At 40.3% G+C, this 52,961-nt stretch overlaps 2 long non-coding RNA genes across 2 annotated transcripts; one reads left to right on the top strand and one right to left on the bottom strand.

Annotated features, from left to right (window-relative positions):
* Positions 1 to 206: 206 nt before the first annotated feature.
* On the bottom strand, positions 207 to 28,857 carry LOC110071774 (uncharacterized). The gene is made up of 3 exons (XR_002299273.3): positions 28,773 to 28,857; positions 6,068 to 6,154; positions 207 to 409 (listed from the first exon to the last, which is right to left on the bottom strand). It is a non-coding gene; the product is annotated as an uncharacterized LOC110071774 (long non-coding RNA).
* Positions 28,858 to 28,948: 91 nt separating this feature from the next.
* On the top strand, positions 28,949 to 44,240 carry LOC144588773 (uncharacterized). Its single transcript, XR_013544465.1, has 2 exons — positions 28,949 to 32,774; positions 33,006 to 44,240. It is a non-coding gene; the product is annotated as an uncharacterized LOC144588773 (long non-coding RNA).
* The last annotated feature ends 8,721 nt before the right edge of the window (positions 44,241 to 52,961 follow it).

Below are 52,961 nucleotides of genomic sequence, written 5' to 3'. Positions count from 1 at the left end.
ATCCAGTGAGAATCATTTCTAAATGGAAATGTATAGGATTAGCATTGCATTGCCAGCTGCTCATCAACTGCATGACAATCTAGTGATATGTTTGTGAATCAGATTGGGATGACCAACTAACTGCCTGAAACAGGATAACATTAAATAGAAGGTACAGTGCATTATATATTCTGGAGTTAATCAAACATGCAAGTCAAGGCTAAATATTGTAGTGGTCATATGAGGTTTTTTAATGGAGGAATTGGAACCACATTTCATAAGAACAAGAGATTTTCCAGTTAGCATGGCCTGCTGGATACTGTAGTCTTCTTAAAAAAGTAACTTTTGCAAGTTTCCCACGGGAACCAGCACAGTGCTCTCCTCCTCCTATGCTCAATCTGTCGTTCTCTCCATCTCTTTCTTGCTGTTTCTGTAGACACAGAAAGACACATTTTGCAGACAGAATCAACTATAATACAGATTTCCGCTTGTTTTAGATATTAATGCATCCGTGATAGAAAACGTATAGGGCTTAATCGGTCCCCCGTTAAAATCATTGAGGGTTTGACTCCAACTTGATCATGCCTCTATTATTTCTGTGCCATAAACTTCTCCTGTTATTGTTTAATTGCCATATATACATTACTCCTTCTTCAAATATTCTACAACGCTGTTTTTAATTTACTACTATTAAAATCCTAGACAGAGTGCCTAATTGTTAATAAAATGATAGTCCTTCTTCCAAATCAAGCTGAACAGAAAGTGTGTTATTTGTGTGATGTTTTGTGCCAAGAACTGTTTTAGATTAAAATATTTATGGCTCTTAGAAATTTGGGCTGTGTTTCTACTTTGTATCACTGCATTTGTATAAATGTGTTGAGGATACAACCCTGTTACTAATATTGGAAGGGTAAATGAAGATCTTCTTTGGAAGCAAAGCCATTCAGGATCTCATTATCTGGGTTGCAAAAAAATCTCTCTTTCGCAGCAGAACGTAGAAAAGTTACTTTTTAAAATGAAAGCTTCTAGGATTCCCCAGCCAGCATCTCCTATGCTAACCAAGGGACTCTTGAGTTGTAAAGTGCAGTCTGGTAAACTCTTACTACTCTTGTGTTCAAATGGCACATTTCAGGGTTGGGATTTCAGAAGGAAGGGTGCAATCTTGCTTTCATTCAAATGATATGGGCCAGTATTATGGTGCAATCTCAAAGGGCTCTTAAGGCAGTGACTGCCCTACATTCAACAGACCAAATAATCCAGAGTCTAAAGGTTGTCTCTGGTTTTATCTAATGATTAGCCACCTCATACACTCTAGACACTGTTATTGCCAAAATAAAGTACAGCAATAAAAATGGCATGACTTTTTTTTAACTCAATGGAGTTTGCAGAAGACTGTTTCCCATCGCCTCCTACTAAAGTGGTCACTTACGGAACACCCTAGGGAAGATAAGAAAGGGTGCTTGGCCTATATAGATTTGCATATGTTGAGCAGCTCTTAAAATGGAAGACAAGCTTCAAAAGAGGCCGGACTGTCTTGCCTAGAAGGGGATCTTGCAGCCCTCTGACGTCTTAATTTATCTTGCTTCTTCTTGTCTCATGCAGAAATAAAATTCTTGTTTGTGAAGTCAAAGAGCCTTCTTAAATAATTTGGAATGGAAGTCAAGGACTGCTAGGGGAAGGTGGGTTCCCAATTAGATATTTAGAGAATAAAGGAAGAATGAGCACAAATCAGGGCCAGCCCTCAAGATTTTGATGCCTGACACAAAGAACAAGATTGCATGCCCCGTCAACCTCAGAGGCCAACATCCACGGTGCCGGTTTTTAATATTGGTAGTGGGAGAGGACAAGACTGGATATTACAGTAGAGGGCAGCAATCTAATTTAGGGGGTGCCAGATGGATAGGAAAGACTGGAGAAAAGACTGCCAGGCCCCCTCGTGGTCATTTGGTGCTAAAGGCAGTTGCCTACCTTTATGTAATGGTAGAACTGGCCCTGACAAAGATGATAGCCTTTGCTCAAGATGCTTGGGTTACATTGAGGTTCAGCCATGTTGCTGGTTTAAGTATATCCCCATTAATTGACTCCAAAACTTCCTGTTTCTGTGGGTAATAGACATCATTCACAAAGCGTTTCTTCCTTAATGATATGCTTTTGAAATTTTTCCATTGTTCTAAACTATTTTAAATCATTCCTTTCATTGAATTTAATTATTTGAACTTATTTTTACTTTTTACATTTTATCCATCCATCCATCCATCCATCCATCCATCCATCCATCCATCCATCCATCCATCCATCCATCCATCCATCCATCCATCCATCCATCCATCCATCCATCCATCCATCCATCCATCCATCCATCCATCCATCCATCCATCCATCCATCCATCCATCCATCCGTGTGAGATGCCTTGTGCTGGGGGAGAAAAGCAGGATATATATATCCAATAAAATAACATAGTTGGGGTATAGGCTTTTAGGGCAGGAAAACTATAAACCTTATCAGATTTTCCCGATTAACACAGAGTGAAGGCTTTCACTCTCCATGCAAGCAACTGGGGGCCACCAGAATATTCTTCTGCCCTACAGTGTCTGCAAGGTTCTTAATGTAATCAAACCATCCTGAATGCATCAATTAATTGACTTTGCTAGATGGACCAATAATTTGACTAGTTGAAAGGTTGCTTCTAGTTGTGGTTATGTGCTATCAGGTTGCTCCAAAGATATGCTGACCCTGTGAATTAATGACTTCCAGAAAGTATTCTCATTTACACTCCTGCTCAGGTTTTGCAAACTCAAGGCAGTGGTTCTTTAGTTGTGTCAATTGCTCTCATGTTTGTTCTTCCTCTTTTCCTACTGCCTTCTACTTTTCTTGGCATACCCCCCCCCCCCCGAGTGTTTTATCTTCTCATAATATGTTCAAAGGTTGCTTCCTAATGGCTAACTATTACTCCAGTTCAAGAGTTTGGAAAAGTTACTTCTTGGATGCCAACTACAAGAATCCAATAGCTGGCATAGGCAAGGGATTCTGGAAAATGTAGTTGGAAAGGTAATTTCCCACACTGGTTGTAGAACCCAGCAACATTTATTTATACATTTAGCTGTATATGGTCATCACTCTGGATGATGGTAGGGCTAGCCTTGTTTTAACCACTAGGCCACACCATGGGCAGAACATACCATGTTTCCCTGAAAATAAGACAGGGTCTTATATTAATTTTTGCTCCAAAAATGCATTAGGACTTATTTTCAGGGGATGTTTTATTTTTCTCATGTACAACAATCTACATTTATTCAAATACAGTCATGCCATCTTCTTCTGGTTGGTGCACAATGGTGGAGGGTGGGGTTTCATTTTACTGGGGCTTATTTTGGGGGGCAGGAGTTATTTATTTATTTATTTATTTATTTATTTATTTATTTATATCCCGCCTATCTGGTCAGTCATGACCACTCTAGGTGGCTTATATTATGAGCATCCTGAAAAATCATGCTAGGACTCATTTTCAGGTTAGGTCTTAATTTCAGGGAAACGGTACAAATTATTAGTGGAAGTCTGATACTGTATGTGTAAAAATGTTTTAAGAACATGTGATAAAATTCTCCTTTGCTTTACATTTGAAAGAGGAAGTTGGACAAAAAATTATCTAGCAGTTTTTATATATAATATATTTAACTGCTTTTTAATATTGCACTTTATTAGCCCAAATCCTGCTCATGTAAAGTTATGCAGTGGAAGCCTTTAAAAGTAACACATTGCCACCAGCTCACTACTGCGAGTCCTGATCCCAGCGGCTGGCAGGGTTTTATTTTGTTTTAGTTTTTTATTATAGGTTTATTTTTCAATCAATTTCTTGTTAAAAATGGTTTGCATACCAGTTTATGTCTAGAATGAAATAGCAAACAGATACAAAGGAAGAGAGGAAGATTCCTGAGTGGTTTAAGATAATGCTTGGAAAAGCTTTGTTTTTGGGACTACAACTCCCAGGCAACTACTATACCTGCTAGAGGATTCTGGGAGTTGTAGTGCAAAAAAGTAATTTCTCCAAGTTCTGATTAGTAGTCAGATCCTTTTCATACTCAACCAGGAATAAACCCTACTGAACAGAACATAATACAGTACAGTATAATCAAATGTACTGAATAGAAAGTATTCCTGATAATGACACATGTAGGATTGTATCATTAGTGGAGATTTAATTTTGATTACTGGGACTGAGTCTAGCATTCTCTGCTCAGTCACACTCTTTTCCCTGCTATAGCTGGTCATTTCTACTCTGTTATCAACCTAATTGGTTTGTTTATGGGCATCTGTATGAATGCCCAAGTATATTTGTACAGTTCTACACTTCCTTCATTTGGAAAGTATTTTACTTGTAACAGATATTCTTTCTTTAACAACAATAAATTGGAGGATTTACAGACTTGCAAATTCTTCATGGCACCAGCTTTTCCCAGGCAGTGGTTTATAACAACTAGCCATAAATTCCTGAACAAGTGGACTTTGAAATGCTTTTTAACAAAATGGTGTTTCCATTGCAATCGCTTTGTCTCTGTCTTTCTTTTTTTAAATCACACAGCCCAATAAGTTGAATTCACTCTACTTTTGCTTAGGAATCAACACATATGTACAAACAAAAATTCAGGTTGAGAAATGTGCAACATATCAAATTACAAATGCTTCCACCCTGCTGGAGGTTGAGGGTGAGAAAAGAAAGAGTATGGCACATCACCACCACCATCATAATCATTCTGCCATGGAGAAAACATGAAATTAAATGATTTTTTTAAAGGAAGAAAACAGAGGCTGAAACCATGTTCATTTTTGGCATGCACGTTAACAGGTTTTTATATACAGTACATAGCTTTTTTTTCGTGCTATTTGCACAAAGGGGTATCCACTAAAGGTGTGCAGATCTGCATTTCTGGATGACAGCTCCCCAAATTCCACAGGCAATTGTTGTCCAAAAGTACAAATCTGCATAGCTTTAGATTCACAATATCCTTGTACACACAGAGACTCTATGTGCATCCACCAGCTGATCTCCAGCTTGCACAACTACAAGGTGGAGTTCATGTCGGGAGCATTACTTCTGCAGATATTCTGCTCTATGTTTCCCAAACAAGATACCGGCCCAAATGGTGTTTACTCTTGTCTCTGTCTCCCTGTCTAAGACATATGTTGCAGCTATAGGGCAGTTTGCAAACACACATCGTTTACTATGCAGACCAATATACCAACGGATGTTGTATGTAGATTTACTTAAATGCAGTTATGGCTAGTGCTCATTGTGTGTGTGGGGATGCATAATGCACAACAACCAATTGTGAGTAGAGCCATAGAAGAAGTGAATATTCACACACACACACACACACACAGAGAGAGAGAGAGAGAGAGAGAGAGAGAGAGAGAGAGGCAGGTGGTCAGGCATTCACATAAACACAATTACTGCTTCCATGTGACAATTATAGCTTTGGAACAGCACTCCAGATAGAACTTGCATATTCCCTAATGTATTTCTATGGAAGGAAGTCACCTATCCCAATCTTTATTGTTGGGATGCCCCATTCATGTTCATGATAACTGCCTGTTAGTTCAAATGAAGCTGCTTAACTGTGAAGGCTAATTTCATCCCTATTGCTCCACCTGGTAGCCATGTATATACACCCTTGTTATCTACACATTCAGTACACATGAAAAGGAGTTCTGTATGAACATCAAAAAAATCCATCTTCCTGCCAATACAGGAAATTCACAATTAAAGCCGCTATGACAGAAGGTCATATAAAATCTGTTTTAAAACCTCCAGTGAAGAAGAGTTTGCCACCATTGTCCATTCGTATCTTGAACAGTTCTTTCCATCAGGAAGTTCTTGCTGATGTTTAGTCAGAATCGCCTCTTTTCTCATTTGAATTCTTTGGTTCAGGTCCTCCCCTTTATAGCAGCAGAAAACAAGCTTGCTCTATCTACCATGTGACAGCTCTTCAGAGATTTGAGGATGGCTGTTACATCACCTCTATTATCTTCTCTGAGTTGAACATGCCTAATTCCCTCAACAGTTCTACATAGGGATAGGTTTACATATACCTTATCATTTGGATCACCTTCCCCTAAACAAGTTCCATCTTGTTGATATCCTCTGTACGCTGTAGTGCTCAGTACTCCAGGTGAACTCTAAGCAAAAAGGAACACATGACAATGAGCTATTACCAGCCTAAGTTTACAGATTTCTTGCTGCTTATGTCTTGACAAGGCCGTAAGCTGGGAGCATATCACAGAAGGTTTGGTGTCTGTAATGATTACCTGCTTGAGATCAATGTCTTAATGCTAGTGGACAGAGCCACAATATTTTAGAACCCATTTTCTTGAATGATCTCCTTCCTTTAGTAAGACAAAACCCACGGTATAAGATTAGATGAGGCGGCTTTGTTTGTGGTGCCACTGATCCACGCCACCCATCGTTAAATCACAGGGCCTTGTTGCTGTAACTACAAACTGCCTTGTGAAATAAATCAGTTGTCTTCCGAACTGTTGTCATTTAGATGGCTCTTGAAAACACATACTGTATGCAATCAGGGTTCAGCAAATGCTACCATTACTTAGTCACTGAACCTTGACAATAACAGTGGTCCCCAACCTTTTTGACACCGCGGACCAGTTGGGGAGGGGGAACGGGGTCCATGCGCAGGGGGGCGGGGCACCCCCTGCACGTGCATGAAGGGCGGTGTTCGCTCGCATGGGCACAGGCATACTCGCACATGCACGAAGGGGTGCTTGTGTGCCATGCACACACTCGTGCACATGAACGAAGGTGCGGGGCACTCATTTGTGCATGTGCAAAGGGGCTGTGCGTGGGGAGTGCGTGCAGGGGGGACCTGAAGATCTGTGTCTGCGGCCCAGTCCGGCCAAGGCCACGGACCGGCACCAGACTGCAGACCGGGGGTTGGGAACCCCTAGACAATAGTACTGTACTTATTTGTTCTGTCTTTATGCAGGTTGTGAGTTGATCTGGGACCTTTACAAAGAAGAGCAAGATGAAAAAACAGAAGAAACCAAACAACAAACAGAGCCACTTTACTCCCACCTAACAAGGGGTTTTTAGTGGTACTTGTGCAGACACCCTACTTACGAAGTATGCAGTATTCAAGAGCAGTAAAAAAAATTATGTTTTGGGGTTTTGTGCACCTGTCTCCATGTGAACAATACAGTAATCACAGAACATTAAAGATTAAGAGAACTCTAATCCTTCCTCACCAATAGCAGTCATTTTCAGAAACTAAGTGACTACCTGTCTGTGAAAATAGATTCTTTGTTGCTGAGTCATGTTAGAAAGTCCATTTACATTTGGGTTCAAAGTCCTTTATTATATTCACTTAGTTTATTTGACCTAGGATGCTGCTCTGCCCCAGATTTCCTGCATTAGCAGGGTTTTCACGAAGCAGAACATTTAGAGTGAAAATTCAGTATAATCAGTCTTCAAAAAGAAGCATTATAGGTTGGACTGAGACTTAATTAGACTACTGAAATCAATGGAACCTCAGTAGCCATTTAATTTAAATTAGCCTTCTTTAGGTCTATGTCCACATAAGTTACCTTGTTAGGAAAGAGTGATGCACACTCTGTGATGTGCATATGATTTTGCCATATGAACATAGCTAGAAAGACCTGCTTAATTAATGCCCAACACATGGCAGAATGAACTTCAGTGCATTTTGACAGGACATGATGAGTTGCAAACAATTTCCTATTCACACAATCAGTGTCACCTGGCAGTTTCAAACATCCATTTCACCTGTTAGTCACATACTGGCTGCAATCCTGTTGTGCTGCTCGTACACAGAAGACTTAACTTTTGCAGGCAAATTGCCAAAAGAAAGGCCAAGTTGTACGACTTATCAGGCAACAGATAATGTCTGCAGAGATTTTGTATCTTGAGACACTTTCGCTCCAAAAGTGAAACCTGTGGCATAGCAGTCATTGTGTTCAGTGTTCTTATGTGTGCTTCTGTTGTCTAGATCACTGGTTCTTAACCTTGGGTTACTAAGGAGTTTTGGACTGCAACTCCCAGAAGCCTTCACCACCAACTGTGCTGGCTGGGGTTTCTGGGAGTTGCAGTTCAAAAACATCCGAGTAACAAAGGTTAAGAACCACTGGTCTAGATGGATTCTTCTCAGTGTTTCAACTCCAGTTGTTATAGTAATATAGTTTGTTCCCATATCATGGGTGCCACAGTCACAACGACCCTACCTCATGTCCCAAGCAGACATGCCTTTGAAAGTGGAAGAGGCAAAGCCTCCCACTTTCTGTACTTCTGAGTGTGTTCCATTTACTTTTCTCACTAGGCCCTCCAATTTTCTGCGGCTATTTAAATATGAGGTTCTAGAATCATAGTTTCCTGCATTTTAAAACAGTGGTCCCCAACCTTGGGTCTCCAGATGTTCTTGGACTTCAACTCCCAGAAATCCTGGCCAGCAGAGGTGGTGGTGAAGATTTATGGCAGTTGTAGTCCAAGAACATCTGGAAGCCCAAGGTTGGGGACCACTGTTTTAAAAGGTTAGAGTGAGCAGGGAACCTTCTGTGGCAAAAGAAGGCACCACACCTTTGCACAGAAAGAAGGTACCAGCAGGCTTAGAATGACCTCCATGCTTTTTAGAAGTTACAAGGTACAAGTTACTGTCCAGAATCCTTTCAGAGTTCACATGAGGTTTGCATAAGACATCATGCCTAATTGCAACTAGCTGACAAGGTGCAGAGTGCATCTCAGTTGTGTAACCAAGGGCATGACCAGGGGCATGACTGAGACATTCCTTGGCACCGCATCAGTTAGCCACAATACAAACTGAGAGAACATAGAGTTTCCATGAAGAATGGAAAAGCATCATAACTATACTCAAGTGTCCCCTGGGCCACAGCGCGCAGCCAGTCATTCCTTCATTTCCAGAAGCTTTTCACCGCAAACTTGCTGTTGAGCCAAATTAGCGATTTAGGACCACGGATGATCATAATTTTTAACATTTTAATTTGTTAATTTTTTCCTATATTGTGTAGCGCTCTGATACGAATAAAGAAAAAAAAATTGAAGACTTTATGTGAACATCAGTATAATTCTGGCCACTTTCTTTTAAAATAAAACTTCTACCCTGGGGGGCAGAGAATCCCCAAAACAAGTCAATGTGGATTGAGCAGGCTCTACAGAACGTTGGCTGCCTAAATAGTGTCTGCAGAATGCTGGATGACAAATAGATAGGGTGAAAAAAAAACAGATGATCAGGACGGAATGGAATGGAACATCCTCAAGAATAATATGGCCCTGCGAAAGCCAGTCCTCCCCTCCATACACTCCATGCTGCCATCTTTTAGCGGTGGATTCGTCACCAAACATTTCTAATACTGATTTCTATGTATGAAATATTATCCTCAAAAATAACCCTAAAATAATGAAAAAAACAGCAAAGCATACAACCATGTTTTGCACATGTTCATCCTCCGTATCAACACAAAGTCACTTCCAATAATAAAGGATCCGCAGTTTTAGTATCATCATGATGCTGAGCTTTTTTTGTTTCCCAAGAGAGAGAAATCTTTTATTGATTCTCCTTTCTCATACATTCCGAACTGAAGTCGGCTTTTTTTGTTTGCCATAGACTGTTAAGACTGCCTCAAACACTCCTAGACAGGTTCATCAGCTTTCCCAGGATCTCTTTCTGGCCTTTGCTTTGTTTCCAGTTTTCTAGTTCTCTTGAAGCTGATGCTATACTTCCAGTATTATAATGTTGTTTTGTTTCTGTATGACTAGGAGCTGAGTCATAATTTGTATCATTTAAGAACATCTGTGGGTGGATGGAGGAAGATTTAAAGTAGTCCAAAATCACAACGTGGTTTCTTCTGTTTCATAAAATAGTTGTCCTTCCTTGAACAAAATTATCTTGTATATGGTTTTCCCCCGGTTACACATTTAACTTGAGTGTTGTTTGATCCTCTAGAGTAGTGGTCTTAACCTTTGTTACTCAGGCGTTTTTGAACTGCAACTCCCAGAAACCCCAGCCAGCAGAGCTGATGGTGAAGGCTTCTGGGAGTTGCAGTCCAAAAACATCGGAGTAACAAAGGTTAAGAACCACTGCTCTAGAGGTTGTTGGACTCTAGCTCCCATCATCTTCAGCCAACAGTGCAAATGGTCAAGGATAATGGGAGTTACAGTCCAACAACTTGTGGAAGGGCCAAACATTCTGCAGCCTTCTCAAGGATGTCCACAGATTTGGGAGGGGAAGCGGAGCTACATAGTGGAGTGTTAGCATAGTTCCCATGTATAGTGCATGGCACTACAACACAGTAGCCAAAATCCTCTTGTTTGGTGGTAAGTTAGGTTAGAGTAGGTCTATTGAATCAATTAGGCTATAGTGAGTTAGCTCCTTTGTATGTTCCATTGATTCAAATGGCCCAATTTTAACTGACTTACTATGCTAAAGTAAGTTGCAGTTAAAGTAGGCCCATTGGAATAAATGAAACAGATGGAAAAATTCTTACTAAATCCCCATTGATTCAAGGCACCTACTCTAGTGCGATTTATTATGAGCAACAGGATTTTGGCCATTATCAGAATGCTGTTGTCATTTTACATTTCATATGGAAAATTGCTTAGGTCTGGCAGCAAATTCCCATTTACGTTTAACAAGGTGTTGTTTGCATTCCTGGTGCATGCCAAATCATGCCCTTTGACATGCAGGAAATCAATCAGAACCTTATTAATGAGTAATTATTCACCAAGACTTGCATGATTTCCCCTGCAAAAGTGTAAGTTGATACTTTATTTTTTTTAAAAAAAAATTCTAACAAAACTGACACCTAGTTTTTCCTTTGTTTTGCTTTGTTTTTTGTTTTTCTTTGGAGGGGGTAGTTATTTGTTATTCAGTTGCCTGCCGTGCTCAGGTATAACACACCTAATTTTTATATGAAACGGATTAATAAGTTAATGACAGATGTGAGTGTCTAACCTCACCTAGTTCTGCCCTAAAAGGTTCTGATTAAATTGAGAATGCTGTAATCCAGAGGTGGGCAATTAATTTCTATAGGGGGGCACATGAAAAATCTGAACTGTGTTTGGGGGCCAAATCAACTTTAATTAAAAATAAAATGGAACAGTGATGTTATGATTGTTTTTATTTTAAACTTGTTAATCTTCACAAATACTAAAGAGGTTTTTTTTGCGGTATGTTAAAGATAAGCAACTGATCAACTTTAGACAAAAAGCTATAAATGGTTTTGATGTTCAAAACTGTCCAGGGGCCGGATAGGAGCGGCTCACGGGCCATACTTGGCCCTCGGGCCACACTTTGCCTGGGTCTACTGTAATCAAATACTACAAATGTGACCAATATTGATACCACTTGCTCTGTAGTTACACCACCCCATCTGACAAGTTCTGGGTGAATGCCAGACAAGGTTTGACAAGCGCTAGCACAGTATTGAAATTCCAGACAAAAACTGTGTTTCAATGGGATCTACTGCAGTTTTATGTTTCAGGTTACAGTTTCTTCATTACAGACTTGCTGGGTTGAAACAAAGGGAAAGAAATGCAAACCAACAGCTGTTAAATATCAAAATTCATATATTTTTGGAGCCCAAATAATCTGTATGATTCAGTCTTTGCAGCACATTATTATGTAGCTGATTATACACCAACTCAACAAATTGTTTATTGATATTTTTAAAAGCTCCTCAAATGTTATCAAGTTGTAAAGAATAATTATGGCTGCCATTGCTAGCCAAGTTGTTTGGAGGATTTTAAAGCTTTTTTAGTTAATGCATGGCATATGTCCTCAGCATTCAGTTAATTCACATATCTGTCTGCACTATTAATAGAGAAGGTTACATGCCGATTATCTAGGGTTCAGTCAGCTCTCTTAGGGATACAATAGTTGCAGTGTTCACGCACTTGATAAGCAGCATTCCACACAGACACTACAAGCAGCTGGTCTACATAAGATCACTGAAATTTTAATACATAGAAATTGTTCCTCTGCTCCCAACTCGGGTTTTGATTAGAGCCAATGCCATCTTTGTCACCTGCATTTGTTATGCAACATTATAGGACTTAACTCTGAATTAAATTCTCTTACGAACTTTCACCAGGAATGGTGTGATGTGGCTAAAAAAAATGGCAAATGCTATTTTAGGCTGCATTAACATAAGTGTTGTTTCCAAATCCCGTGAGGTGCTGGTCCCCTTCTATTCAGCACTGGTTAGGCTTCACCTTGAGTATTGTGTCCGGTTCTGGACACTACATTTCAAGAACGATGTTGACAAACTGGAACAAGTTCAGAGGAGGGCGACAAGGATGATCAGGGGGCTGGAAACCAAGCCTTATGAGGAAAGACTCAAAGAACTGGGCATGTTTAGCCTTGAGAAAATAAGACAGAGGGGTGATATGATAGCACTTTTCAAATATTTGAAAGGCTGTCATACAGAAGAGGGGCAAGATCTCTTCTCGATCATCCCAGAGTGCAGGACATGCAGGAGTGGGCTCAAGTTACAAGAAGCCACATTTCAACTGAATATCAGGAAAACGTCCTAACTGTTAGAGCCAATCTAACAATCTGGAGAGGTGTTAAGTGCTCCAACATGGCATTCAAGAGAAACATAGACAACCACCTGGCAGATATCCTTTGATTTGTATTCCTACATTGAGCGGTTTATAACAATTTATAACGTATTTAATCTGACATTTTTTAGATTTAAAATCAGGACTCAGATGAATCCATACCCCACTTTATATAATGTACCATTTCTAAGTCTGTTAAAACAGTTTTGATGAGATTAAATTGAACAGTTTTATACAAAAACAAAATACACGGCATCCTCATTCTCCTGTTGTTCTTTGTTGAGAGTGCAGATGAATGATGATCAAATACCAAATTCAACATTCATTCAATGGGTCTACTCTTATTGGGACCAAAACCTGCACTTAGCTGTAAGGGTTGGAGGCAGACCTCACCCAGAGCTCCTGGAATCAAAAGGATGTGCATTAATCAGGACTTAACCTTACATCAGAGAAAGGCATTTTACCAGAGTATATATGTAAAGGCCCATACTACATTTCTTCATCATATTTCTTGTCTAAATAACTTACGAACCACAATGTGGATTGTGACTTGTGACCTCTTCAGCTACACCTACTGCAGTTTGTCTTCTATATGACTGTTAAGGTTACAAGGTTCCTGCTCTCTTGTGACCCTGTGATGGTTGGTAGACAATTGTTCTGTTCCTATGAAAAGATTCATTCTCAAGACATACAGTGGAGTCATACAATAAGCTGGAACTGCACTTCTGCTTGCAAACAAACACACAAACAAATATTTTTGTAATGTTTGTGGTATCACGTTGCATCTGAAATAACCACTAAAACTCCTCTCATGATCAGATCTTGCAAATTCAAGGACATGACATCTTTTACTGGGTCAATCCATTTCACATTAGGTCTTCCTTTTTCAAAACATACTGTCTTTTGCTTTTGGCAGTATGTTTTTTTTCCATTTAATCTTGGTTTTTCATGATGTGCACATAGTGTAATAGCCCCAATTTATCATTCTTGCTTCTGGGAAGAATTCAGGCTTGATTTGACATTTGTTCGTTCGTTTAGTCGTTTAGTCATGTCCGACTGTTCATGACCCCATGGACCAGAGCACGCCAGGCCCTCCTATCTTCCACTGCCTCCCGGAGTTGTGTCAAATTCATGTTGGTTGCTTAGCAGACACTGTCCAGCCATCTCATCCTCGGTCGTCCCCTTCTCGTCTTGCCGTCACACTTTCCTAACATCAAGGTCTTTTCCAAGGAGTCTTCTCTTCTCATGAGATGGCCAAAGTACTGGAGCCTCAGCTTCAGGATCTGTCGTTCCAGTGAGCACTCAGGGTTGATTTCCTTTAGAATTGATAGGTTTGTTCTCCTTGCAGTCCAGGGGATTCTCAAGAGCCTCCTCCAGCAGCACAATTCAAAGGCATCAATTCTTCGGCGGTCTGCTTTCTTTATGGTCCAGCTCTCACCTCCATACATCACAACAGGAAAAACCATAGCTTTGACTATTCGGACTTTTGTTGGCAAGGTTATGTCTCTGCTTTTTAAGGTGCTTTCAAGATTTGTCATCGCTTTCCTCCCTAGAAGCAGGCGTCTTTTAATTTCGTGGCTGCTGTCTCCATCTGCAGTGATCATGGAGCCCAGGAAGATAAAATCTGACACTGCCTCCATATCTTCCCCTTCTATTTCCCAGGAGGTGATGGGACCAGTGGCCATAATCTTAGTTTTTTTTGATGTTGAGTTTCAGACCGTTTTTTGCACTCTCTTCTTTCACCCTCATTACAAGGTTCTTTAATTCCGCCTCACTTTTTGCCATCAGAGTGGTATGTCTATCTTATTTTGGGTGGTATGTCTATCTTTTTGGTGGTCCATGGTACCTGTGAAACTATCTTCCAACACTACATTTAAAATAAATCAGGCCATACTGATTTATTGGTCACCCCCCCCCCCCGGGTCAACATGGACCACATCATATGCTATAGCTTCTGGACATTTAGTGACAACTGGGCTACAGGGTTCAGCAGAACCTATTGAAAATAATGAGACTGTGTCACATCTTATCTGCAAATGCCCAAAGACTGCACAGATTACAAAATTAGACATAGAGCAGCAAAAATAGTGTGCTGATCGTTATTGAAAATATGTAACTTGCCAGCCTCCAAAAACCCATGGTAACATCAGGTAGAAAAGGTGTCAGAAAAGGATGAAGTCAAGATCTTGTGCAATTTTCAGATCCAAGCTGAAAATACAACACATCAGACATAGTAGTACTGCAATAGAATGAAAAAATGTCTGGATAATTGATGTTGCAGTTCCAGGGGATGCCAGAGCTGAAGATAAAGAATTGGAAAAAAAACCCTAACATAATACAGAGACCTGGCAACTGAAATATCTTGCTTGCAGATGAAGAACACTTCAGTATTCCACATCATCATCAGGGCTTTGGGAACAATATCAAGAAATTTCACACAGTATTATAAGCAGTTGCAGATTTCAGAAATAACATAATCAGAGCTACAAAAAATAACAATATTGGGAACCGCATACATACAGTGTTGATATTTAATAGATACTTAGGTTTTAGGTTAAAACTTCTATCTGCTATATAATACCAATCAATATTTTTATAGTTTTGATTGACCGTGTTTGTTTTTTAAAAAATCATCATCATCATCATCATCATCATCTTCTTCTTCTTCTTCTTCTTCTTCGTATGAAACCTTATTAGATTTATCACTTGTCTTTGTAAAAAATTTTAAAAAATGGAAAGGGAGGATCTAGGCCCAAATGGAGCTGTTCCATGTAGAATAGATTCTAGGGATGTTGGCAAGTCTGACTCTCGAGTCGAAGTCTTTGGGTCTGAGTCCCATGTCTGAATTCGAGTCTTTGGTACCAAGTAGACATGGGGACAAATTAAAAAATGGATTTCAATATTCCCTCTCTTCCTATGGCTTTCCCATTCTGCCCACCTGCCTGCCGATCAGCTGATTGGAGGGCCGATAGACAGCTACCCCCACAGACAACCTATCTCCCACCACAAAGCAGGACGACTCGCCAAAATGGTGAGCAGTACCAAATCCTGAGTCTCAAGCCCCAAGTCCATGTCCCTATTAAAAACAAGCTTTTTTTCTCCCTAGAAAAATGGGAGGGGTGGCTCACTCCAAACTGAGGCTGAGTTAAGTCCAACTTAACTCAGTGAGTTTTTTAAGTCCTCATCTCTGGTGGACCCACTGAATCAATGGAATATATGTACCGGTATGTGTTGACTTACCCATTGATTAAATCAGGCTACTCTTTGTTGTTGTTTAGTCATTAAGTTGTGTCTGACTCTTCGTGATCCATGGCCCAGAGCACGCTAGGGCCTCCTGTCTTCCACTGCCACCCAGAGTTGGGTCAAATTCATGTTTGTAGCTTCAATGACATCTCATCCTCTGTAGTCCCCTTCTCCTCTTGCCTTCACTCTTTCGCAACATCAGGGTCTTTTCCAGGGACAGGCTACTCTAGTTGGGATTAAAATTAAAAATTGGGGTCCAGCCCTTTTTTAGGCACTGCTTCTATAGACGTCATGAAGAATGCATGGCTTATAACACACACACACACACACACATTTCACAACTAGGAAAAGCCATGTGGATTTTTCTTCCCCACTGTAATATGAGTGCAATATATAACACAAGAAGTTATGCCAGTGTAATTAGGCAAGATACTTTGGGCCATTGAGTGAATTCATTATTCTGAATATGTTATTGTAATTACTGGATTGTATCTAGATTTGATCAGAAGTTTGAAAGCATGCACAGTTTCCTTCTCCCTAAAATGCCCTGTGCTTAAAAAACAATCTCTCTCTTAGCTATGTAGGATTGATGCAGCTTAGAGGTAAGATTGCCAGTAGGGCTTTCAAGGAAACTGAAATATTTACGGAGTAGTTTTACCAATTCCACATCCCCAGTAAGTTTCCATGGATGAGCAAGGATTTGAACCCAGACCTTCTGAGTCCTAGTCAGTCATTCTATCCATGGCACCACACTAAGTATCTATCTATAAAATATACATATGATATATTATTTTATATGTTTTATGTATTGCGTATGTATTTTATAGCTTCTCATAATGCTTTATCATATCTGTACAGTACACATGATATAAATGAAAAGTTCTAAAATACATGCATATTTAAAGGAATGGGAACGTCTGAATATCAGTTGTCACTATGGCAAATAAGAAATATATTTGATAGGTTTTACACTAAGTGCGAGAAATAAATATGTTTGATCTGTTTAGTTTGAATATGCATATATAATAAATAAATTATCCATCTTCTGAGCCAGGAGATCAGGATCATTGTCAAGAATGAGAACACGAACACATTAAGCAGTTATTTTGATGTATCTCTAAACCTAAATATATTCAACTGTTTTACAACACTCATATAAAAGCTGTAAAACATATATCCTTTACCCAATGCATTATTTGTCTCCATATATTCCAAAAGAGATTGCCATTTAATAAGAAAACATCCTTCTTTTAACCAAAATGAATGAAGTTTTATCAGTGTTGCAACATCCCATATTTTCAGTTTTCTGTATTTTTACAAAGGATAGTTCCTGTTTTGGATCTATTTGTGTCCGAGCTACAGTCAGCTCAATTCCATACTAACTCACGATGAATAGATTTGGCATTTTCCCTCACATAGCCCAGTGACGTAATAAAGGAATCAGATGCAATTTTATATTCCAAAATTTAGTGAACTAAGTCTTTGATTACCCACTCCTCTCGCCTGAAAAAACACTATGACCATTATATATGGAAAGCATCAGCAACTAATGATCTTAAGTTGCAGCATGGTTTGAAATTTTGGCCCTTGTGTTTCTGAATATATCTGGGTTTCTGAAAATATCAGGGGATCTACCAAAACGTTGTGGGTTTCCCCATAGACAACCTGCAGTGTATGTTTTTTGAGAGGGCAAAAATCACCACCTTCCTGTCAATCCATAATTAGTACTACTGGCGGAAATAACATGACAAACCATAACAGGACATTGGGTTGACTCCTCATACTGTAGGATTGCCAGTTTTCTGGCCTGTGACAGATCTTGTGTGGCAAAAATTAAGTACGTAAACACTCTCCCCAATTCAAGTTTTCAATCATTTCATTTATTTTGCTATGTCAGTAGGATGGCCTTTGGGAAAAAATTGCCTGTGTTTCCAACAGCCTTTTATATGTTTCACTTTGCTGATTTTTTTTTAGCTGTCCCTGCATGTTGGTCAAATCTCTGCAGGTTGGCATCTTTTTATTTTCTTTGACCACCATGACGAGACAGAGTGACAAGGCCACTTTGTGGGAAATTAGCTACCTCTGTGTTTTACAATATTACGAAGGCTGCTTTGAGTACCCATAGAAGGGGAAAGGTAAAGGTAAAGGTTCCCCTTGACAATTTTTGTCCAGTCGTGTTCGACTCTAGGGGGCGGTGCTCATCCCCATTTCTAAGCCATAGAACCAGCGTTTTGTCCGAAGACAATCTTCCGTGGTCACATGGCCACTGCGACTTAGGCACGGAACGTTGTTACCTTCCCACCGAGGTGGTCCCTATTTATCTACTTGCATTTTCATGCTTTCGAACCGCTAGGTTGGCGGGATCTGGGACAAGCGATGGGCGCTCACTCCGTCGCGTGGATTCGATCTTACGACTGCTTGGTCTTCTGACCCTGCAGCACAGGCTTCAGCGGTTTTAGCCCGCAGCGCCACCATGTCCCCCTAGAAGGGGGAAGGCAGCATATAAATAACAAATTACATAAATGATAATAAAGAAGTGGGGAGGGGACTCTATGGCCTGAATTTCCCTGCTGTTCATGGCACTGTGGTATACACAAAAAACCTGCAAGGGGAGACAGGAGTGTCAACTCTTAAAAGAGAGCTATGGAAGTATTTGTATGATGGGTTAAGTTTTCATATACCACCCCCACCACCAAAAAGGAAGTTCACATCAAAATATAGCAGTTAGTCTTAAAGGTGCCAAAATAATTTTGTATTCTTTATGTGTACAGTATGTGTGTGTGTGGTTGACTGATTCCTCTTTTTAAAAGGATCTCTTTACATAGAGCTTGACTTCAGCCTTGTTTCTAATCCAAAACACATATACAGTAAATGCTCTTGAACTCTCAAGAGGAATTCTGTCCCTTGAAAACAGCAGCCGGTGGCAATATCAGACATGGCCTCAGCTCTTTGAATAAAAGATACAGCAGAAAGCTGAAAAGGCCACTGACAGTTTGGGCTGCATGATTAAGTAACTAGATTCCCCCTTAATGAAGTCCTTCCAGTGTAACCAGCAGCAGAGCAAAGAAGGAAAGTAAATAAAGCTCAAACTCTTTAGGTCGCAAGCTGAAACCCGCCTGCCCTGTTTTACAACTTCTCACTAAATTTTATTTACATCTCTTCGTGGGGGAGGTTTCACTTCTTCGCTGTTGGGCTGGAACAAAGAAATCTGATCTCTCTGAATCTTCCTGGAGCCAGCCCAGCAGAAAGAATAACCTTTGAAAGGACTAGGAAAGCACTGAAGAACAACAAAACAGTATATAAAACAGAACAGATTAGATGGTGCAATAGCTAGGTCTGGGCATCAACATATCTCATGTTGTTTTGCAAGATTATGTGTCTATAACATGTTGGAGTGGGGAAGGAAACCATTAAGTTTCACACTTGTCGGCTGAATTTTTCTGATCCACCAAACTAAAACAGATCTAATTAACAGCTTTTAAAATAAATGCTTCATTTATGGTACAGTCCTCCAGAGCTCAAGAGTTATCTCTTGTACTTATTGGTCTTGGAACTTCCCAAAGCCTGATGAAAGGATTCTGGGACCTGTAGTCTTCCCATGTCTTCCAAGCTCTGAATAGCCTGTCATCTATCATCTTCCCATAAAATCCAGGGCAGCCTTCCCACCCTTTCCTGGAGACACAGAGCTAATTAAGCAGCATACTAGTTCAGAAGGTCCAGGAACGATTACATGGTATACGTACATACTGTACACACAACTCAGCCCTCCAGTAGAGAGACAGAAAGAGAAAGGAAGGAAGGGAAAGGAAAATCAACTCTTCCAATTTATAAATGATCAATGTCATGCCAATGTCTCTGTAAAACATCTCAGGCTGGGTCATTTTTTGAAAAATGAAGACATAGTGAGTAATTCCATGTCTTTCACTTCCAGCTTTAACACTCATGGTTAGATAATGACATCATCAAGTGTCAAGTGCAGACTTATGACTTTCATATGTTTTGTGCCTAGAAGACAATTGTTAGGAATAATTTGGAGAAAAGGAGAGGCTTTAATCAGAGTAGTTTCCCATGTATATTTCAGAGAAAAATGAGCAGTGATATTCTGTCAAGTATGGTGGAAACACAGTGGGGAAAAACAAGACTATAACTCCTAGCTATCATGGCTAATAATAGGCTATCATTCTGTCTGTCATTCAGTGAGTTTGAAGGGGCAAAGGAAATTCTATTATTTAGGGACTGATTAACAAAGGACCCTACTAAATATGGTGCAAAACAGCTTTTACTTCTCTTAGCAGGACTGGTTGATGGTTTTTTAGTTAAGGTGTTATAAGCAGGCTTGGCCGTACCATTAGGCAGAATGAGGCAATCATCTCAGGCCTCAGATGGTGGGGTTGATGGGGAAGCCCTAAATTGTTCCTTATGAATGCTCGGTTTGTTCCCAGTTCAGCTGGAGGTCAGAGTTGTGTATGTACTGTATGTATGCCATGCAACCTTCTGTACTAGTACAGTATGCTGCTTCAGGTATGGAGGAGATGATTATCTGATTTTTGCTGTCACTTCAGTTTTGACTTATAAACTAAAGGGGCACCACTTTGTCTTTTGCTTCTATCAGCAAAATGTTTTGGACCAGCCCTCATTATAAATATGGAAGATGGGGATCAGGCATGATCACTGGGTTATGCTGAAGATCTGTCCTGAATCACGATCTATTTCTTCTCCTATCTCTCTCTCACCTTCACCTTCTTGCTAACAAATACTCATTAGTGGATTGTGTGTCTTACATGTGTTATGTACTCTCAAATCACATCCAAACTATAATTATCCCAATAGGGTTTTCAAGGTATTTGAGATATTTAGGGAGGGTTTTTATCTGTTCCACCCCCCCCCAGTTAGTTTTCATGATTAAATCAGGAATTGAATCCAGCTCTTCTAAGTCCTAGTCCTCCCTCACTCTATCCACAACATCACACTGGCTCTTAATGGTGTTTATTATTTATTTGTGACACGTACGTCTTGCATATTCTTGAGTCGGTTTCTTAATGTACATAGGTTTCCTCTCTCCCACTTTTCCCTCACATCAACCTTGAGAGGCAGGCCAGGCTAACAGAATGTGACTTGACTCAGTCTTACTAGTGAGTTTCATGATTTAAGTGGCCATTTGAACCCAATTCCTATGATCTCTTGTCCAACACTCTAACCACTATGCCTCCATGGCTCTCTTTCACTTCCATATCACAATATTACTTGTTCATGGGAAAGGGCCAACCCAGATATATTTTCTCTCTGCATTATATGAGGGCTTCACTTATGAATGGAATGGCTGAATAGCTGGTCCAAATGGTCAGCAAGGATTTCAGTTCAGTCTTTCTGTAATACAATTCAGCATTTTAATATTGCATTCATATTGTGCCTTTCTTAAAGAAACATGGAACAATGTCTTTAATTCTTCCTCCCTTTTATACTTACAAAAATCCTGCGAGGTAGGTTAAGCTCTGAGATAGTTGACTGGTCTAATGTCACCACGTGAGCACAATAGTTGAGTGGGAATTTCAACCCAGTTCTCCACAATGCCTGATGTAGCACTCTGACCACCATACCACACTTCCTTACTTATATACATACTTTATTGCTACGGCATCAAGCCATACAAAATTGAATATAAAACTTCAAAGACTAGTATGCACTACAAAGAGCCATACCAGACATACAAAAAGTAAAATATCTAAAACAGCAAATATAGCAATTTAAGACCAAAGTCTAAGGGTTTAGCTGTCTATTCTGCTATAGCATGCTGTTCAAAATTTCGCTACCAGTTCTGTAGTAGTCCAATTTTGGTCAGTTAGCAATTGATTACAGTAGTCCGAATCTGATTGACCTGCCATATCTTTTAAGAGAGGTGTAATATATTTTCCTCGGATCTTATTATGCCTGTTACACCTTAGCATCATGTGCTCGGTAGATTCTATCTCGCCAGAGCCACAAGGGCAGAATCTCTGTTCCCTCGGGATTTTCTTAAATCTGCCTTCCAACACCGCAGAAGGGAAAGCCTCGCATCTAGCCAGAGTAAAGGCTTTCCTAAACTTATACGTCTCAAGCTGTGATAGGTAGGCCATAGGGAGCGGACGATATTTATGCATATCTATTGCTCTAAAATTGAGGCATCTACTGAGATCTACCTGTCTTACCATATCCATTATTCTTTGTTTAAGGGCTGATTTTGCTTCATCCCATTGCATGCTTAATATTACTTGAGGAGAGAAGCCCATTACTTGCAATTTATTTAGGACTGCTTTTAACCACTCAATTGGAAATTGTCCTCTAGGAGTAGATGCCACACTTCCTTTATTACAAATGGACTTGGTTTTTATTCCTCTGCTTTTTAGCAAAAGCCTGCCACAAAGAAATTTGGCAAAGTAAGCTCCCTCTGCCACTCCAGAGATGCTTAGTGGTTTAGGTATGTGGTTGCGGAGCCAGAATTTGGAAATTCAATTCCTGGCTATGCCTCCTTGACAGGGTTGGACTCAATGATCCATAAGGTCCTCTATAGTTCTAAGATTATTGTTGTTGTTCAGAAGCGTGAACACCTAGGGAGAAGTGTGTGTGTGTGTTTCCTACTAGTTGTTCTTTATCCCTAAAAACGGAGGAGATCCATATTTCTCCTTCCCCATTTTTCATTGGTTTTTCTTTTTGGGGGTGGTGGTGTCTGGGAAGTTTATTTCTGTATGCTAGGCTGCTCGTAAAGTGACAGAACCAGGGCCAGTAAATAAGATGGATACCCCACCACCAGTAACCTGAGATTTAACTGCAACAGCGTTAATGGGTCAGGCAAATGCAGAGACTAGGAAACAGCAATGTAACTTGAAAGTGAATTGTTCCCCAAAAAAGAAACAAAGGATCGTATTTCTCACACACAATCAAAAGCAAAAAGTGGAGGGATGCTTGGGGGGGGGGGAGATGAGGATGAAAAAGTTCAACAGAACAGTATGTTGGCTTGTGGGTTGTGCACATCCAGAGTAGGAGATAAGAAGCAAAACAGGTCTCAACGTAAAACATGCATAACACAAACACTGTAAAACTAGCAGCTAAAACGCCTTGAGTGATAACTGAGGTTTGTGTGCTATCAAAGGAGGAAGTCAGAAGGGGAAGAGATGCACCTATTAGAAAGCAGACTCTGTTTCCTAACCCCCACCAACACCACAAAAGGCCTTCCAGACTCTTTTGTACAATGTTCTGACGTTATTATTGGAGATATTCATTAAAAAATGCAGAGCCTTTAAAAGGTTGATATAGTAGTTAGAATCGGAAGCAGTGCAATGGTACAGAACAACACATGTTGGAAGGTCGTGTTAGGTCAGAAAAGACCAGCTACAAACCCTTTCTCAGCTCTGGAGCTCACTGGCTGATTGAGGGGTCAATTATTATCATTCACTCCAGCCTACTTGTTGTGAGGATAAAAAAAGCAGAGCTGGCTTTATATGCAGTTTCTTGAGCTTCTGGAAGAGTAAAGCAGGGAGATGGGAATGTGTTTTTGAGAGGCCAAACAGATTGTCCACCACCAATAGAATGCCATTGCATCGAACGGTAAAGACAAGTATTCTTGAAGGCTTTTCATTGGGTGGGGTGTATGACCTCCTCAGTGGTCATACACCCCACCCAGAAACACCTGAGCCATATAATCTCAGAGGCAGAGACTGTATTCTGTTTTAAACAGGTACTAACAACAACAGATTGGAAGATTGTTTGTGCGTGTGTACTACAACTCTCCAAATACAGCAGGAAACACACTCTCACTCATGTATTATGAAACATTTACTTTGCCATTAACATCCCATTGACCAATTTATATTTTCTGCTGAATTAAAGCCATATTCTGATGTAAGTGGTTTGTAGATATTTTATTGTGTCACACAATTACAAATACTGTATGCAAATGAATATATGTATTGTTCTGTGCTGTCCAGTTGTTTTTGACCTAACAGAGGCCCTAAACATTCATGATCTTTAAGAAGAGCTGCCATTAACAGCCATGCTCCAGTTTTTCAAACCAAAGGCAATGGCTTTTTTTATTGAATCAATTCATCTTATTTTAGGTCTTCTTTATTGCCATCTACTTTTTCTAGTATTTTTTGTCTTTTCCAGTGAGTCTTGTCTTCTTGTGATATGTCTAAAGTATAATAGCTTCATTTTGATAATGTGAGCTTCTCGTGAGAATTCAGGCTTTATTTGATCTACAACCCATTTATTTCTTTTTCCGATGGGCCACAATATCCATAAAGTCAACTTCCAACACCACATTTTGAATGAATTATGGCTTCTATTTAACGAGTCACTCCTGGAGGATGGTGCATACCCTCTCATCAGGCATACAGACGAGAATCCCAACAATTTATTAATTCCTGGCTAGAAGTGACTGAATGTCATGCTGTTTGAATTTTGCACATGTGACAAAGCAACTGGATTTCACCCTATGAAATTATGTTATCCTGATCAGTGCTCAGTACTGTACTGAATGCTGTACAGGCTTTTGTATCTTCCTATTGCTACAGTAAAAAAGGGGTGGAGCAACAGAAGCCAATAAAGCAACAAACATCAAGAAGAAACTTGTAAAAATAAATGAAGTTGTTGGTCATAATTGTCCCCACCTACTTTCTTAGTATACAGCTCAAGCTAAAGCAAACAGTCTTATCCCTTAGCCATCTCCTTGTTGCAAATTCAATCACAATTCCTTCCCCCTTAATTTCAATGCTTATTTCTATTAGTCTCCCGGGTATTAACTGGAGCATAGGGTTATCCTATAAGGCAGAGAGAACATATACTGTAATCATCTCAGAACTGTGGAGCTGAAAGGGACCCTATGAATCATGGAATCTAGGCCCTGTCAAGGAGGCACAGTGGGGAATTGAACTCCCAGCCTCTGGCTCCACAGCCAGATACCTAAATCACTGAGTTATAAAGAGAGTCATTATGGTGCTGTGAGCAGAGTGTCGAATAGGGACTTGGAAAATGGTAACTTTAATGTCCAAGAACTTTGAACCTCACACCGGTTGACTCTGGGTTGATCACTCTCTTGGTTAGTCTAACCTACCTCACAGGGATACTGCTAGAACGCTGCTCTTTTGCATGTTATTGAACAAAACAACTGGAGACTAGAACTCTGAGAATATACAGTAGCAGTTAATGCTATCTGGAGCATTCTGGGAACTGTAGTCCAAGCACCAACTATTGCCATCCCCAAGTTCTGGTTGATGTGAACGATAACATGGGGATATATCTGTGATAACCTGTTTGTCACCTGATTTTGCTGGAGGGAAGGGAGAATATTTGTAAACATAAATCGTATTTAAAATGGTGATTGCCACAAATATAAAGAATTAAAGTACCGTCTCTTGCCCACCCTCTGTTTTATCATGCTATCCTGTGGCACACAGATACAGTATCTGGATACAAGTATTTCTCCCTCCTGAATTACCGGTTCAGCAAGGAGGATTCCCTGGTCAGTAACTGAATCTATTTTAAAATGAGAAGGAAGGAGAAAGAGGGAAACCTTGAAATAACAGTGTTTTCTAAACTCGTCTTGCATCTTAGTCTCACACATTGGCCCAGAGGTGTGAAGCATTGTGCTTGGTGGTATCTACTGATGAGCAAAGAGGACCTAGGAAAGGGTGTGGGATGGTGTTGCTACAGACAGAACTGCTAACATAATGAGCCTTATGCAAAACCTGAGGATCCAGTGGGAGCCAGGAAACCCACTCCTGGAGGAGTTCAAATCTATAAACTATTTTTGGCAATGCCCTTCCCTTCTCCCAATACTATCATTTTATTTATTTCTTGTTTTGGCATCTCAATTGGGACAAACTTTGGTTTTCCTTCTCTTTTCTCAAAACATACGCGCGCACGCACACTCACTCACTCCTTTAATAATTTCAGATATAAGCCAAGGATATACAAAATGGTCTGCTCACGAACAGGCCTGTCCGTGGGTTTTATTTCCAACATCTAGGGCTGCCTCTACCATTGGCTTAGCTATATATATATTTTGGATTTTGCTTTTCCCCACCCCATTGCTGCCCTCGTCCATCTTTCAGTAAAATGGTTAACAGAAGAGGGAGAGAAAATCTGGTCTTCAGGAGCCCTTGGGAATCAAAAGCCACTTCTTAGGCATCCTTCAGTCTCGAAAGACCATGATAACGTGCTCTGTATGTGTGTCCTCTCCAGAGCACGAAGCCTGGGTAGAATAATATGGAGGATAGGCTGTTACCCAAGCAGCAAATCCCCCCTCTCCACATTGCTGAAATTGTCCAATGGAAAGGCAAGAGCCAATACAACTGGTTCTAGTGACGTTGCAGGAGTTGCCAGAACGACACGAACTGCCTATGGGACTCCAGATTTTGCCTCAAGGTTTACTCTTGAAGGCTTTTCCATCAGTGGATATAGCCACAAGGCAGTGGAGGTTTGAAATCAGAGTTTTCCTTCTCCTAGACGGGCTGCCTCCCAAGGCTGACTAGCTCCACCTACCCTTGGGAATCAAAAGCCACACCTGTAAGATTTATAGATGAACGACTTGGTGGTGGTGCTTTTCTATGTTTAGAAAAAACCCTCCTGTGCCACCTCTATGCATCAACCACAGATAGCTTTTGTTACAGCTATGGATGGCACTGCTGCATGACTTCCAGAAGGAACTGATCAATATTGTACAGGCTATTAGTTCCTAACCAGGATCAAGATTTCCAAATACACAGCAAATAAACATAAAGACATTTACAGGGAGATCATATTTTAAAATGAACTTCCTTCCTTCCTTGAAAGATAAGTTTAATAAATGATATATTTACTGTATTCCTTCTAAAGTATTCCAGGCATAAATAATGGTATCCCTGTGATAAAAAGAGACTTCTCTGTTCAGCGGCAGGATCAGTATATTGCAAAGGAAGGCCTTCATTAGTTATTTGATCATATTTATAGAGAAACAAGATATGAATGATTGTTTCCCTTGGGTTCAGAGGTGGTCCTTTCCTCCCACTATACAAGAAACCAATCCATCTGTCAGGGAGTAAAAGAAAATGTTTTCATTCACTCAGCTGCTTAGGTTTGCCCCAAGTAACTTACTAGCTCAGAGGAAATATGTCAAGCAGAGATCACACTTCAAAGTCTCTAAATAGGCTTTTAAATTTGTTCATTTTACGTTTATTTAAAAAGTCAATTGAGAGAATGTATGTTCCAAGAAAGTATTTGACATTACAACCGATTTGTGGGTTGCTTCAACCTTTTGGCTCACAGATGCATAGACCTTAGTTTATTTAAATCTGCATTTATTGATTTGCATCTGGATCTGTATGGAACAAGAGTATTATTGGGCTGGATGAGAGTAGGAGGGATTTATACCTCCCCCCCCAATCCCTCTGTACTTCTGAAAAATCTGCTCTGCAGAAGGACATCTTCCAGAATTCAAGAGTTTAGAAATGTTGCTTTGTCAGACTGGTTGCTTTGTTTGACTGGCCAGTTGGCTGTGAAATCCTGAGAGCTGTAGCTAGAAAGCTCTTCCAAGCATTTTGCAGCACAGTAGATGGGAAAGCTCTGGGGATAATCCCTGAGTATTGCCACTGTCTTGTCTATTTCAGTAGAGAGCCTCCTATGACCCTTGTTTAGAAGATAGGAAGTTCTATTAACACTTCTGGTTCATTCATCCTCTTTCTGATAGACACTGACTGGGAGAAGCAGCAATCTTTCAGGCAACAAGGTTCCGCCCCCTTCACCTCACATTCTATGAAAAACCACAGGATTGAACCCTGGACTTTCCACACACACACAAAAAAATGTACTCTACCATTGAACTGAAACAGCAGCAGAACTCTGTACCCAACCCATTATTTTTATTTGTGGCCAATAGTTTTCAAGCTGTTTTCACAGAAGCAAACACTGGCTCTTGTTAATATGTTGTCTCTAAGCTATCCCCCCTATGGTACCCAGTGTGGTGGAGTGGGCAGAGTAATGAAGTAGGAGTCAGGAGACCTGTGTTCGATTTCCCCCAGCTCCCCAAATGGGAAAAAAAGAGCAAACCATTCTGTCTCAGGAACAAACTTTTCTAGAAATAAATTCGGTTAGAAATGTGCTACAATTGCAGAAGATGCTACTGCAGATTTCATGGATATCATGTCCTGTAAGCAGTTTTCAGTATTTTCCTGTGCTTTCTAAGGTCAGCTACTTTGAAAATTTCTATTCAAAAGTGAGTTTAGTACTAAGTCAGTCAAAAATATTGTATCCACATACTTATGCTAAACCCTTATGCTAAGAAAAGGTTGTACTGTATTAACATATCAAGGGATCAAGATCTCCAGGAGCTGGAAGAAGCAAAACCAATATTTGCGTATTTGGTTGTTCGCAACAGAAGACAAGGCCATTATTCTACTGCTAAATTTTCTGTATAAATATGATGCTGTTCTTATTCTTTTTAAAACAAAAGTTGAGATGGTCGAATTCTCACAAGCAAAGGAGTCAAACATTATAGAATATGTTCTCATAAAATACATCCCTTGGCTTGCTGTTGTTATTTAGATCATTTTCATTAAGGGGGGGGGGAAGATTACTCTTAACTAGAGAACTCAATGACTATGGAGTCCTTTTCTTTTTTTAAAAAAGGTGGCAGATTATTCATCACCAGACTCAAGTGCTGATTTTGTGGAAACAGACATTCCCAAGTCTATTTCCAACACAGCATGTCAGTATTTGGAATAGTCCTCTGGGCTCACCATTCATGAATCTGCTTTCTGCAAAAAATCAAACTTGATTACACCTACAAAGAAAAGAGTGCAGCACATTCAACAACTGAAGGCAAAGTAGAAAAACCACAGAGATACATCTCTGAGTACAAGTTAAAAACCACAAGAAGGGTAAGAGAAATAAAGAGTTACATGTCGGTATTTTGGAAGTCATCATCCCTAATTTGTCACTCACTTCAACCCCAAATTCTGATCATCGCTTCTTGTCTTTCACCTCCTGGAATCAGCCCTTCTTCTTAAGGCAAACTGGAAAGCAGGCATCTTAGAGAAAGAAAGAAAGACACTCTTGCTGGATTTTTAAAAATTCCTCAGTCCGCCTGATTGGCTGGTACCTGCGAGTCATGAGAAACCTCATCCCTGACATCACAGCTGCCTCTTCTTAGGTGTTAACCATTTCCAGCCTTTCCAGGTATGCAGGTTCTAAGCCTGCAACATACACTTTAGGGCTCTTGAGATATGCTGCTGCTTAATGACCATGGATGGGTCCTCTCACATGACAGGGTGTTATACTTAAAGTACGTTTACAGGGCCAGCTAGCATAGATCTGGCTTTGAAAGGGATCTATGCACCATCGTCCTTTTGGAGGAGGATAATGTGGACTGATATAGTCCTTTTTGCAGAACAACATGCCAACTAACATTTTAATAAGTAAAACTAAAATTCATGTTAATGGTGTGTGTGTGTGTGTGTGTGTGTGAGAGAGAGAGAGAGAGAGAGAAAGAAGTTGACATTGGCGCATTATTGTTAATCCTGTGTAGTATAATGCACTAGTGTGGGTCCACTGAATCAGTGTGGATCTGGTGAGTTCCTTTCTCTGTATGTTCCAGTGATACAAGCAGGCCTACTCTAGTTGTGACATGTGGTTAAACTGCAGTATTGTAGTCAAGCCTCTGCTCACAACCTTTCAATCCCAACAGCTTCAAGGAGCAGGCTCAAGGTTGACTCAGCCTTCTATTCTTCCAAGGTTGGTAAAATGAATATCCAGCTCACGGGGGGGGGGGGCATGTTGTTTGCATAACTATGTTGTAAGGCACCCAGAGTGTGTTCTAGCACTATGAGTTGATATATAAGTCAAAACATCATCAACAACAAGAGCAGGACCATTTGAGTCAATGGAAAGGCTACTTTTGCACTACTTTTAAGGGGGATATAAGGAACAATTTGAAAATGTAGCCACAGCCTAGCATATTTTTGTATTTCATTGTATCCTAGGTGTGAAAACCTATACGTAATTACAGCTATTCAGTCTTTGTGCTCATCTCTTTGTCTACGGTTGTTTCTTGCTTCTGGCAATCAAACTCAGTCTTTAAATGTTCTCAGAAATCGGATCAGATCATTTCCTGAGCTTCCTCCATTCATATAAATTGAAAGCACATCTTTGTACATCTCAGATCTTCAAATATTAGTAGTAACTAATTAGTAGTAGCACAAGGGGACTGGCCATCCATGAGAGAAACCTTTTTCCTGATAGGTGTGTTCAAAAATGACACCTGCCTTGATGAAACTACACATGATGGCCTTCTTGCAATAAAATGGAATTGCTTAACTACTCTTGTTTATGTAAAGACTAGCAGAGCAGGCAAACAGTAGTTTGGCAGAGATGGGGGAGGGGGCACCCTGAAATCTCTATGTCTTAAACCCAGACAGACCAGTGTCTTCCACGGTTCTCATCATCCCAGCCAGCAGTCAAATCTGAAAAGCAGCCAACAAATATGAAAACAGAGAAACCAAGGGTTAAACAAGATGCTACTGAGCAGGTTGTCCATGGTGAGGGGGGGGGGAGACATTTTCCACCCTGGAATTCTAAATATTACCTATTTATTATTTTACGGCAGCTACCCTATGTATTGGTACATGTTCTAAGCAGAAATCACATCAAGCATACCATAATGCAGCTTCTACTCTTGTGGTAATTCTTGTGGACGTTCTTGCTACAGAAATCCATTTAAAAGAAGAAGAAGAAGAAGAAGAAGAAGAAGAAGAAGAAGAAGAAGTTTCTGATGTGTGAAAAGTGTTAAAAATCTGTTTGTAATCCCACAAGCCTTTCTCATCTCCTTTGCTTTGGGATTGATCATTAGGAACTCAGCATGGTTTAGCTTGCATTCAGATCACTCAAACAATTCTGGGCAAGGATTAAGATCGCCAGATGCTTGTGTGGCTCAAACACTAACCAAACATGACTGGGGATGGGTGGATCCTCCCCCAAGTTTTCGGGTGAAGCACACCCAAATCCTAGTCCTCAAACTGCCCCTGACACTAATTAGGAAGCCTCCAGTTGTAAGTACAGTGTCTGATTTGTCCTTTGAGATATTATTCTATGGCCTGAACAATGTGTTGGCCAGGTCTTAGCCAGAAAGTGTAATCCCCCTGGCCCTTTTGTATCACTTGACCCAAGACTGAAAAACTTACTGTTTTGAAACTAGCAAAATTTTACCGCCAACATGGGCCCTGGTCATGCTGGCTCAGGGATTCTGGGACTTGTGATCCTGAAAATAACATTTCCAGGCTTTGCTCCAGACTCTCCCTTGAGCTGATACACCTAGATCACACACCTGCCAGTGTTACCAGTTGTGCTACTAATGTGGTACAGAGAGTAAGAGTTCCTGGTCTGAAACATCGAAATCCCTCGTCTGTGTCTCACTGGAGTTCTTATTATCCATGCTACACATGTTCCTTATGTTTCTGTTTAGCTTTAGCCCCTTGGTAAACTTGTTTTGCCAGTTTCTGTGTTGCTTTGAGCAGTATCTGGGCAGAGACAAAACAGGCTCACGATAGTGCAATGGAAACAGAAATTAAAATAGTTTCAGATGGTAGTTGTAAAGCAGGGATAGGCTTTCCACTGCTGTTGCTAGACTCAGATTCCTATCATCCCCAGCCAAGAATGGTGGGAGCAGTGATCCAGCAGCAAAGAACAAGAAAAACATTTCTTAATGTTTATTCTTCAGCAACCCAATGTTGAAAGCCCATGTGCATTAAGAATGCAGAACAACTCCTCTGTAAAAGTAACAAAGCACTTAGATTTTGGCATTATTTTCAAAAGGTAGATTTTATCCATTGCTACAATAGCTCTGATTTCATTGTACCATCCATGGGTGGAAGGTGTTTTACTTTTGAAATCTGGCTGCTGTGTTACATAAAATAACCATAGCACAACATATTAAGGGGGAACTTTTTTTAAAGGTTGTTTAAGGAGACTACGGTGCATTCGAAAATATAGTGTATATGCTATGTAACATATTTACATAGCATACATTTCCATATTTACTAATCTTTCAGTCTTACAATCTTTGACCCAATTGTGTTAGGTCAACTTGAGTCCTGATAATGTTGCCAATCTTGAGCAGCGGGGAGTTTTAAAATTATTTAAACCATACAGTTGGCTCATTCTTTCCACAGTAAACAAACTGGACGCTGAAAGCAAAAGGTTAAAAGCAAGACTCAATTAGGTTAACCACATCTTGCTATTAATCCCTGGCTTGGCTTCAACCAAGGACAAAAGTGGCACAGCTCTACTATTGCTGGCAGAAGGCAAAGGCTCATTAAGTAAGTCATACCCCGCAGCCTGAAGCAGAGATAGTGTTTTAATTGAATTGTGGACTTTTGATCTAGTCTCTTCTGTGGGGTTGTGGGAGGTCCACACAAACAGGCACAAGGTATGTCTTTCCCCACCTCCTATCTTGTCATTGCAATGATCTCCTTTTTACCTTTTTTGAAACAGAATGTTCAAATGAGGTAAGCAGAGAGAGGTGACAGCTTCAGGTGGACAGATGCATCTTTGGCCAAAATGACACACGCCAGAAAACATGGTTGGCATCCACAGAGACTCCTGTCACTGTACATGATGCAACCCCTACTGCAGTTTAAATAGGGTGCCTGGTCCATACTTTAAACAACCACAGTAGGGCTTACATCTGGCTTTTACACCCCTTGGAAGGCTTCAGGGAACCCATAAATATTGAGAGAGAGAGAGAGAGAATGGCACACAATCTCTCCAGCAAAACCTCTCTTCCAAGACCTTTCTTAATTTAATTTTTTAATTTTTTCTCATCCAGGGCAGCACTCCTGTTTATTTTATTTTTAACAGCTTAACAAAATGTCCGAAGCAGACACCTGAGACAAAACAAGCCTGGTCAGTGCCTGTTAATGCAGTTCTTTGAACAGCACCACCTGTAGAGTGGTAAGTAGAACTACAAACAGTTTGATTCAAGTGTGGCCACTTACATTGTTGTAAGCTGCTCAGAGACCTTTGGGTAGTGTGGGTGGCATATAAGTTAAATATATAAATAAATCAAACAGATCCACATTCCCTGTTGCAACTTCACGGCACATGAATGTGAGTGAATTTGCATTTCCACACAGTGTAGTAGTGTTCTTTTTCAACTTTGCTATGTTTTTTTTCTCTTCCAAGGGTGGATGTATCTTATTCTTGTGGTCCAGTCTTGTCCATTCCACCTTGGGCAACTTTACTAGACGTCTCTTGACAACATTGCCCTTGGCATCTTTGACACACTCAGCTCCCCTTAAGGTATGCATCCAAAGGGTGTGTCTGGCAATTCAGCTAGAATATTAAAAATTATAATATGATATCATGTATACCATTGTTACTGTTGATTGGTTGAAGCTCAAAACATATTTGTTTACGAGACCTCAGACCCAAGAGATAGTAGAAAAATATATTACTGACTTGTTTAAAACAACGGCCAGGTTGCAAAAAGGCTGTTTTGTTATTATGGCTTATTAACAAGAATTTCAAAATATTTGAGAACAGTTGCTGCTCTCTCAATGGTATTAAATACAGGGTACTGCAGTTTTTATTCAACAGATATGAATGACTGTGCTGGAGAACCTGAAGTATAATTTTTTTTAATCTTCATGTGTTTAATTTGTATTTTGGTTGTCAGCCACTTTTAGCCAAAATAAAACTGGAACATTGGGAAAAAAATTCTGTGGTGTTTTAAGTTTAAGATGAGATGGCAAACACTGGATATATATCATTTTTGCTTATGTTTAGTTTAATTAACTCCTATTTGATTTCTAACATATTAACTATGTGTCTTGCTTCTATTGTAATTAGTACCTAGGATTATTAACTTGAAAACGGAAATCAGCTGAACTGAATTTTAATGAAGACAACATAGCCTTTATTAGTTATGACTACCTTGTCACATTGATGGCAATGTGACTTTGTGATTAACAGACTGATGAATCCAACCACATATGCCTGTAAAGGTGAAGTCATATTTTCTATTTTGCAACCTCACATCACAAATAATAGAATTTCAACATAGTCATCCTAAATTTCTACACAGCATTACAAGCAGTTACTATTATTCTGGAGAGTGTTTTGTTAACTATTATTTGGAAGCAGAATTAGTTCCTGGAGTAAACTTGAAAACAAGAGTCATTATAAAGGTGTAGATTGTTACAGGCACATTTGCTACTAGATCTAACCTTAAGAACAAGCCTTGCTGAGGGAGAATCAGTGTGGCTTCTGTAAGGGTAAGTCTTGCCTCACAAACCTTTTGAAATTCTTTGAAAAGGTCAATAGTCATATGGATGTGGGCAAACCAGTGGATATTGTCTATCTGGATTTTCAGAAGGCGTTTGATGAGGTCCCTCACCAAAGGATGCTGAGAAAACTCCATAGTCAGGGGATAAGAGGGCAGGTCCTCTTATGGACTGAAAATTGGTTGCGAACCAGGAAACAGAGAGTAGGTGTCAATGGGCAATTTTCACAATAGAGGTGAAAAGTGGTGTGCCCCAGGGATCTGTCCTGGGACTGTGCTTTTCAACCTGTTCATCAATGACCCGGAGACAGGGATAAACAGTGAAGTGGCCAAGTTTGCAGATGACATAAAACTTCTCCGGGTGGTGAAGACCAGAAGGGATTGTGAAGAGCTCTGGAAGAATATCTCCAGACTGGGAGAATTGATGGCAAAATGGCAAATGTGTTTCAATATAGGTAAATGTAAAGTAATGCACATTGGGGTGAAAAATCAAAACTCAGTTATTAGTTAATGGGTTCTGAGCTATCCGTGATGGATCAAGAAAGAGATCTTGATGTCCTGGTGGACAACTCGATACAAGTGTCAACCTAGTATGTGGCAGCAGTGAAGAAGGCCAATTCCATGCTAGGTATAATTCAAAGGGGGACTGAAAATAAAACAGCAAACATCATAATGCCATTGAACAAAGCGGTTGTAAGGCTACACCTGGAGTATTGGGTATGGTTCTGGTTGCCACACCTCAAAAAAGACATAATGGAACTGGAAAGGGTGCAGAAGAGAGTGACTAAAATGTTGACTGGGCTGGGGCACCTCCCTTATGAGGAAAGGCTACAGCGTTTGGGGCTCTTTCGTCTAGGGAAAAGATGCCTGAGGGGGGACATGATTGAGATGTACAAAATTATGTAGGGAATGGATAAAGTTGATAGAGGGAAGCTCTTTTCCCTCTCACACAATACTAGAATTGGGACATCCACTCAAACTGAGTGTTTGGGGACTGAGAACAGACAAAAGAAAATATTTACCCAGCGTGTTAGTCTGTGGAACTTCTTGCCACAGGATGTGGATATGGCATCTTGCCTAGATGCCTTTAAAATGGGATTGGACAGATTTCTGGAGTAAAAGTCCATCACAGGTTACAAGCCATTATGTGGATGTACAATCTCCAGGCTTAGAAGGAAGGTACCTGGAAATGCCAGATGCAGGGGAAGGGTATCAGGAGACAGGTATCTAGTTGTCTCGTGTGCTCCCAGGACATGACTGAACTAAATATCAAGGGGGACCTTTACCTTTTACCTTATAGTTAGATCTAATTAGCCATGAGGCTTGTGCTGTTTACCTAAGGTTTTCATAATGTGTTGCAGCTAATTGTCCCAAATTAATGAAGTGCAGGGTGGTGTCTCAGTCATGCACTAGTCAAACACTTAGTTTTGCAACATTGTCATAGCGCTTCATCAATTAGCCCCAACTAGCAATGGTGGGTTACACAAGAAGGCAAATAAGATCTGGCCGTTAGTTAAGGAGACAAACTAAACCAATGAACAAAGTTAAAATACAGTGGACCCTTGACTTAGGGAATTAATCCGTATTGGAATGGTGGCTGCAGGTCGAAAAGTCTGTAGGTCGAGGCTCCATTGACCTACTATGCATTGAAAACCAATTAATCCGTAACTGGCCGTTTTTGTTCCATTTTGGTTTTTTTCCCCCCGGTCTGTAGGTTGACTCTCCGGCTGCAAGTTGAACCTAAATTTTTCAGCCAGAGAAGTCTGTAACTCGAAAAGTCTGTAAGTGGAGCCGTCTGTAAGTCGAGTGTCCACTGTAATGTAAAAGACTTTGCAAACAGAATGTGCTTAATGTCCTCAGTACAAAAGAATCAATGGTGTTGTGTGTGTGTGTGTGTGTGTGTGTGGGGTGTTCTGCTCTTTTGCAGTCAATAACAATTTGCTTTGAACTGTGGGTAGAAGTCCTTTAACACTCTCATTGCATGTATTAACAAGAATTTATTACAGATATAGCTATTTCTGCCCCCATGAACAACAGGTACTGTGCTTCTTTCTTAAAAAAACACACATAAACATAAACATATTCTTGCATGCAAAATGCAAAAATTAAAAAAAAGGCACAATGGTGAATATGCCTGGTTGTACTGGAGTGTCTTCATTGAGTTACACAATCCTTAAACCCATTATTTAACCAAACATTACTTTTTTAGCAACGTGTGGCTTCAGAGGGAAAGAAAACCCAAAATGAAGAAACTGAGATGACTTAGGCTATATTCAGATTGTACCACACATAGCATTACTCATGACTACCAACATTTCAACATCTGGTAGTATTGAATTCTAGCTACTCATCTTTCCTACATTTCTTTGCCTGCTCTAAGCACTCCATCACCCAACAGCCAACACCCTGATCCATGTGGAAAACACAGCAAAAAAAAAATCTAGGTCAAGGATTTCAGTGCTAAGCTCAAATCCTATTCCTACGTGTATGGCTTAACAAGAAACACACACAAACATAAAACCAGAGCTAATTGTATATGCTAATGACTATATGGCAACTAACCTTCTTGCAAACTTTATTTTTATGGCAGGTTGATTGTTCCAAAATGGCCCATGAAAAATCACTGCAGTTGGGTTCCTTTAGTTCTGCCAAGCATTTTGGGCATTGATTATAAATTAATTTATTTAAAAATGTGTTTAAAAGTATTTATGTATTGTTTTTCTGCCCAGCTTCCCAAATCAGTGTAGGCTAAAATACATTAAAAAAGTATTTACAAATGAATTGGAAACTATTTTAAAATAATTTTCAAAACCAGATTTAAAGGCTATAGGCTGTTCCAAATAATAATAAGAACTTTCTAGGGAAGAGTAAAAACAAAAGTACTGTAGGCAAGACAGCGAAAACTGAAACAGAACAGCAAAGTTGAAGCTGAAAGTTCTACATTCTTTCATCATACTTAGGGGATGAATTAAACCAGGAGCTGGTTCATGTTTTTTAGATGTCAATTTAACATCATATGGTTTTATGTCAGTGTTTGGAAGCAGGATTTCTCTAACATCTGGGAACTCTGTGGAGCCAAGAGGGAGTGCCCTGTTCCAATGAGGGGGAGTTTCCAGGCAGTGGTATCAATTTAACGAAGAGAGCAGAGAAGGTTCCTGGCAAGACATGAATCCACTCACACTCCATGGCAGAGGAGGCAACTTTAACATACAAGTGTTGAATTGGCATAGTGCTAGATTGATGCAGTGATTAAGTAGAAACATATTTTTTTAAATAAAAGGAAGAGTTCAACTGCAGTCCAAAACCCATGGGTACTTGGCACCAATTTTGTCAAACCCCACAGATCTCCACATACACTGTTTACTCCGGGATCGATGTTCATACATTCCAAACAAGTACAAAAAAAAATGTGAGCAGAATTTATTTAAAATTAACACCCCACATTTAACACCCTCTCCCCCAAAATAGACATTTAGCTATATGTCATATATCTGCGAAGATTCTCAGTCATGCAGGTGAGGTTATCTGGAAGTTGAGTCATGGCAACTGGACTTCTTTCTTATTAGGACAAAACATTTCACTATTCATTCGGGTAGCCTCTTCAGTGTGAGGAGAGTTGGTAGGAGATCCTGTGGACTTCAAACCCACAAACACACTAAGGCAGAGACTCACCCACGCAAAAGACCAGAAACCAAAACACAACACGAGCAATATAGTATATGCAGTACAATGCAAAGAGGAGTGTTCGGAGCTCTACATTGGAGAAACCCAACTGCCACTAAACAGGAGAATGCCCCAGCACAGGAGGGGCAATGGCTCACAACCACAATCAGCAGTGTTCCTTCATTTGAGGGACAAAGGACACTCATTTGATGACCAAGATGTACTCATTTTGGACCAAGAAGATATGTGGTTTGAAAGAGGGGTCAGGGGGGCCATCATGCTGCCCTTTCATCCATCCCAAGGAAGATTAGACCACACAATCAGAAAGACCATGGTTAAGGACCGTTAAGGACCCATGATGATGGATGGAGAAAGACTGCAGAAGTGGGATTATCCCTCACCCCCAGTCCTTTGTCCTTCTAATGAGCCTGTTCAGACCATGGGGAAGTGAAATCAATGTGGAGGTCAGGGGTCTCCTACCAACTCTCCTCAGACTGAAGAAGCTACTTGGATGAGTAGTGAAATGTTTCAACCTAAGAAGAAAGAAGTCTGGTTGCCACGACTCAACTTCCAGATTAGCTGTACGTCATGTAGTTGGATTTTTTAAACTGATTTCAAGTGTGGTAAACCCAATGCAAAAACAGGGCTATTATGACATGTAGTTGAGCCCTAAATTGATGAGAGTGCAATCTTGAACACACTGGATTGCCAGTTTACCCCAAAACATATATTCTATATTTGCTGTGTTCATCAGCTCAACACAGTTCTTGTTCTGAAGTGCCTTAGGGAGGAAAAATACAAGGATTCTTTGAGCTGAAATGCATACAGTGGTGCCTCGCATTACGACGTTAATTCATTCCAACGAAATCGCTGTAGAACGAAAACGTAATGCGAAAATAAAAAGCCCATTTAAACGCATTGAAACCCCTTCAATGTGTTCCAGTGGGCTGGAAACTCACCGTCCAGCGAAGATCCTCCATAGGGCGGCCATTTTCGGTGCCTATGCAGCGAGGAATCCGTCCCAGAAAACAGCGGGAAGCCATTTTATTTACCCGGCGGCCATTTTGAAACCACCAATCAGCTGTAGGAAAATCATCGTTTTGTGAAGAATCAGTTCCCGAAGCAGGGAACTGATCATTGCAAAGTGAAAAACCCCTATTCAGACCATCGTTTTGCGATCACAAAAGCGATTGCAAAAAGGTCATTGTAATGCGGTTTCGTCGTAATGCGGGGCAATCGTAAAGCGGGGCATGACTGTACTTTTAAAAACCTCACATTCTTCTACAACTTGTTATCACTGTGTTACCAAACAGCCACCCAGCATGCAAAATGGCAGATCATGTGACAGAAAGCCCTTTCATGCTCAATTTCCTTGGATTTACAAAGATGTGCATGTTTGTTAGAGACCAATGAAAAGCCATTAAGAAAACAATTAAAACACATTGAAAACCTAGTTAAAGGCTTTCTCCCTCTTCATTTGTGCTTTAGATACTGTTTATTATTTATTTTATTTTATTTATACCCCGCCTAGCTGGTCATTGCGACCACTCTAGGAGGCTTCCAGACAATATAAAGAAAACTGTTCTACTGATTGGAGCAAATCATAATCCAGAAAACGATAAATTAAACAACTAATACAACCAGAAGAACTGAAATCTAATTGCTCCTGGATATAATGCAACTAAAAAAAAAACACAAACAAACCTCTCCTTAACCCTGCAAATTCTGAAATGACAAGGATTGTATTCAGAGTATCTCAGTCAGGTAACATAATAGGGTGCTCAGCATGGCCGTGGTGGCTATAAAGGCAAGAAGTGGACACTCTCTCCTTACAAAATAAGAGACAGCTTAAAATAAAAGATGAAAATAGTATGAAGAAACTCAATGAACCAAGGGCTTAAACAAACAGGTTTCAAAACCCCTTACATGTTTCTGCAGAATTGTCTGCGAACGCTTCTTACCTTCAATTTGCTTTCTTTCATGCCAGTTATCCAACACCTAACGATAATAAACGGCTCCAGAGAGTTTAATACATATAGCATAATCTCAAAATCAACTCCCCCCCCCCGCAAAGGGATAATAAACACTTTTGTATTCTTCATAACGTTTAAGTGTCTTAATATATCAGAGAGACTTGACAACCTGTGATTTAAAACCAGTATCAATTGATCAAAGAGATAAATTGTCTCCGGTCTGTCTGGTAACTTTTCTTAAATCCTTCTATGTACACCCTCTTTTATTCCCTTCTTTGGATTCCCTCTTTCTAATACATGCCTATGAATTGTTTGGAAAGGCAAGTTTTCATATTAAGTTTGCTGCCCATCAGAGCTTTTTGGGGGGGGTGTTTGTGCAGGGAACGTTTCTGTACTGCAACCATGGGAGAAATAATTATTTTTGCCATTTAATGTTTCAACCGATCTGAGGGCAACCAGCATGCGAAGAAACACCAATGAAAAACACAGTTACTTGGAAGTTACCACATCGCAGTGAAAACCTGCAGCTTCTTGCTAAAATAGAAAATGTGTTTGGTACTAGGCACTACTCTGAAAGAACTAAGGGACTCAAATGAACACATCTGCTCTCAGACCTCAAATGCTTCTTTCTTCTTCTCTTATCTAAAGTTGGATGCATGTTGACTTTAGATTCACAGTTCTAAACAACGACATTGTCTCACATACAAACCAGTTTGTCAGGTTTTTCAGCCAATAATTTCTCATTCCTACACTTCTCTTTTTATTTTATCCTGAATATGAGCTGTAGGAACTGGTATGTTTTCATTTCTTGTTACGAAACCAAAATGCTCTTGCATTTCTGCATTGGGTATCTTATACGTATGGTATACTGTCAGAGAGATCCCAGTTTTATTCTTAACACTAGCCTGCAGAACAAAAAGACAAAAAGAAGCAAAACAAAGAGACGTCTAACATAACTTCCTTTTTGCATATTTTGATATATTTATATACATCGTTAAACTTGAAAGACTGTAGATGGCAGCCCACTTCCTGAGCAAAGAAGCAGGTACTGTATCCGCATTGGTGCAAACTGCAGTGGGATGATAAGAGTTGAAAATAACAATCTGCATCTAATTGAAGTGCAATCATGGCATGTAAGAATATAGAAAGCTGCCTTACACTGAGTCCAGATCCCTGGACCCTTGTCAACTCTAACTGACAATGGCTCTCCCATGTTTTAGACAGAAATATTTCCTAGCTCTGTCTGGCGATCTCTAGTATTCCTTGGTGGTGTTCTATCCAAATGCTAAACAAATCAGATGGGATCAATATTCTCAGGGTACAAAGGTGAGAGGCCTTGGGATGCTGAGGGGTGTGTGTGTGTGTGTGTGTGTGTGTCTGTGTGTGTGTGTGTGTGTGTGTGTGTGTGAGTGAGTGAGAGAGAGAGAGAGAGAGAGAGAGAGAGAGAGCCATGGCACAACTGCCTCATATGGATCTTAAAGGACTATCTAACCAAACAGCTGTGAAAACAGATACTTCAAAGAGAGCTGGGGGTGCATTTGGGGAATTGCCCAGCCCCCTGTTCTAGGACACCTTAATTGCAAGGATACCTCTTTGGTGAAGAGAGTCTCCATCTAGTTTGAAGTATGCATTGTGTTCTTAGGAAAAAGCAGTCGTATACAGGGGTTGTGTGTATGGAGTTGGATGTCTGTATTTCTGGTGATGCTCAAATGTCTAAATTGGGATGGGCTGCTTTGGAGGGTTCAGAGGCACTATTTTGGCTTCCATTGAACCGCCTTCAAGCTAGTTCTCCTCTTTTGACAAAGACTGAAAGCAGACAGGAGTCCACTTCCACTTTGTTTCTTTGGTTTTAGGAGGTAAAGGTTCCCCTTGACATTTTTAGTACAGTCGTGTTCGACTCTAGGTTCATCTCATTTTTTCATGCCGTAGAGCCAGCGCTTGTCCGAAGACAGTTTCCATTGTCACCAGCGTGACTAGGGAATGCCGTTTTACCTTCCCACTGAGGCGGTACCTATTTATCTACTCACATTTACATGCTTTCGAATTGCTAGGTTGGCGAGGAGCTGGGAGAAAGCGACAGGAGCTCACTCCATCGCGTGGATTCGATCTTATGACTGCTGGTCTTCTGACCCTGCAGCACAGGCTTCTGCGGTTTAGCCCACAGCGCCACCATGTCCCTGGTTTTAGGAGAGAGTTTGCTAATTTTTAGACAAAGTGCAAGGAGGACTCTGTGCATTGGCTGTAAAAAAAAGATACTTTCTGGATTGCCGATTATCTGTGTTTTAATTAGAAATTCTGGGGAAGTCAGGTGTTCCGAGGGTCACCCACTGACAGCAGCTGATTTGTTTTTTAAGATAATGACCAGCACTTTTATCAGGGTTTGGGAACGAACCGGGAGCCAGGGCAGATTAAGCTGCAAGAGAGTCCCATGGCCCATACAGTGGAAAGCCATGACATCTAGCATCTAGATCTGCTTGCAAATACTTCAGAAGCAGTCTTAAATTACAAGTCCAAATTGTCTAGATTCCAAAATGGAGATGCCAAATGAGCCTGAAAAGACAGGGGCTGCATCATGGAAAAACCTAATGGTTGTATGGCAGCTTGTGATTTACTAAAGGCATACTCACTGAGGTGTGGTTTAATTTGCACTTTTTATCCATGTTTGATCTCCCTCAGTATCAAATATTAACTCTCTGGCTGTACAGGACAAACTCTTGACTAATATTTTTCCTAACTCCTGATCACTGGAGCAGAACTTCGAAAAACTACTTGTTTGCATTACAAGTCCCAAAATCCATGTGCTGTGCAGGTCTCTCTTCAGAAACACTTTCGCCTTAGGACTTATAAGTTGAATATGGTCAACAAAAAAGACAGCCATGTGTTAATTTGGATTGTTTTTTGTTGGTTGGTTAAGAAACAACAACAGTAATGAGAGATCTGCTTTTGTTGTGCTCGCTGTGCAGCTTGGAACAACCACAGGGCTCTGTTAGCATTGTTGTTGTTGTTTAGTCGTTTAGTCGTGTCCGACTCTTCGTGACCCCATGGACGAGAGCACGCGAGGCCCTCCTGTCTTCCACTGCCTCCCGGAGTTGAGTCAAATTCGATGACACTGTCCAACCATCTCATCCTCTGTCGTCCCCTTCTCCTCCTGCCTTGACACTTTCCCAACATCAGCGTCTTTTCCAGGGAGTCTTCTTAGCATTACATGCACAGAATTTATAAAGATTTGTATATTAATCTAAGAACACATTGCACCTGAACCTCCAGGAAGTGTTTTCTGTCTGTGTGCCAATGGTTTTTGATTAAGAACATCCAAAACCACTCAGTTTGAAAAAGGAACTGCATTTGAAAACAGCCTGCAAGCAATATTTTCCTGTGGGTTTTTTTCTCTCTCTCTCTTTTTTTTTTTACCAAGCATTGTTCCCAGGCTTTTGAGTTTCAAAACCAAAGATCTTTGTAGTCACATACTATATATATGATCTCAAAAAGAATATATATTCAGCAGATACCACTGCAGGCCACTGATGTAAAACACAAAGGCCTGTTTTGATAAAGCAAGCATCAAGTAAACCTTTCATTACACTGAAGTTTTTAAAAAAATGGTGACTGATGTTTAAGCCATCTTAAATATGACCCAGAAGAATGTACATTTGTAGATTTCAAGCAAATTCACTGGAACAATTCCCTTGAACTCAACCAGAACTTACCCCTTTGTTTAAAGTTAGTCAAGTGTAGTTATTTATAGCATAACAGTTTATTTTTCTTTTTTCTTAAAGGGATGATGGGGCTAATTATGTCCTTGGAGAAAAAACAACATTTAATTTTAAAACCTCAAATGTATATATTTAGAAGTCATTGCCCTGTACTTGACTGGCAAGTTTAATAATCCCACTTTTTTCATTTAAAGATTAGCAGATCAACAAAAGGCCTTGATTCAGTTGCAGGTTTTACCAGAGAAAACCTTTTTAATAATCCATTTCAACTTTGGGCACATGCAACACAGTTCTAAGCATGCTTTCTCTGACTGGCAGTCTTATTGCATTCAATTAAACTTACTCCCTAGTGACAGCATACAGGGGTACCCAGTATGGAATATATAGTGACAAACTAGGATCCAGGAGCACTGAGTTCAAATCCCTGCTCAGTCATGAAAACCATGGCATGAGTGGGTGTGGTAGTAATTCCTTAAATATCTCACATACAGTACCTTGAAAACCCTATTGGGATCTGATGCAGCTTGACAGCATGTAAACACCCAATGGCGGAAATCCAGTTCGCATAAGTTGACACTATATAATCCAGGTGACAATGGAAATATTTTATTTATTTATTTATTTATTTATTTATTTATTTATTTATTTATTTATTTATTTATTTATTTATTTATTTATTTATACCTCGCCTATCTAGTCATTTTGACCACTCTAGGCGGCTTACAACATAAAGGATAACAAGTTCAAGAAAAATTTATAACAATTAATTAATTAAATGATTCTGCAAGATGGGGAAAAATACAAAATAAATCAAATAAAGAGAAAAAGAATAAAAAAGGAAAGAGGACAGGAATTAACTGGAAGGGAAGGCCTGCCTATACATCCACGTTTTTAGTTGGTTCTTAAAAGTACCCAGCGAAGGTGCAGCGCGAATCTCCGGAGGTAGGTTATTCCAGAGGTGAGGAGCCACCACCGAGAAGGCCCGGTTTCTAGTTCTTCCAGGCCTCCCTCGGTGTCAGGGTCCTCAGCCCCACCTCCTGGCTTGCGCGGGTGACACGGGTAGAACTAGTTGGGAGTAAGCGTTCCGCCAAGTATTGAGGTCCTAACCCGTTTAGGGCTTTATATGTAAGCATTAACACTGAAGTCAATGCAGAAACGGATGGGCAGCCAGTGCAGCATGGCCAGAGTAGGAGAGATATGTTGGTATTTTCTCACTCCAGTAAGGAGTCTGGCTGCTGCATTCTGCACCACTTGAAGTTTCCGCATCAGCTTCAAAGGAAGCCCCACGTAGAGCGTGTTACAGTAGTCTAATCTAGAAATTACGAGCGCATGTACTAAGGTAGTGAGTGCCCCTCTGTCTAGGTAAGGTCGCAGCCGGGCAATCCGCCAAAGGATTGTAATGTAATGTAATTTAGCTTAAAACTTCTTATTTCCTCCTTCAATTTCTGAGGCTCCCTAGATATCTCTTTTGACCTTGGAAAGCCTTTGGGAGCCTTGATAAGAGATTAAACTTTTAATATTGGAAAATCACGGCCAGTGGCCACCACACAGTCAGATTAGGACTGCTATCAGCAATGGTGGGTTTTTTTTAAAACTATGAAACCCCCCTCCTTCCACTGTCATAAGGCTCCCAGAGGCTTCCCCAGAGCAAGAGGGAGCCTCAACTGATTTAAGAGGGGGGATATGAAACTTTCAGTGGGTTTAAAATAAATGTACAGTAGTAGGACTGAGGTATCTGTGGGGGATTGGTTCCAAGCTCCTCAGCCCTTGGATGCTGAAAACATGGAAGTGTTGGATGCTATACATTGCATGGTCTCTGGCTCCCTCCAGAAGCCAGTCCTTGTAAATATACCCAGGAAAGACATCTAAATATGTATTTCTGAGGTTTTTTATTTAGTATTTTTAGGCAGTGGACAAATGAATAAGTGGATACTGATTCCATGGTTTGAGGGGTCCTACTGTGTTTACAGTTTCCAGTCCGGTTACACCAGTGCAAGGTTATACCAACTGCATAGCCTACAGCATTCTGACATTAAAAGTTATGGTTTCCATATGTCCATTAGTGTATAAAAGATGCAACCCTCCATAACATGTCAGCCAAGAACTTGAGGCCACCCTTGATGGAAAGTGTTCCATACATCTGGAGAGCAGGTGAAGGATGTGGGTATTATTTGTCTTGATACCGGTTAGAACTGAGGTGAAAATGTCTCATTTACTTTTAAAAAACAATTCTTGATTTTATTCTCCACAACAATCCTGCAGTGTGGGTTAAGATGACGTACCAAGAAGCCATATAAACTCAGGTGTCCTGGGACCCTAAGAACCAGACCACACATTAAAGATTAGAAGAAGGAATTCCCTACGTGTTGACTATATCTCTCCATAGCCTGCAAAAGAGTTATTGTTGTATAATTATCATCGGGGGTAAGCACAAGCTGCGTTTATGAGGATGAAATCTGCGTTGCAAGGATCTATCTGCCTGAATCATGTCTCCAGAACACTAGTGTGCTCCAAGTTTCTTATGATGTCCTATCATAATGTTTGCTGTGGCCCAAACCATCTAACCAATATAACAGACTTATTCTGGTGGCGCTGTTGACGTGGTGGCGCTGTGGGCTAAACCGCAGAAGCCTGTGCTGCAGGGTCAGAAGACCAAGCAGTCGTAAGATCGAATCCACGCGACGGAGTGAGTGCCCGTTGCTTGTCCTAGCTCCCGCCAACCTAGCGGTTTGAAAGCATGCAAATGCGAGTAGATAAATAGGTACCATCTCGGTGGGAAGGTAAACAGCGTTCCGTGTCTAAATCACACTGGCCATGTGACCACGGAAAGATTGTCTTCAGACAAACGCTGGCTCTATGGCTTGAAGAACGGGATGAGCGCCGCCCCCTAGAGTCGGACACGACTGGACAAAAATTGTCAAGGGAACCTTTACCTTTACCTATTCTGGTAAATGATGGATCAAAAAAAAAAAAGGATCACCAGAGTTCAGATAAAACTACTTTGGTGGCTAGATCCCGTTTGGGATCTGCCTGTTGGCCATCCCAAATATAAAGTACTGCGACAAATAGTAAATTACTAAAAATAACTCACTGAACCACAAAAACGTTCAATATGTTTCCGGCTCTACTGACTCTCAGTGGAATACTACATAGCCACTATAACAACGAGAAAAAGGCACAGCCCGGTCTCAGCAAGGCAGTGGTGCGAGGTAGAACGTCTTCTTTGAAATTCTGTTATAAATAGCATTCCAGGAAAGAAAGTTAAAGCCAGAGCCTTGAAAAGTTACATTTGGGGGGAATGACTTTACTTGCAGCTTCAACTTTTATAAATTAAAGAACTCTCTCCCCTCCACCTCACGCACTGCCCCTGGCAGCTTCCCCACAATAGAAAGATCCTGCGGGCCCCTCAGGAGGGAATTAGAAATTTTTAATTTCTGAAACGCCACCACGGCTGATGACATAATCATTATTATGCAGCAGCCAACAAGTGTAATTATTTTAGTTACTTTTGAGTAATGAGGAAGAAAACTGGCACTATGAGAATAATTAATTATTTGCAGTGACTGTTTGAGGGTCTGGGTACTGTAAAAAGGTAAATGTTCCCCTTGACATTTTTAGTCATGTCCGACTCTAGGGGGTGGTGCTCATCCCGCTTTTCAAGCCATAGAGCCAGCGCCTCTCTGAAGACAGTTTCCATTGTCACATGGCCAGCGTGACTAGGGAATGTCGTTTTACCTTCCCACTGAGGTGGTACCTATTTATCTACTCACATTTACATGCTTTCGAACTGCTAGATTGGCGAGGAGCTGGGACAAGGCGACGGGAGCTCACTCCGTTGCATGGATTCGATCTTACAACTGCTGATCTTCTGACCCTGCAGCACAGGCGTCTGCGGTTTAGCCCGCAGTGCCACCGCAACCCATAACCCATGACCGTATTATCAGATTTGCACTTGTGCCAGAATATGAACAGGATGCCAGTGTGGTAGAGTGGGTAGAGTGTTGTCCTAGGACACAGGAGACCTGGGTTCAAATCCCTGCTCAACTCACTAGGGGCTGGCAATGGTGAACCAATGGTTCAGCATCTCATATACAGTACCTCGAAACCCCTATGATGTTTCCCATAGGGAAGTTATTTGACAACACATAGCAACAACAACAAAAAATGGTATTTCCCTTCTCGTTCTCAAAAAAAGCACTTCCCGTAGAAACCTCCATTGTAAAGACAGAAGTTCTTGCTTGGTTGGAAAGGTTAACTGGATACTACCCAACAAATGTGGAGACATCACAGAACATTCTGAACTACCAAGGTTAAAAATTCACCTGTCCCTGCAATGGCTTGACACCTCTTGGCTACCATCTTGGCAAACTAGTGTTTCTTCTTGACTGAGCAATCAGATAGAGAACAGCTTGCATATGTTCCTGTATAATTGATAGAAATAAAAGATGTAGAGGCATATGTTTTATTTCTTGGCAGACTGTGGACATTATTGGCTTAAGAAAATTCTAGCTATGCAGCAGAAAAAACAAAGACGTACAGAGCAGAAGTAGCTTCAAGTCTCTCACAGTAGACCCCACCCCTTACAGTTTTGTTCTCCTCAATTGGCACTTACCAACTCCATCATTCACTCAGAGAAACTGACAAGAGAAAGGAATACAAGAGGTTTCTGTTTATTCACAGTTCTTCATAGATCAACACAAACAGTATTCTGTAGAAAAATATTAAAGTTATATGAACAGAGATTAACTGATTAACTGGGTTCATGACTGACTTGACTCCAACCAGCAACCAGTAAATATATTCCTCTTAACCTTTTGCGGACTGGCTGGCTGGAAGGTGGGGAAAAAGAGATTTGAGTAGAAATTTGTGGCTTTCTTCAAATTCTGAAGCAGAGAGGGAACAGCTGGCTGCTACTGGATTGATTGACATTCGCCCCAGTCCAGAAAAGTCTCTCTCCGACAAAACCTCTTAAAGGTGATGTAGGAAAGTGCAATAATTCCAAAATCGTTCCCCTCCTTTTTTAATTACACTGTAAACTGATGGAAGGAGTGTAAATTCTTCTTTAGTCTTTTCAAAAGCTATAGCCCAGAACTTTGAAAAGTTACTTTCTTTGGACTATAGCTCTTTACACCCTAGTCAGCATTGCCAGCGTTGGTTATAGAAAACTGTTATGGTCCATTTTTTATCTTTTGTGAACCTGCAAACTACCTTGGATCAATGGTGTTTTGTTTCCATCAATCTACCTTTTTTTGGCTTTGGAAAAAGGATAATCTAAGTGCTCCAATGTCTGTTTTGAATTGAGAATAAATAAATATTAGCATTTCCCCAAAGCCTCCTCGTAAGGGGGAAGTACAATATACGAGAGTTAATTCTTATGTGTCACTACATGAAGATTTCCCTTTATATCACACCTACATGGGCCAGTGGTGACTACAAGAGTGGGGAAGAACAAGGAACTGAAAGAACTCAAGTCCTTGAGTCAAAGATCGAATTCTCCGCATCTCAACCCACAATTAACTATTCCATGTAATCTGGACTAGAGCACAACAGTAAATAGAGCACTCCAGTCTAAGCCACCTACAAAGGAATCAAATCCAAATGAGAAAGACCTCACAATGGATGAGATAATGTAGCCTATGGGAAAATTATTCCAGAATTCCCAACATGGTGGCTAGGCCGGTGGTTTTATAATGCTGCAAAAGAGAATCATAAAATGCAGGCAGCTGAGTTGATCCACAGCAACAAACCTGTTCAAACCATTTTAATCTCCAACCAGAGCTGGGCTTTTGTAAAGCTAATGGGTCTTGATTGCCTGTTCAAGACCAAACACCCTTAAATATACAACAGGACAGCTCACACAATAGTATAGTATTTCTAGGAAAATATCCATCGAACCTGATTAAAAGGCTGAGTTCCTTGATCTTACGAGTTCTCCTTCCACCACCTCATGACTCGAAACATCCAGTGCTAGAATGCACAGTTCTGGTCTGGCCCGCATAACCTCATTACAGGAATAAGTGTGCATTTTTCTTATGAACAAGGGTGTCTGATCTGGCACTTTATCCAGCAGTGATAAGTCTATTTGGATCATGAGCTACTGCTGATTACAAGCCTGGCCTAGATCTTTCTTTTAACACATTTGTGATAGTTGTGGTCACATGGTTAAACTTCAGATTGTTGAAATCAATATATGAGAGTGCTGGGTTTTGTACAAAAAAGTAACTTTTCCAAGCTCTGTGCTCTCTCCAAATACATATAAAAATTCACATTTTCACCCAGGACCAGCTTTAATCTGTATCATTCATCATAGGCATTCTTCAGTCTCGAGAGACTATGGTAACATGCTTTGAATTGAGGAGTGTCCTCTCCAGAGCATGAAGCTTGGGGTAAAGTAATATGGAGGATAGGCTGTTACCCAAGCAGCAGATCCCCCCTCTCCACGTTGCTGAAATGGTCCAATGGAAAGGCAAGAGCCAATACAACTGGTTCCAGCGACATCGCAGGAGTTGGCAGAACGACACGAACTGCCTTCAGGACTCCAGCTCCGGATTTTGCCTCTAGGTTAACTCCTGAAGCCTTTTCCATGAGTGGATATAGCCGCAAGGCAGTGGAGGTTTGAAATCAGAGTTTTCCTTCTCCTAGATGGGCTGCCTTCCATGTTATCATTACAGAGCAAAGTCTGTATCATTACAGAGCAAAGGTATATTAGAAATTGATTAGCATTTGTGCTCACCTTGAAACTAGTTTCTATTGAAGAAACAGGAAGCTATGTCTCCAGAAAGCACATTGGGTAGATTACAGGGTGCCTTGTCAGTGTGAGTGACTCAACTGGCATTTATTCTGCCAGGGTTAACAAGATCTTCAGCAAAGCCTTTAATTTTCCCCCTACTGGCTTAAGCTGGGATAATGTATTTTAATTAAAAATAAGGTTGGGCATCTTGAAACAAATTTGCTAATGAGACGAGCAATGACTTGAGAAGAAACTGTTGAATGTTAATGCAATATGAACTTTATGATTTATACAATAAACAATATCATTCCTTTGGACGTGCTTGGCAATATTCTGATCCAGCGTCCTGAGACTGCAGAATCAGAAGAAAATTGACACTGAGAAAAGCTGCTATAAAGGAGCTAGAAAATATCCTCAGGTATAATGGTGTGTCCATGGAGATCAAGACCAAAATCACCTCTACCGGGACTGCCAGTCACTGTGTACAGATTACAAAAATTAGGGAACCAATCGCACAATTATGGGAGATGTTCTTAAAGACTTGCATATATAGGTTGCAGGTCTGGCCCAAGACCTTTTACTGCTGGGTTCTTAGCCTTGTCCCACAACCTATCCATCTGCTACCAAGGCAGCAACTTCACTTCTAACTGGATACACTTAAATGTTACACCCTTGCAGGGATCAAATAATCTCTTCCAATTCTTTCCACTGTTATCCAGTGTGGATAAGTACATAACGAAATCTGGTGTCGACATACTTATTTGTCCTACAGAACACACCAAAATGCAGAGCTAATTTCTCTTTCAGATATTATGTATTGTAGGTGTACAGTCAAGATGTTTTATAAAGAATTTATGCTAATATGAAGAATTAATGCCTGAACAGGTAGGTTTTCTTGTCATTCCCCCAAATCCTTTTTTCATATTGGTTGATTCATAACTAAAGCTGCCTCAGACCATTGGCCCGTCTATCTCTGTATTGTCTTTATTAAGAGTAGAAAACCTTTCTTAGCTCAACTTTTGTTACATATTTAAATTTACATAAGTAACATATGTTACATTTAAATGTTTGTCAGGGAATCATGATCATAGAATCATAGAAAAGTGAAGTTGGAAGGGGCCTACAAGGCCATCAAGTCTAACACCCTACTCGATGCAAGAATACAATCAAAGCATATCTGCTGGGTGATTATATACGTTTTTCTTGAATGCCTCCAGTGTTGCAGCACTCACCAACTCCCGAGGTAATTGGTTCCACTGTCGTACTGCTCTGTTAGGAGGTTTTTCCTCATATTCAACCAAAATCTGGCTTCCTTTAACTTGAGCCCATTGTTGTTTGTCCCGCACTCTGGGATGATTGAGAACCTATCTTACCCCTCCTGTGTATGATAGGCTTTCAAATATTTGAAAAATGCTATCATATCACCCCTCAAGTCTTCTTTAAACATGCCCAGTTCTTTTAGCCTTTCCTCATAAGGCTTGGTTTCCAGCCCCCTGATCATCCTTGTCTCCCTCCTCTGAACTTGGTCTAACTTGTCAGCATCCTTCTTGAACTGTTGTGTTCAAGGTGAGGCCTAATCAGTGCTGAATAGAGGGGGACTAGCACTTTGCAGGATTTGGAAATTATATTTCTATTAATGCAGCCTAAAATAGCATTAGGCTTTTTTGTAGCCACATCACATTGTTGGCTCATATTTAGCTTGTGATCTATGACAATTCCAAGGTACTTCTTGCTTGTAGTTTTGCTGATCTAGGTATCCCCCATCTTCTGTGCATCACTTTTTTAATACACAAATTTTTGATAAATCTCAGAATCAATGTGTTGTGTTGGACTAGGACTCAGGAGAGCAGGGTTTCAAATTCCAGTTTGCCATAAAAATACAATGGAGGGTAACACTGATAAAAAGCATTCTTTAAATATCTTACATACCTTGAAAACCCTACCACAGTTAGTTGCTCCAAGTCAGAATTAACTAATCTAAAGTTGAAGTAGGATCAATACTACACCAGTAATTTTACTCATTGCGTAATAACTAATATAGCAGTTGAACTTGTTGCGATTTGTGTAAAAAGGGGGTTTTGGATTTGCTTCTAACCCATCATATTTTCAACATATTTCAAATATTTATTGCCTGACCTTTTATAATATAGCACTAAAATAGTGAATAACAATGTAATCAACCAAGTGAGACAATAAAATGCAACAAAATCAATAATTTTAATCATGTATTTGTTCAAACTGGTGAATTTTACATGCTTTCTTAACAATCTGGGAAAACAAATGTTGGTGGAGGTCTCTATGGAGAGAATTTCCTAACTATGGAGAGGCCGCAAGGAAGGAAGCTCTTTGTCAGTGCGTCATTAAGCCGAAAAATTAATCAAGTGTATCACTTTTAAAACATTCTGCTTCCCTATAATATGAGGAGTCACTAATATGCAGAAGTATCTTTGCGGAAATGGAAGAACGTGTTTTATTACCCATGCTAGGTATTGAATTTAACAGAGAGAATTTGCCCTCAAACGTTCCGAGCCAGAAGCAGGACAGATGTTCATGAAAAGCTTGCTAATTTCCTGCCATTTGGGAATCTGTAAGAAACTGTTTAAAAGGCCAGGACCTTGGTTTTCCTACATTTTTCATCCTTCATATTGTTCTGTGAAGAGGGTGCTAGGATCACAACAACTATATACTGTATTTGTAAAAAAATCTACACTCCCAGTAAGTGAATTTAGATTGAGGAAATCAAGAAGGATAGCAAGTGATTTGCTATGTTTCCCCCTC

Source organism: Pogona vitticeps, chromosome 4 (assembly GCF_051106095.1).
Source record: "Pogona vitticeps strain Pit_001003342236 chromosome 4, PviZW2.1, whole genome shotgun sequence".
Lineage (NCBI taxonomy): Eukaryota > Metazoa > Chordata > Lepidosauria > Squamata > Agamidae > Pogona > Pogona vitticeps.
Note: the sequence above shows the minus strand (reverse complement) of the source record. Positions and strands in the feature narration are given on the sequence as shown.